This window comes from Akebia trifoliata, chromosome 8 (genome assembly GCF_017979445.1).
Source record: "Akebia trifoliata isolate Shusen 1 chromosome 8, ASM1797944v1, whole genome shotgun sequence".
Lineage (NCBI taxonomy): Eukaryota > Viridiplantae > Streptophyta > Magnoliopsida > Ranunculales > Lardizabalaceae > Akebia > Akebia trifoliata.
The window spans coordinates 45,999,741-46,051,184 of NC_141382.1; the positions used below are offsets into that span (position 1 = coordinate 45,999,741).

Genomic DNA, 51,444 nt, shown 5'->3' on the forward strand with positions numbered 1-51,444 from the left:
GAGTTGAGTCTGGGTTATACCATCTTAATCCGATTTCAATTCAAGTTGGAGCTCGGGTTGAGGGTGCAAGAGAACCAACTCAACCCCATATCATATACTAATATATAAATAATTTTATATTAATTATAGATTTTTTTATTTCATCTCATTATTATGACTTGTGGACAATTATTTAATCTTAATGTGAACTTTTGTTTAGTATGATTTATCTAAATATCCTCTCAATGATGGATTTGAAAGTTGTATGCAATTTTATTTACTAATAGTTTTTTTTTTTTTTTATACCTTTTTTTTAAATAATAAATTTATTTGCTAATCAAACTGAAATTATGATTATTTAACGAGCCCAACCCGACCAAATCATCCAAAATTATCTAAATTTGTGTTAACCCAAACTCAACCCGATTTTATAATATCAAGACCGGGTTGAGATTGGGTTAGTGAGCTTAAGCCCATAGTTGGGTTGAGAGTTCTGCTACTTGGGTTGCGCCTGGGTTTACCCTCCAACCTGCCCAAGTTGCAACCCTACCAAAAACTAACATAAAAAAAATATTAAAAATTTAAGCATTCTAGTCACTTATTCCGCACTTTAACAATAACTTCGTTTAGGGTGAGGAAACACAAGCAAGGAGGGTTCAAGTCCAATGACTAATTTGGTTTCTATAATGAAGGTTAACTGTAAGGTCGCACATTCAATCTGAGCTTCCCAACAAACAAAATTGTAATAATAATAATTGGGAAAACTTATTAAAAAATTAATATATTAATTTTTATAATTATTAAAATAATAATACTCTTTTCGAATTTAACAAAAAAAATAATAAATAGACAATTCGATCGCCACTTAAATATATAATTTGACCGAAATACCCTTTTGATCATGAAATCCGTGACCACTGATTTTCATACCAAACTACCCCTCAACTCCCAACCATTTATTTTTAATGAAAATCAACGATTGGAATGCTAGTTTTCATTCTATACAAAGTGGCCCCACAATCCCCCCTTATACTCACTCACTCTCAATCTCTCATTTCAGCAAAAGATACTCACTCACTCAAACTCAATCACCCTCATTTTGATAAAATCGGGTAAGAAATATATATATATATATATAATTTTATTATATTGTTAAAAATTCATCAAAATTCTTATATATTTAATAATTATAAAATACTACATTATTTTTGTAATAATTTTCTCTTATTTTTAAGTAAAATTGTTAAAAATTAATATAATAGTTATAATTATTAAAAATAATAATTCTTATAATTTGTAAATATTAATTATAATTTTTTTATATATGTAATTATCAATATTATTTGTAAGTATAATAGTTACAAATAATTATTGTTAATATCAAAATTAATATTAATAACATATGTAATTATTAATATAATAGTTACAAATAATAATTATTAAAAATATAAACTTCACCAAAATAATAGCAATTTTTATTGTGGAAAAACATTATAGAGCGTGCAGCTTTCAAATTTTTTATGAGTAAAATTTCATTAAGAATTATTAAAAATTGGAAATTCAATCATAGAGTACCCAGAAAAAAAAATCAGAAAAATATAATAAAAAGTTTCTCAACAAAGATGCTGGTTAGTGTTCAACTGTACTGGGAGTGAGGACTGTTGGGAGTGAGACAAGATAGCTCTAGTTCGCTCTGTTTCAAAGAGACGAAGCACAAAAGTAGAAAGTGAGAGATAAATGGATAATTATTTTTTAAAAATAATATACAATATAAGTAATTTGTGCAAAAACCAACGGACCGACAGATTTTCATGGGGATATTTTCGTCAACTTGAAAACCTGCGATCCAACAGCCAGTTTACTACTTTTTTGATAAATTTGAAAAAAGTAAAAAAAAAAATTATTAATTATTAATTAATATATTATTATTTTTAATCATTTTCCCTAATAATAATAACAAAAAATCATTAGCAGACATGCACAGCAGCATTGGAGCTGAGAACTCTCATTGAACTTTTTTTTGAAGTTTAAAGATAGGAAATTTTTTACAGATGCCAGCACATGGTTTGTTGTTCGACAGTAATCAGTAGCGGGATAAACACATTTAATATATACAGAGTTGCTTGGTTTTGTAGGTGGGAAAATTGGGTGAAAAAAAACCTAATTGGGAGCTCATCAGATTTCAACGAACGACATCTGCAACTTGTGAGCTCCGGATCCCCCAGAAATGTCTTGGCTTTAATTTCTTGTTGGTGGCCGTAAAATGCCAACCCATCTGTGACTCACAAGTGAGACAGGTGGTGATTGTCCACGCATACCTGCAAAAATCACTTATTAGTATGTTCTTGCAACATGTCAAAAAAAACAACATTGCAAACAATAACTATAGACAAATTAGCTGTACATGGTAGAACTTTAATAAGATTTATATTTAATCAAGAAATAAAATTTTGAATCGAGAAAATGATCTCACACCTATTATTTTATGAGTCTTGCTGCAGTGAACTCAAGATTGTACCTCCTATCGAACATCCTGACGTGAAAGTGTGTAGGAACCATAGATGCTTTTTGACTCGTATCTCAATGACAAGCATCTATGGTTCCTTCCCATTTTCATATCAGGATGTGCGATATGAGGTACAATCTTGAGGTCACTTCAGCATTATTCTTATTCTATACTCCCAGAACAAAATAAAAAGGACAAGTTTCTCGAGTAGTGTTCTCATATTATCAGAGAAGGGTAGTAAAATATTTGGAAGTAGAACTTCGTAGGAGTGGGAACGGAGGGAAAGATTGTCAGCGCCAGAAAGGAAAAGTCTGAAAGACTCCTGGGTAGTATGTTCTACACTATCGTACTATGTTACCTGATCTCTCTCAAGGAATTCATATGTGCTACCGATTTCACTAAAATACAAAATTAAAGTGCTACTTAAGCAGTATTATTTCTGAGCACAAATATAGGAGGAGATGCAACAAATATCACAAGACTTAAGGTTTAGCCCATTAGGCTCGAGACATCACGTCACCAAAAACATCATTGCTAGGAGAATTATAGGAAATCTCTAGGCATGCTACTAGGTTTTGAAATTAGTGTCTTAAGTGTAGAAGGAATAAAACACAAGTGATGACAGACAGACCGTAGATAAGACTTAAGTTGTATCCAAACCATTCTGTTGAATTCCCTCGTCTCTGGTTCGCCTAAATTTTTTTCAAGCAAATTACATCCTTCCAAGCAGGCATGCTATGCCTTCCATGGTTTGTGAAGAAAAATAGAATAGAGAAGCTCAAAATCATAATAAATGAAGAAGAAGAAGAAAATAAAAGGTTAAAGCTCATACCCAGGAAACCAGCTATACTCTTCAACAGGGCGTCCAATTAGTGCTAGGCCATCTGCTCTGTAGAGAGTCATGATCTCATGCACATAACCCTGTGGGTTCACATAAGCACCTAGAGGTCCATCACTAGACATCACCAGCATATCACTCCGTTTTGCAATTACAGTCTGCAAGAATAAGAGATTAGTTAGATCCAATCACAAAAAACTGAGAATAGACCGCTACAATCACTAGCATTAAATAACAGAAGCAACTAAATCTCTACCCACAATTGTATAAAAGGAGTTATGTTCCAGTCTTTTTCCCTCTTCGGTTACTTCTTTTTGTTTTGGTGTAATTTTGTTACTTCATAAATTAAAAGCTTTCAAGAGCATCCTGGAATCACCAAAAGTACCAATTGTGCAAATTAACCAAGATTTCATATACTTGATCAATTCTTTTATCACATACTTTAATTTGATCAATTCTTTCTCATGTTAAGAGAATTAGGATGAATCAAATGTGCAAATTAACCAAGATTTCATATACTTGCAAACACAAGGCATTGCTTCTTAGAGAATTGGTTAATTTTCAGCTGCAAAATTCTTGAAAACTCTCTTCTTCAAAATCAGAATATTCAAGTCTAAACTCTGGGCCATGCAAACACTTCTTAGAGATAGTTGAAGCCTCCCAGAATGCCGTAAGGGACACCAGCAACACTATCTTGAGGATTCAACAAGCCAAACATTATCCGAATTGCAAAAGTATTGCACTCACATCAAAGAATGTTGTCCTCAGATTGCCCAATGTTATGTTCTCAATACTATGATTAAACCACAGTTGATCAGGGAGAACATCATCTTAATTGTATTTTGATAAGCATTTTCTTGTCATTTAAGAACACGGTCATTTGTAATTAATCCTGAAAGGTGAGAATTAAGATAACTCATTCTCTTATTGAACATTTCAAAACTAACCATTCTTTCACGTAAGAGGGGTATATGTATTCCTCATTCTCTTGATTTTACCATGTTAAGAAGTAATTCATGTAAATAAAATTCCATATAATAATAGATAGTATGCATCAATGTGATTGGAGATCCAGGTATGAAGAATGTAGGATTTTGAAGACAACCCAATGAAATATTTCTCAAGATGGAAGTGAATGGAGGAACAGGATCCATTCTGCCAACCCCATGTAGTTGGAGTGGTGGTGATGATGATGACATACCTCACAGGTTTTGCAACGGACACGAGCGAAGCACTCAAGTAACTCAATTTCCCTGCGCAATCTATAGGAAACTCCATGTATCTCTAGTAGTTCCTGGCGCAAGGATTCTGACACGGGAATTTTACTTCCAATAAAAAATGACAAAAGATCAGGCTTCTTTACAAGATCATCCATGCTTGGGGCCCCAATTATCTGCTTCCACATATCTGCAAAATGTTAATTCAGAATAATTACCATCATCAACAGATGAAATAAAGATTCAGAATCAACATAAATGCACAATAATTACAAAGAACATATCATCTAGGAGGAGAAGCTAGTTCTGTTCAATAAGTTTACACAAGGACATGGTGTTTTACTCTCTTTATTTAAGGAAAGAAATTTCATTAAAGAAGGACGAGATGGCCTCACAAAAGACCTTTAATTGTAATGCACCAAGAGCACTACAAATGAATTTGGAATGACTTCACAATGACACAATAAAAAAAAATTCAACAAAAGATGATCTATTTAGGAGATTATCTATTTATGATGATTTTTTAATTTGTCTAATTCAACAGATGCAAGTTCAGGAACCTATCAACTGCAGCATAATTGAACAAATTAAGGACAAGTGTTTCACTAGTCAAAATGAAAACTTTGGGATAGGGCTCCGATGAAAAAAGAAAAGGTCACTTTACCTGCAACTCTTTGAGCAAGACAATAGGAATCATACATGCGGTAAACCCAATGAGGCCAAAATGCCCTCGGAGCTCTATGCTTTGACCCAGCAGCAGCCCAATCCTTCCATCCCTGACCTCTCTTGGAATGTCTTCCTGAAAAAGACTGGTTCCCAGTGTTATCACTTCCGCTTTGTTTCTCAAGTATAGTATTTTGTGATGACCCTCCAGAATCATTGAGACGAGATATTCCCAATTGGTAGCTCGACACAGACACATGTTCATCATCATCACTATTCGTCAGTTCATCAATCCTATCATACCCATCATGGGAATCAATTGCAGAATGGTGCATTCTACACTCTGTAGAAGAAAGATCGCTCAGAAAACTTGCTTCAGACATAGATTCTGAATCATTATCCTCATCCCTGTAACCATGATGTTTAGCATGTAAAGCATTTGAAAGCATGGGATATGAGATGCTACGATGCCAGAGGTTATTGATTGATGCCAGCTGTCCAAATGCATCCCTTGGAGTCCTCAGAGGTAAATCTTCCTCAATGATTTGGACCTCTGCACATGGCTGACAAAGTGTAGATCCATTAGCCTTTCCATTACGGAAGCAGGAAAAAAAGGCACTGTAATACATATACTTCAAATCATTTTTCTTACAGCTCCCTCCACATCCATCCACCTGCGTCGCAGGTAAAATCGTTGTTGGCCACGAGTAACCACGTTCAGTGAACCGTCCTCCAACCGCCGGTATTGTCGAATCTGAGGAATAGATTTAGCAAATTTAGTCAGCATTTAAAGAGAAGGGTAAACTTTATTGGTGCGACAAACAGCCCACGTTTTGCCAAATCTGAAGGAGACCAGATCGCTTTCCTCAAACAAGAGGGACAAAACATGAAAAAACAATGCACGTTCAATATACAAAATCGCTTCCCTTCGAACCCAGAAAATTAGAAGCAACTCAGAGCCACTTCTTGCTTTTGCGTTTTCGACTTCTCACTTTTGCAAGAAACAGGAATTAGATCACTTCACTAAACAGTAATTGAGACCGAAATGTGATTTTGAGCTCCGGGAAAGCAAAAAAAAAGTGGGCTCCAAAATGCATTCCCCAAAGTCTAACGAATGATCATAACAACTTTTTTTTTTTTTTGATCGATAATGATCATAACAACTATAAATCTTTCCAATTTTCATAATCAAAGAAGCCACTGGATCCAGATTGTGAGGAAGAGAAAGTAACTATAAGCTTTTCCTAAAGTTCAGCTGTAAATATGCTTCGACATATATGATCAGTTAATATGATAATTAGAAGAACTTATTTTGGAAACTGAAACCCCCACCATTAAGTTAAATAGGGCTCATCTAATTTAATTGAGCTTGACAAGTAAAGGCATTCACTTGAAAAGTATTTATATGATTAGTAAAAAGGCAGATATCTTGTCCTAATAAGCAAAAGCACACAAAGACGATGCGCTCCTTGTCCATGGAGGAGAAAAACCTAACAAACACTAGATACCATACCTCTGCAGTTGTCCCAACGGGGGCAAAGCGCGCACTTGCATCATCAGGATGCTTATGAATGTGGACCTGAACCAAATTTGAAAATAATGTTTAAGTTTCATAGGGACAACCGTACAAGGAAGAAGCTGATGTTCCGCACACAATGAAATAAAGTAACAAGGGCGAAAGTTAGGTAACGTACCACACCTATTGTACAAGGAGTGTCAACTTGGTTTAATGCTTTTTCCACAGCAGCTTTAAATGTATGTTGAATGACTCTCAGAGGAAGGGTGGCCTCAGGGAACAAAACAACTCCTGAGACATGACAAATGAAAAACATGAATTACACTCTATAAAAACAGCAAACGTATGCAATATGCAAGTTCGTGCGAAGTACAAACAAAAATTGACATATAAATAAGCAAAACTCCAAACCCCAAAAGTTGCAAAAGCCATGGATTGGGAAGTAGTGGCAGTGAAGATGCTACTAAAAAGATTAACAGGGAATTTCATGGATTGGGCAGTCATCATCATCAAAACCTTGGTCCAATGATTTAGGATTGGCTAAATGAATCTCTTCCCTCCATTTCACTCTGTACAAAGCCACATTGATCATTCATTTCTCCTAAATTAATTGGTTCTGCTCGTAAAAGTAACTAATGTTCCTCCCTCTTTTTGAAATATGTGCTCGTGCTTATCAAAACAAAAAGTATGTGCTTGTTATCACGAGCTTAAAAGCCACCGTGAATGAATTCAAGTATGGCATTCTCCATCTGATTTCTTTCTTCAAACCTAAGTCCTCTATGAACCCTCTCATATCAAGTTTAAAATATCATCTCAAGGCAATGTCTCAGTCAAGAGAAAAATCAACAGTCTCAACCAAAGCATTCTGAAATATTTAACGATAATCCAGAACATTCTCTAAACAATGTATTGAGGCTAATGTTTCATTCCAATTTTGACCAAAATCGTATATGTTCTACTGAAACAACAAAAAAATTTGAAACATGCTCATATCCTCCACTCTCCATCAGAAATTATTTGGATGAGTACATCCACGTTTTCCCAAAATTATCTTTTGACGTTTTCTCCTAATCCAACTTGACTTGATAAGAAACTCAGGACAGATAATCGTTTCATAGGACAAGAAAATACCTAAGGTGCTACTCCTGCAAAGCATGTGGAAAATTCATAAATTATCTTCTCCTTCATTGTAAATTCAAAAATAGTCTTTTGAAACTTCCCTCACGTTTTTTTTTTCTTTTTTCTGAAGTTCATTAGATCCCTCCTAAAAACTTGTTCAAGTTAATCCAAAGTTGAAGATCAGAAGGTCTCCTTTTTTTTGATAGATATATATAATACTATGGCAGAACCTTGTGTCACAGATGTTGATATTATGGCAATACATATAATATTATGTTAACTTCTCATTTTCAACTATATAATATTGTGACAAAACATTCCTCACTGTTTTATATTGGAGAGAATGCAAAATAGAGAAATTATCGCACTATTGGATACAAGTATAGCGTAATGAATGAGGTCGTCTCAAAGATAAAGGTGTCACTTTGCAATTTGTGAGTTATTCTCAAGGAAGTTATTGTGCAGGCTATGTGGCTATGTAGATAATTGAGATGCCTTAAATAAATTATCTAAATCTTAATTGAGAATAAAGATCGAATATTTGAATAATTTCTTTGGTGCTCCTATGGCTGTTCTCGTTACCTTGTTTTGTACTTGGGTTTTTTGTTTTGGCCTTTCCCACTCTTTCTTTCAATGAATTGATTCGCAGTACATATCAAAGAAAGAAACATAGCATCAAAATTAAAAACAGAGACTTACCTTCCAAGTACAGCATTGGGAGGTTTAAGATAGCACCACCCTCCAAGATAGCTATCCTATTATTAGTATCATCAACATCTGTTACACAAGGAAAATCATACAACTTCTCATTTTACAAAGTTTAAAATCTTTAAAATGTGGAAACAAGCACCGGCAAATGCTATATACCTACCACCAAGATACGTATGCATGGAAGCCAAACCGGTGTCGAAGGTAAAACCATCATATTGTCTCTCCCTTCCAACATCTCCATGGCCACTTTGACTTGAAAAGAAGAAACAAAAACACATTTAACCATTGCAAAAAATACACCTAACAATTATGAAATAAAGGTAGAAACATATGTGGCAATGCAACAGTGCTTTTGAAGGTAAAGCAGTGAGGAAAGCACTCTAATGGCAAAAATCATAAGGAATAAGCTTCACGGGCACTGCCTTTTCAAAAAAGAATTGATAGGGTGCCTCTCTTTAATTAAAATAAAATAAAATTTCAAATAAATAAAAATAATAAGAAAAAGTTATGATAAATTAGGAAAGAATATAATATTGATCTATGTCATATGCCAATATATAAATCACATACAAATTTTCATTTTTCAAATCAGCCTTGCTTCAAAGGCACAAGTAGACACAAAATTCTCCAAATTTTTCAAAAATTCATAAAATTCTTTGAATAAGGGATTATCCAATTAATTCAATAAATTAATCATCAATTTATCAATTAAGAGTGCAATATAATAACATTTTTAGCCTTCACCTTCGTAATTTTATTTTTTTCAACATTCAAATCTCAAGAAAAATATAAGGTTTTTAGAGAGTTTGAAGATGATGGATTTTGGTAAGAAATCCAAAAAACATCATTTGTATTTTCCACAAAACTTTCCAGATTTTTTTATACGAAACTTTCTTGAATCTATCTGAACTAACCGAATTGAACCCGTGAATGATTAACAAATCCGAACGTTGTTACTATTAAACTCTGCTAAAATACTGGTACATCTATACAGCATATGTTGCTAATTGTCAACATATTGGTATAGCTAAGGACTATATTCCAATAATTTCACTTTAAGGTGGAAGAACAGAAAAACAATTCAGAGAATCAAGCAGTCAATGAAGACTAGAAATGTGAACTCAGTTACTAAGATAAGGATTACAAACAATTTAATATGTTACTCAAGCTGAAAGTGTGCAGAAAAGAAACAACAAGATCAGCTTTCAATTCCTAATAAGCTTCTTGGAGAAACGCAAAATACCCAAGACAGAGAATCGGAATCGAGGTCAAATTACTTATAAGGGATAAAATTTTCCATCTAAGTTCACATTTGCATAAAAAATGACATAAAGATCAATTTCTCAAACTAAAGGTGTGTAAAAAAGAAACAACAAGATTAGATTTCAATTCCTAATCAGCATCTTTGAGAAACGTAAAATAACTAAGAGAGAGAATCCGAATCGAGTTCAAATTACTTAAAAGTGATAATATTTTCCATCTAAGTTCGCATTTGCATCAAAATCGACATTAAAATCAACGGAACAAACTATCAAATCCTCGAACTAGGGTTTTTTTTCTCACGTAATTGGAAAACCCTAAATCTCAAAAACGGAAATGCGAACAAAGATTCGAATAGAACTCAATTCATAGTTTCATACAAATAGATCCAATGGTAATTATTACTTATACAAAAATAAAATAAAAATAAAAAACAAATATGAATCGAAAAGAGTTTGGTTTACATTAACTCATCAGATGAAGAATAATGAGTGTCGTCGACTTCTTCGATCTGTAATTCTTCCATTTCAAGCTCTCTTAAGTGCTCGATTTGGAGCCTCTCGTTTTCTGAGATCCTCTCATCGTCCATTTTTCTATTCTCGAGAGGTCGAGAAAGTGAGAAACGGCCTTCTCTGTGAGTAGAGAAAATTACGGGAAAAAACGAAGCCCGGGATCATGGAGTGTTCAGTGTGCCACATCCAGAAACGTGCCACGTGTTATTTTGATAGTCTAGGCTTTGGTCCACTCGAAAAGACCTACACTTACAAAAATCATGCTGGGTGGTAATCACTAATCAATCAAGCACACTAAATTAAAAACCACGTGGCACGTTTTGGGCCCATATCACATAAGATTATGTCGGTTTGTTGCATATTCTAATTTCTATTTCAGGATTTTATGCCTAAGAGAAGCAAAAGCTTACAATCCGGAAACTTTGTCCAATAGAATCTTGTTTGTTACATAAGCCAAAGAGTAAATAGTAGAGAGAGGTCAAATTGATTATATTGTTTAATTGATGAGTTAAAGAAGAAAGAGAGGTGAAATCATCATTTCAACCCCATACGTTTTTCGATATTAGTTTCTCGTCGTGGTTCTTGCACTAAAACAATCCGAGCGAGACTTCTCAAAAATACAATTTTGAACTTCCCACAATAATTGTTGAAACATAAATCATTACCAACAAAAATGTGTTTTTTCGACTTTTTTCGATTCAAAACCCAAAAAATCATCTGAAAAACTGTAATAAATATAACCTTAGTCCATTTTACCTACAATAATGCACTTTATTTTTTTATTATTTATTATTTATTTTTTATAATTGTTATTGCCACACCAACGTTTGAAGGCGGGGAAACTAGTCTCTTAGAGCATCATATCTCGCTCAAATCCCTTATATACATGTAATCCTCCACAAACTACACATAACAAGTAAGTTAGGATAAATCTCTATGAGTGGCCAATAAGGGGGGTTTCTCTCCTTTTTTTAAGGCTGGTTGTTTAATTTTAACTATATATTTGAGCTTCTTTTTTGTGCAAATCAAAATCAATGAAAAAATAATTTCAAATTCTTGTTAAAATGCTCTAATTGATGGTAAGAAATCATTAATTTGTCTATTATTTAGCATGCTGGTCCACTAAAAGATATATGATCTTTAGCATTTATTTGGTAGCTTGTTTAATTTTAACATGGATTTGAGCTTCTTCTTTTTGTTGCAAATCAAAATCATGGAAAAAAAATTATGATTTTGAATTCTTGATAAAATGTTCTACATTGATGAATATAAATCATTAATCTAAATAATATTTGGCATGAAGGATCTAAGAAAATTATCTTCAAAAATCATAGCGAGCCAATTCAATGTCTATGTGGAGGCCCTCTAAAACTAGAAAACCCAATGTTTTAAATTGAAAAATCCAATCTTGTTCGAGGATTTGGGATTAGTTAATGGAATCATGTTCCTCAATTCCACTTTATCTAAAGTCATGTCTTTTGTTATTGAAAATCAATTCATTATAAACTCATGAAAAAATCAATCTTGATGTTGAAATATGTAATTTATTTGTTTAATCATTATTTTAATTAGGTTAATGTTTTTCACCTAGGAATAATTGTAGTATGGACTAACTTTTTTTAAATGATTTTAATGGTTAGATTTGCAGTACAATTTGGTTGGATCATCTAAAATGTCATTCACGACCCCGCAAGAGATAATAAAAAGTTGCCAATCAAGTTCTAAATCTAGTATAAACCCTACCATAACCTATTTTGGTTGGACTAGACAAAATGATTCTTATGAACTGATTCTTCAAAATTAAAAAATAAAAAATAAAAAAAACTAATAATAATATTACTAAAGTTATTTTTTATTAGGATTTTTTTTTTAAAGAAAAGAAGTTGAATACCTTTGCAGCTTTGAAGAAAATGAAATGATTTAAAAAAAAAAAATTATTTAATCTTTTGAATTTTTTTTTTTACCATGAATTAAAAAAGAAAAAAAAATATTTGATTTTTTATTTTTATATATTTAAAAATTATTTAACATATATAAATCAATCCAACCGGATTGAGCCCGATCCAACCATTTGAGTAAAATTTTGATTTATCCTGTGAGTTCGATTTCTAAGACATTGCATCCAAGAGAATCATGTCAAACACATAACACATTAATCACTTATGATATCCATACCATTACTGTAGATGCAAGAAATTGCTCTACACTTTCCTTCTCTCTTAGCTCGGGCGAACCTGCAAACCAGCCCACTCCGACGATCAAGTTAGATAAATTGATTAATGTAATTTAGTTTTTTTTTAGAGAAGAAGAAATTCCCCCTTTTACCCATAGCCCTCTTCCTTTTAAAGGCATTGATCTGGTTCGATTTCTGCGCCACCCTTTGAGGTGACCTAGGGCAGTTAGTTCACTCCCTGACATGTCAGCTGTAGGGGTTGTTGTAACTGCCCTACCACTTCTGGGATGACGTGAGTTGTTAATGCTGTCAATCAACTGTTGCATATGTCAGATCCGTACACCCGACCTATGCCGCCATTACCTGTACTACCTAACCTATCGATGACTCGAGTTCGAGCTCAATCATCCATGGCACCCGAGGAGTTCAATCTGTCGGGCTTACCTACCGTCCACCCGAGCTTTGGAGATACTTCCGAGCTTAAACTCATGCCACGTGTCCTTATTTCAGAATTTCCCCCACAATTACCAAGGTTTAAAATCTCATATCGAAGCAATGTAAGAGTAAATAAGAGACTCTTGATATCAAAATATTCCTTGACAAATTGAAACATTCATGAAATATGATTAATATTTCGTTTGATAGTGACCAAAACCAATATGTCTCAAACCAAAATAGTCAGCAAATTGGCCATGGGGGGTGTGTCAATGTGTCGGACCGAACTTAACATTTGATAAATTTTGATTTTGAAATTATTCTGAAGGGGCCCACATTGACATCGTTACAGGGCACCTCACTGTTGTACCGAGTACCGAGTATTGCAGAGACTCCCAAGTACGTGCCAGCTATACCAACCAGTCTTTTGCTCTTGCAGAAAAAACCCAAAAACAAACGAAATAAAAGCCAAAGCTTTCGATCACCGTATCCATCCTTTAATTTATGAATCTTCTCGTCTTCTTCACAATCTTCTCTCCTTCCCCACCATGAAAACCCATAACTCAAAGCTCAAAAACCCACCTCGTCCCCTCTTCTCTTGTGGTTTCTTTAGCTACTGCACCCAAACTGTTCTCAGCCCCACTAACACTCAAACCCCCACCTTCCCACTACCGCAATCTGACCCACCACCACCTCCTCCGCCATCTTCGTCATCTCATCATCTACTACCACCAAGACCACAATCCGAATCCGAGTCATCCTCCTCCTCAACGTCCCAAAGCTTCACACAATGGAGGTTTCCTCTACCCAAATCCCCAATCTTACACCACCAACCCCCACCCACATCTGAATCTTACCCACGTCATGAATCCACATCTGACACATCACCGGAATCCGGTCCCACTAACCTTGCTGAACTTTACCACGTGGCAGAGCTTCAGCTCAGCACTGGGTCCGACGCTTCTCATCTCTCCACTCTTCACCTTCTCGAACGCTCTCTCTTATCAGACCCACCAGCAGACGGAACAGGAGACCCAACGTGCCCTCTAACAGTGATGACAGCAGTGGTAGGTCTTTTAAAACATGAAGTAGCGGCAAAACCGGCAACAAAAGTGTTATTAGCCTTATGTCTCGCAGAAAGAAACCGACACGTGGCGGTAGAAGCAGGATCGGTAGCAGAAGTGGTGGAAGCGCTTGCAAAGCTCGAAGGAGGAGCAGCGGAGAGAGCATTGGCTGCGCTTGAATTGCTGTGTACGGTTCCAGAAGGTGCGGCGGAGGTTCGAGCCCACGCGTTGGCGGTTCCAATGCTTATGGTGGTGATGGGGAAAATGACGGGAAGAGGGAAGGAATGTGCGATAAGTGTGCTGTCAGTGATATTTGGTGTGTCAGGAGGAGGAGAGACAATGGAGGTGACCGAGGCGGTTGGGAGAGCTGTGATGTTAGCTTTGCAGAGTGACTGTAGTGCGAGAGGTAGAAGGAAGGGTGCACAGCTTTTGAAAGCGCTTCAAGAGGATGGACGGTTGGATTTTACAGAGGAGAGGAGATGATGAAATGGACGGTGTTGATTGAAGATGTAGAGAAGTTGTTTGTTGTGTGTCAGATTCACGTGTAATGATAGTGGAGAGTGTAAGCGTGTCAGATGTTCAGAAAGGGTGGGTGTCCTACTCCTATTACAGTAAGTCGATGGATTGATAAGGATTCAAGGGCAAGATGTTCGTGGGCCATGCACCGTTTTTTACTTTTTACTACTACGTGTATAAATAAAAAACCATTAATGATGGATGATCCGCCCATGATCCATATTCAGTTTAATGTTCTTATTTTTATTTATTTTACCATACTACTAGTTGAGACTTGCACGTGCAGACAGTATGGTTCCACATAGGTGGTGGTTTCATTATTATTTCCGAGGAATAACTGAAAATAGCATGACAATGAGGGTTTTTCTCTAATCGAATATAATTTCGAATGATCTCTTGTTAAATAAGTTGAATTGTTAGTTTATTCTTATTTCTTATCTCTAATTAATTACATTGGTTGCTGTCTTTTATTATTGAAATCCAAAGATTTATGGGATTGTTAGACCAATCCCTAATCTTCCCATCCTTTATTTTTTCTTTCCAAAAATTGTATCTTAAGGTTGAAGATCAAAGCAGAAATAGTCAACGATGACTGGTTTTGAGATGTTCATTGTAAAATGAAAATTCGAATCTACCAGATATGTCTTTTTGGATGATTGGTTTTGAGATGTTTATCGTAAAATGAAAATTCGAATCTACTTAGATATGTCTTTTTCTTTCCCTTCAACCATTACAGACAATTGAATAAATGGAGAAAGTAAAGGATGGAAAAAAGTAAAATTATGAACTTAGAAAAAGATAAAGTTACATTAAAATTTTCTAAATACAATGAACTCTTTTTAACAAGATCCAATGAAGTACATTATCTAACATGAGAACAATGAACTTTATGTGTTTCACAAGTGACATGACCGACAAATTAGCAATTTTTGTTCCTTGTAGAGATGCTAGTTCTTTTGTTACATCATACAAATCAATAGACCAACCTCAAAATCTTTAAAACAATGAACTATATATATAATATGATTATATATTTATTAGGGTATTCTGGTCATTTTACCAAAATACAGTAGAATCCAACAACTGTATCAAATAATAATTATCAAATTTTGGTAAATAACACAACACTTTTACAAGACTCTATCAAATAAGCTTTTCAGTATTCCAATTTGTTTCAATTGTTTCCGACAACTATTTTTAGTCATAAAATCTAATAGCAAAAGTTGACTGCATTATCAAATGAGACCTTAGTTTGAACAGAATTAAGTGCATCTCATATCGAGTCATTTCATTTATTTATGCTCACAATACTAACAGAACTCCTTGATATTTGCTATGTCAAGCATATATGGTAGTTTTGTAATTTAAAAGAGTATTTTTATAAATTAAAAAAATTATTCAACGCACATGCATACATATGATTAGTGTGGATCCGAGATTTCTGTGACCTAAGGTTTCAGGATTGGTCAGCTCATCATGTATGGCCATTAATTTCAGCCATGGATCATTAAATTACTGTACGAACCATATAGGAAGGTGTGACTAATTGGTTATCCCAGCCAAACAAATAACCGCTAAGATGGGACAATGGTTCCTAGGAAATCTCTACCCATCTCCACTGTCAGTTGGAGTTCACGAGATTTGATAATCATAGGTCAAACCTTTCCCAGTCATTTAAGTCTTACAGATCAAATAGTAAAGCTCAAGATCAAGTCAATTTTTTGAGTCATGCTGGGGTGATACAAAGGTGACAAAATGATGTGGTGTCGTGCACACTACCGTAGATGCTTTCCTGTGAGATACGAGTAAAAAGAATCTACGGTTATGAGCACGCCACCACATCATTTTTGTCACCTTTGTGTCTCCGTTTGTGTCATTTCAGCATTTTCCCTATTTTTTTAATTGGATTTAATATTACTAAGATGACACCCAATAAATGATGGATCTACTCCTACACGAAACAATTGTCTATTTATATGCTAAATTTACAGCTCATAACATGGTTCTTTCTTGGAAGAAAGATCCAGCTGAAAAGAAGATAATATTTCCAAAAATACAAAAAAATAATCCAAGAAACATAATCTATGGACCCCAATCTTGGATTCTAATTCAAGTAAATCTCTAGATCTCAATAAATATTTCTTATTCACCTTCAAAGTCTTCTTTCATATAAGTAACCTATACATATAAAAATTCCACGAAACCATAATCTCCTTTACAAGAAACAGACTTCAATGACTTGCCTTTCTTGGCTCATCATCATCCATGGCCTGCTCTTGTTACTATTGAGTTCGACCCAAGCCATGCCACCGGCACCCCCGGTTAACTGTAACGATACGGGTTGCACTCTTCACAATTCCTATGGTGTATGGGGTGACAGAAAAGAATGCTGGGTTCCAAACGTTGTATACCCAACCACCGAAGAACAACTTCGGTTAGCCATGGCTGAGGCCAATAGGAAAAAATTGAAGGTGAAAGTGGTAAGTGGGTTTGCTCATACTATCCCAAAACTGGCATGCCCGACGAGACAATCGAGAGATACAATTCTTATAAGTACATCAATGTATAATTCCAGCATTGAAGTTGATGTTCATAATTTGATTGTTACAGCCGATTCGGGTGTTGGGTTAAGGAATTTGATTGATAAGGTGGAGGAAACAGGATTGAGTTTAGTAGCTTCGCCATATTGGGAAGGTGTAAGCGTGGGGGGACTCATTAGTACTGGGGCACATGGGAGTTCTTGGTGGGGTAAGGGAGGTGCTGTCCATGATCATGTTGTCGGCCTTAGAATAGTGTTTCCTGCGGGAGAATCCGAAGGATACGCTAAAATTGTTAGGCTTGATGATCGAAATTCATTTTTCGATGCGGCGAAAGTCTCACTTGGATTGTTGGGTGTCATCTCAAAGGTCAGTTAGATTCATCTATGTTATACATCTTCATCCATCTTCTCATTTAATTCTATCTAAAGCCATGCCTTCTATTAACTTATGGTATCAGTTGAACAAAATTGGTTTTCGATCCTAGATTATGCTGGGAACGTAGGAATGTTCACAAACATTTGCGTGCACACAGACACATGAACATGATCTTAAGTTCTTATAAATGGGGTTATTATGCAAGATTTCTAATGAACTATAGGTAATCCTCTCATTGGAGCCTGGGTTCAAAAGAAGCATCACCAACACTTTCAACAACGACACACGTTTTGAGGATGAATTCATGGATCTTGCACAAAGACATGAATTTGCAGATATCAACTGGTATCCTTCAAGACATATAGCTGTGTACAGATACGATGATCGAGTTCCCTTGAACAGTTCCGGAAACGGAATCAACGACTTCCTTGGGTTTCAGTCCAATTCCGTCTTTGTTTCCACTTCAGTGAGAAATACAGGTATTAATTTTTTTTGCATCTTTGTGATCCAAATTTCTATGTCTAAGTCCTTCAAAAGCTAGTTTATAGCATGAATTGTCTAAATGTGGCTGAACAGAGAAAGCTTTGGAAACGGCACGTAATGTGAATGGAAAATGTGTGATGGCAGCTTCAGTTGTGGGGTACAAGAAATTGGTAGCCAATGGTTTGAGAAATGGTCTAATTTTCACGGGTTACCCGGTTGTGGGTCGACAAGGTAGAATGCAAACCTCCGGCTCATGTTTATACTCACCAGCGACAAACACCCAAACCACATGTGCATGGGATCCAAGATTCCAGGGACTCTTCTTCTATGAGTCAACAGCTATATTTCCCGCTTCAAAGTTTCGAGACTTCATCAAGGATGTTAAGAAACTAAGAGACTTGAAACCCGAAAATTTCTGTGGGATCGACATTTACAATGGGTTTTTAATTCGTTTCATCAAGGCTTCCAGGGCCTATCTAGGCCAATCGGAGGACTCTGTAGTTGTTGATTTCAATTATTATCGAGCCGACGAGCCTTCAACACCAAGATTGAACCAAGATGCTTGGGAAGAGGTGGAACAGATGGCATTCTTCAAGTATGGGGCTAAGCCACATTGGGCTAAAAATAGGAATCTTGCATTCCTAGGTGTGCAACATAAGTATCCTAATTTCAGTAAGTTTATTGCAGCAAAGAAGCAATTAGACCCTCAAAACATGTTCTCTAGTGAATGGTCTGACGAGATACTTTTTGGGAAGGAAACAATAAAGAGCGATGGATGCGCCTTGGAAGGGCAATGTATATGTTCAGAAGATAAACACTGCAGCCCGGGTAAAGGGTACTTCTGCAAACCAGGCCTTGTTTATAATGAAGCTCGTGTCTGTAGATACTCACCTTCATCCATGGCCCGACAGATTCCAAATTCAATTTAATTGTGGTGTAAAAAATGGAGCATTGGTAACAAACTGGTATTATGGAATGAAGATCGGAACTTTCAACATAACTCTAATGATTGTAAGTTTAGTCAATGAAGACTATTTTATGGGCGATGAGAATGTCGTCTTAGTGGTATTGTACTGATGTTTCACTCAAAAACAATTCTTAGACGAAGTAATTCTGAAAATTTGAATCCATTGAAATAAGATATGTCTTCTGTTAAGTCAATAACATTCTTGAATTAATATAAGACATGGCTTCAGATAGAATTGAATGGAGGAAACAAACTCCAATTTTTTGGGATAAGGTATGATGGTGATGATGAGAGATTCAAGAGAAATTTAAGAGTTGGATTAAGATACTTGTCAATCGGTTACCATCCACAATTATCCATTTAAGACAGGTTCTCAAGTCCAGACCTGCCATTAGGTGTTGTTTTCGCAGTTCGAACATTATTTTGAGAAAATGATGTCTGACAAATAATGGCACAAGCATCTAGAGCTGTTGTCATTTAACCATGGTTAGTAACGTTGGAGAATTTGGAAAGCAAAGAGAAAAGACACTAGAATATATAGAAACTTGATCTGAGGCACGAGAAATATTGTTGTCTTTAAAATGATATTTGCCCCCAACACGAAAATGTGATCAGCAACGGATTACTGGCAAGTTGGTTCAAGGATACAACGAATCGAATCCGAATTCTTGTGTTAGATTTATAAAAATCCAATCACACTGTTCAAAACACCAAAATATCGAAATCAATTAGATAAAATAAAACAATTTGCAGGGAGAATTCAAAAAAATCAAAATCAAAATCAAAGCCACCTTTCATAGAGACGAACAAGTGTTTTGAGAGACCTGTTCAATTGAAAAAAAATTATTCAACACCAATAGTTGCCTAGGCCACCATTGGATCAAAACCAAAGGTCAAGGGGTGCCAATATTTAAACAAGTTTTCTTTAAAGCATAAAACAGATTGTTACAAATTTTTTGACTCAAAGCAATGGTTGAACATAAATAGGTTCCAACTATTGGCTTTTACATTTTTAAAACCTTTATAAGAACTTACTTTGGACGTGGCTTTGACAAGGTTGCTTCCATGGGTATCGCTGAAGTTCTCAGATCTCTAACCCATATAGGGTGAATGACCAAACACAGGCCACGGCAGGAAATAAAAAAAGCGTTTGTTGCTGTGCAGTGCGCCAGTAAAAGGGAGCCTTGCAGCAATGGCAACACCAATATTGCCTTTCTTTACTGCAAGAAAATAAATAATAATAATAACAAAAACAAAACTGCAAGAAAGAACAGAAAAAGGACGGACGATATTTCTTGATCCATCTCTTTCAAAATTTAGATGCCAAAAGTAGCTTAAAATGACAACATGAGAAACAAATACAACTTACACCTAACACTTTATAACAACAAGAATCATATAACCTTCCCAACAAAGCCTGCTAATTTCGTCTTAATGGCTCCCTTCATAGCCGCATAAGTAATTTGGGTCAATCTCAAGAACGGTTTGTGCTTTCCTTCCGTGTGAATTTCTTGCTTCTTGCCTCTCAGGCTTTGGTTGCTACTTCAGCACCCTCAATTGTCTCCCCAAGAGTGAAACGAACAAACCTTCGAACCTTTATGTTCTCTCCAAGAGCAGCGACAGTTTGCTTCACCAAGTCCTTCACAAGCACACTATCGTTCTTAATGAAAGGTTGCTCCAAGAGAGCAAGCTCCCCTAGCCTCTTTGAGATCCGTCCCTCAACAATTCTCTCCCTAATGTTCTCAGGCTTCGACTGCAAGTCCTCTCTCTGCATCTCCAGCTCTTTCTCCCGACTCACTGTGCTCTCTGGGATGTCTTCAATAGAGACAAACTGCACTTGTGGGCAAGCTACAACTTGCATTGCAAGATCATCGACCAACTCCTTGAATTTCTCGCTCCGACCCACAAAATCAGTCTCACAGTTGACCTCCAGAAGTACCCCTATGCGAGAGTCGTGGATATAGGATCCAATTCGGCCTTCTGCAGCAAGTCGGCTGGATTTCTTATCGGCAGTTGAAAGACCCTTCTTTCTGAGGTACTCTTGTGCCTTTTCAATGTCACCTCCAGTTTCTGCAAGAGCTTTCTTGCAGTCCATCATGCCTGTTCCTGTTTCATCTCGTAGTTGCTTAACCAGTGCAGCCGAGACCGTCACTGTTGGTGGTCTGCAATATTTTGAGTATCTCAGTATTTATTACAGGAAATGATTGGAAGATTCATTTTGAAATCACCAAAGTCAACATCTTTGTCGTTTAAATTTGAGTCTCCCTGCTCTAATAACAGTTCAGAATATGAGGCCTTAGCGAATAGGGTTGTCTATCACTAAAGAAATGAAGATCAAGAAGTTAAAAGTGGTTGGTGACTCAAATTGGGTGGTTCGATAAAATAACAAGACAATAACAATCACCAAATCCCATACTAAATTACATGTAACCACAGATCTATAACACAGTCAAGGTTTATATTGTTCAAAATATGAAAAGGATAACAATCACAGGTGTATGTTAAGATTCATGTATTGATCAGAATTGATGTCATCTTCATTTGCATCCTCATTATCTAACTAGTCATGGGGTAAAATGATAACCCTCATCTTTATCAAGGTCATCTTCTCTGACTAGTGCATCAAGGACATGTTTTATTTTTTCTGATTTAATCACAATGTTTGTGATTTAACTGTGAAGTTCGTAAAAGTCGAGACTTAATGAAAAAAATCGTGATTAAATAGGTGAAGAAAAATGTCACGATTTAATCATGACTGTTTCAATAAGCCACGGATTTTGGTGACTATGTTTAGCACCATATCGTGTTTATGCTCAAAGTTTCCTTGTAACATTTTTTATGCAAGCATATGGCCAAAAAGCAGGGAAAAAAAAAAAAAAAACTTACTTCTCAACAGCTTCCTTGGCTTCAATTGCAGCAGGTTGGTCTTTTGATGGCTCTACAGGCGATAACTCTTTTGCCGCAGTTTGGGCTGCCACCTCTGCAGCAAAATCCTGGCTTTTCTTCTCCAAACCTTCTCCAAGATTGTACCGAACAAATCTCTTCACCTTTATATTCTCTCCAATGGCTGCAATTGTCTGCTTCACCCAATCCTTCACTATCACCTTATCATTTTTTATATAGGGCTGCTCCAGCAGTGCTTGCTCCTCCAACATCTTCCTTATCCGACCTTCAACAATCTTCGATCTGATTTGCTCCGGTTTCGACAGCAGATCTTCCTTCTGCATTTCAATCTCCTTTTCCTTATTCACGATCTCTTCAGGAATGTCATCGGTAACAAGATACTGCACTTGTGGGCAAGCAGCGACTTGCATGGCAAGGTCATCAACCAACTCCTTGAAGATATCACCCCGAGAGACAAAGTCCGTTTCACAGTTTACTTCAATTAGGACACCAATCCTACTATCATGAATGTATGAGCCGATCCTACCTTCGGCTGTGACTCTGCTTGATTTCTTATCTGCACTTGCTAAACCTTTCTTTCTGAGGAACTCTTGAGCTTTAACAAGGTCCCCTTCAGTTTCTGTGAGAGCCTTTTTGCAGTCCATCATTCCTGCTCCTGTTTCTTCACGAAGTTGCTTTACGAGAGCTGGGGATATAGTTGCTGCAATCCATACAAAACTGAAATCATTAAGTAGAAGAAGAGATGCACCTCTCTTAGAGACGATGAATGTTACGAGGCAAATTATTATTTTTTTTTTCTCAATCTCTAGTTCTACTTTCAAGTTTCATACATAATTTACTTTAGATTGGCCTGTCTGAAATTAACCCATGAACTCAGTATTGCATGTCGAGCATTCCAAACACTAGCCAGAAGCTTAGCTGAATTGAACCCACGACCTCAAAGTTGTTTTGTAATGTGTCAAACCAACTGAGCTATGGGTCTAAGCCCAAAGCCTAGCTGGATTACTATCTAACTTAATCCAATCACCATTTTTTTTCTCCTTTTAAATTTCAAAACTGCACGATGAAACTGCACCCTTCAAGCATATTCTGCACAACTTCGAAAAATACAAGTAAAAAAAATAAATAGAAAAGGAAACAAATAAGATATATTTTCCACCAATTAAAAGTAATAGAAAATAAGTGTATCCTGACAGTTTGTGGTGTTATTGTAATAGCAAAGATGTTCCATGGGTGGAAGCAACATAAATACTAAAAAGGGAAGAACAAAATGAACCTTTAGTCGAGCTGTCCTGGGAAGACAGACTGTCAGCTTGTCCATCTAACGTGGTGACACTGCCATTTTTCTCAGGGATAGGTTCCACCTCTTCATCTTTGTTTAGTGTGGAATCAGGTATCTCATCATCTACAGCAGATGGTGCCAGGGTGGTCTGCATGTCATCCTTTACTATTACCTCATCAGCTGGACTCACTTCAACTTCACTGCTACCCACACTTTCCGAAGACAAGATCTGTTCAACACCCACTTCTGTATTTGGATCAGATTTGTCATTTCCATCTTCCTTCACTCCATCTATCACAGGAGCTTTCTCTGTTACCAAATTCACAGACGACACACTCTCCTCTGGAGTCAAACTTTCGGAACTCAATTCTTCCACTATGGTTTCATCTGCCGAATCAACACTCGGTAATGTGTTAGAGACTGTATTTTCAGGCTTCTCGTCTGTATTCACGAGTTCAGTCGGGGCAGGATCCATGATAATGCCCGATGCTTCTACTTCCTTGTCTTCCTCTTCCGAAGAAATTTTATCATCTTTAATTACATCATCAACTACAGATGGACCACTGACAAGAACCTCAGCTGGTTTCTCCAATTTTTCTTTTTCATCCAAAAATGCAGCGATATCCTTGTTCTTACGGAAAGCCAAAAAAAAGGGATTGGTTGCTTCATGCACCACACCTTGTACAACTTCTGAGTTCAACTGTTTAACATCATCTTCTTTCTTCATTGTCAAGGTAATCTGTCCCCTCGTAATACGCAACACCCTGACACGAACTTCTTGACCGGCCTGCAATGAAGACCCACCCATCATATTTGCAAACCCTTCATCAGATTCCTCTGATGTGGGGAGGAATCCTTCCTCCCCTTCAGGAAGAGATATAAAAGCACCAGCTCTGTTTAAGTTCTTCACAGTGCCGTCTAGTTCTTGCCCCTTAACAAACTTCGAGCTTTTCTGTGTTTCACCCCTTTTTTGATTATTATTCCTTTTTGCCAGTCTTGGCTTAAAATTGTCGTTGGCGGTTGGAGCTTCTTTACTTTGCTGAACCTTACTGACAGTACTGTTCTCACGCATGCTTAGAGAAATCCGTCCGGTCTCAGTATTTGCTTCCACCAACCTCACTTTCACTTCTTGCCCAATGGAGACAATGCTTCCAACATCCTTAACAAAGTTATCACTCAACTGGGAAACATGTACTAGGCCATCTGTGAACGCTCCAAAGTCAACAAAAGCACCAAATGGCTGGATTGTTCTTACTTTCCCCATAAAAGTTGCACCAGGTACCAATTCCTCGTTCTTTACAGGTGGCATCTCACTTTTCCGCATGGGTCTTGTACGTTTGGATTGAGTGGCGGGAGCAATGGTTGCATCGGCAGTTGAAACGGGTGCTTCATCTGTTGCAACTGTACTGGGTGAAGCTTCTGAGGTTCCCTCGGCATCTTCACTTGCAACGGCGGAATCAGGCTCCTCCACTGCTATGTCAGTACCCGTAGCTGATAAGCTGTGGACTCTTAATCCATGCTTTACAGCACACCCACCAAATAGCCTTATTGATGTTGAAACTGGTAAGAGAAACCTTTGTGACAATGATGTTTGATTTGTGGGTCTTCCCGAAAAATTGGTTCTTGTTAAACGGTTGTTTTTCCTCGAGATGAAGGTAGTTCCAGGAAAGAGTGCAACATTGCTTGAGGAAAGAGGAATAACAGGAGTCATGTTGAATGAAATTTCGCTGGTCCAAATGTCTAATCAGAAGCAAAAGATAATTTTGTCATTCTTTTGACCTGCACCGGATATGGAATGATGAAATAGATAGAACAAATCCTCGAGATTGAAAAGGAGGCGAGGTATCTGTGCAGCCATTGATTTAAGATAAAAGATGCATAACCCGTCAAAAAGAAATTGAATAAGAAACAGAGTAATCCCACTCACAGCAAGCCAATTTTTGCAATGAATGTAAAGACTAATGATACGTATCGCCTTAGACAAAAAAGATTGCACATTGTCAATAGATAATTTTCAGAGGCTTCACATCATTCTCCTGAAGTAAACTGTTTTCATCATATATACTTATGTGCTAAGTAGAGCATGCACATTGGTACAACCACCCATATATGATACTATCCCATCACATTAAGGTAGACAACCTCTACCAATATCGTCCTGAAGACTCTCGATGAACTAAAATTCATTGTTAAGAGAATCATTTTTTCCATGGGTCACGCAGCTTCTTGTTCTAATAAGGTCAATGTAATGCTTTTATTCCTCAGTCAAAATTAAGCTTAACTAATTTCTAAGTAGCTGAAGTCTGATGTGTATGACCAAATAGTTAATTTTCCTCTAAAAGCAAACCAAGGATTGTGCTCATTTTAGAAAATTTCAAATATTTTTTTTTTGAGAGGGTGGGTGGGGGGGGGGGGGTGGATATAAGAAATCAATATACTACAGTTGACAACAAAACAACAAAGTGAAGGACATTACTTCATGCATTTCCAAGAACTCTGGGAAATGTAAAACATTTCTTTTATGCATCGTTACTAAGGCACAATTCACAAAGAATCTGCAATATTTTCCTCTCTCTCATCTGAGCATAAATCTCAAGTCTAGAATCGGTGAAAGGAATTAATGTCAAAAAATTTATTGATAAACATTTTGTAGCAAAGTAATCTAAATATGGAATACAGGAGTTGATTACTGCTACATAAGACAGTCAATCATTGCTTTCATCATAACTGCATGGTCTGGAAATATGTATCCTGTTCTGCCAGTTCATTTCAACTAGAGCCATATCTTCTATTAAAACATTTTCTCTTCAAATCTTTTCTTACTACCTCACCACGTCTTTTGACACCCTTCGCTCACCACACCTTCAACTTGCACTAAAGAGCTCCCTCTCATAGATGTTTTCATTGGTCTCAGTTGTACATGTTTCGTATGAACATGATGGTCATTGATTCTAGCATTCTACTCTATAAAGCGTAAGGTGGTCTTATTTATGTCCTACAAATTTATCATTTAGGTTGTTGTATGAATCAGTCACAAAGCACTCAGAAAGAACATCACCACTTTAACCATCCAACTCTAATACTATGAGAAACATCCTCAACCTCTCTTGTTCTGGATTATTTGAGGGCATCCACCGTCCATCAATCCAGCTAATGGCTCCAAATCTTTTTTTTTTTTTTGGATAAATGAAAATTTTATTAATAAGAGGACAAGGTGTCCTCAAGAAGAAAGGTACAGACAGGAACAACAAGCAACTAGTTTCGCCCTTTACCAACTAAATCCCACCTACAAATAAAATCCTCGAAAAACAGCCCTATAAACTCAATAAACTGTTTACACCAAAAAAATATGAGACCGATAATATCCAAAAATACGTCTAGAATTGAATGCTCTCTCCCTTCAAAAACTCTCCCATTCTTCTCCTTCCATAAGCCCCAGCAAACGGCAAAAGGGACAAACATCCACATAATCCTCTCTCGATCGGAAAAGGCAGGAGTCTTCAAATGAAAAAAGAGATTACGGACCCAACAGGGATGACACCTAGAGCCACATCTGTTGAAACATGTTTTCTCCAAATCCTTTCTTACTGCCACACTCCACATTCTTTGGCAGCCTTTCTTTGCCACCTTTAACCTGCACTAACTCTTTCTCAAAGATGTTGTCATTTGTTTCCATCATACTCATTTTATTCCATATTACAATATTATCTTGGCACTTCCAATTTCCAAGTTTTCTCTGTGTCAGCACGTTGACATGACACAACACTTTCCATACATTTAGTCGGACCAATTTTCCCCATTTTTTTAAAAAATGAATTAGCATTAAGTATGTGGATCATATACTCTAGTAATTTGGGTACCTATCTAACTCCAAGTTTCCTTCATGTGCCACAAATTACTAGAGATACAACCTAGGTATCTTGCACCTTATCTTTATTGTGGATCTTTGGTTAATTGGGTACTCTAAGAGCATCAATAACAATAATATAGTACTTAAAAAAAAAAATAAGTGTACTCTTAAAAGATTAACACTCCTTATTTAATTTGGATGTTGGAGGTTTAAGCGCCTCTAAGATTACAATTTGCACAATTATACAATCCCTTGTCAGGAAACACTGACCCCCTTCGCAAAATCTCCATTTGATGAGCACATAATCATATATGAGCTATACAACATAGAGTAATCAGTTAATGGAGTTACACTGGTTGCTACTTCTCAATCATCAGTTGAACTTGTGCCCTCGGTCTATGTAAGCCCATATATGTTAAATATAGCTCAGGGCTATGTTTACGCCTTTCATCCTAGTTACTCATCCTGCTTCATATATTGCTGTGTAGGGGAAAAAAGGCTCATTTTTTATTGTTTTATTTATAAAATAATAGAATCAACCCAGAAGAAAACAACAGAGAGACACAAAATAATATTCCATGAAAGACTCACTTCTACATTACTCACAGCCCTAAAGAATCCTGAACACACAATATGGAGAAATCAAATAAATTCCAACAGAGATAAACTGAATTACAACATTTTTAATCAGAAAAGAAGAATTAGAACCTTTAGACAGCAAAATCAAAGCAAAAAATAAAAATAAAAATCACCCCAGTAGAGGAAGTTTACAGTTCTACTCATACAAACTCAAAATCAATAACCCCATTAATCTAAAAGTGGAATTTTGAAAGGGCAGATTACCCTTTAATCTCCAATGATCACAGAGGAGCCCAAGTCCTCTCTCTCTCTCTCTCTCTGTATGTCTGTCTGTGATGATAGGCTTTTTCTTCCTTTCTGGGAGTTAGAAAGAAAGGAATGAAAGGTGGGGTTTTAAGTTCTTATCCCATTGGTTTTTTGGCTAAGAGATGGACAAGCAAATTTGCTGCTTCACACAAGCCATGAATTGGTGGGTCCCACGTGTTTTCAACGGTCCGATTGACACCATTGATATCCTTTGTCCTCTGCGACCTGGACATTTTTTGGGCCTAAATCTAGGCCCAAGGTGCATGATGGATGCCTAACTAATGATGTACACGAAGCATTTTCTGGAGCTACAGTTCAGACTTTTCTTAAGACATGAAAAAGGATGCTATGGCTGATCTTAGTCCGTTACTGGCCTGGGCCATGATCAACCTAAAATTAGTTTGGTATAATACGTTAGGCCCAAGACAAGATTACAATTTTAGGCCCAATTTAGGATTGGCAGGCCTCTTCAGATATCCTGCTCAATTGACCCACGGTCCAAAAGCTTTCACTGTAGTGTAGGATTTCCTTTACAAATTTCCTAGGGATTAGGTTCTATGGGGAATCTCTAGACAATATCTTCTCATCGCAGCCTTCACTTATTATAGATTTTTGCCCGAAATCAGCAAGAAAATGGTTTCCGACGACAAAATTTGGTTTGCAAGTCTATGATTATGCATTTTAATAGTAAAATGGTTTTCCCATTTTGTTGGTGTTAGTGGATATCTTTGTCGCAATATTTAGGAAAATGATTTTCTTGTTTGGGCAGAAAATCACAAGCCCCACCCTTAAAAAACTAAAAACTAAAAACAAACTCTTTTCTACATTTTTTATGTGGAATCAAACACCAATAATTTTTTTGGGAAAATTCAATTGTTAAACAGTATTTTCTCAAAAAATGAATTCTTGGAAAAATGTTTTTTTTTTTCTGGAATCACACCTATGGATTGATTTTCAAACATGAGGCACAAATTCTCAAAGCCTCTTAAAAGGACAGAACTTTTATTGCCGAACCAAATTTTTCTTAGAGCACTCCAAGATATGTGTAAATTCTTAAAGAATAATGATGAACGCACACGGTAAATCATACATGGTCTGTACACTGCTGATGTGGCAAGGGCACAGAACTGCAGATTTTTTTTCATGTATATCCTGAAGAAAAAAGATCTATGGTTCTGTGCCCTGACCATGTCAATTTACCGCGTGCATTCAGCACGACTCATTCTTAAATTACAACATATGAATTGGAGTGTTCTAAGTAAAAGTTGGTATGGCAATAGAATGTCTCCCAAAAAAAAAAAAAATTTGACTCAATTCCCCTACAATGTAGCAACAACAAAATACTATTTTGGCCTTTTTCCTTTAAAAAAGAATGGTCTTAAATTTTCCTCCAAGGCTCCAAGTTAGAAAGGATGGAGGACCATTCGACCCACCCAAGAGAGAAGAGAAGGAAATAAGAGACCACCCTCTGCGAAAAGCAAGAGCTACCCCCATTGGAAAACCTTCAATGGAGGTCTCACTTAGAATCCTATGTCTTCTCTCACTCCTCCTTGGTGTCGCCATTTCGCAATCTCTCACCCCCACGAATCCTTTGGATCCCTTCAATGTTTTCCAAGGAGGTGATAATAGTGGAGGGGGTCAAAATGTAGGTGGTGGGAAGGTGAGGAGGAAATCGAATGATTATGAGACCACTTATAAGGGTGGGTGGGAGCTCGTTTGTGAGAATTCGCTTGTATCGGCCATGCATATGATCTTACTTCCTAATAATAAGGCTATCATATTCGATGCCACCGTCTTCGGGCCTTCTCAAGTTCGTTTACCCAATGGAGATTGTCGTCGAGTTCCTGACACCAAGAAGTTGAAGAATCAAACAGATTGTTTTGCTCATGCAATAGAATATGACATAGACACAGCAGAAATTCGTCCGTTGGAGGTATATTTTTAACATTTTCACCATTTTCTTCTATCATAAACTTACATGATCTATGTGTCTCATTGTCATTATTGTCCAAGCCTTCCTGCAAAAATGTGTAGTTGGCTACACGAACCTTATGTTGACAACCATATTTATCCTAAAAGACCAATCTAATGGGGAAGGCCAACTATGAATATGAGAGGGTCACGGATTGAACTAGGGCACGGTACGTGAGTATATGACACCCATGAGCGGAAGTAGATAACACAACACTCAACGCTCCCCCTCACCCATAAAGGTAAAAAATTCCTTCAAAGAGACTTGAACCTGTGACCATGTTGACAATCATTTACCCCAAAAAACTGATCTAATGGGGAAGGAACAACTATGAATATAAGAGGGTCATGGGTTGAATTGGGGCACGATATGTGAGGACGTGACACCTGGGAGCGGGGGCGGATAACACAACACTCAAAACCTTATTCCTATATATATATATATATATGTGTGTGTGTGTGTGTGTGTGTGTGTGTGTTTGGAGGTGGCGAAGTATTTTATACTATCATCCTGATGTGTTTATGAATGTATTGGTATGAGCTACGAAAATAATATTTCCTTTCAAGTTATTTTAGCCATATAGTTTTAAAATTCATCGTGCCAATTTGTTTGAACCAACTTGTTGAGTCAAATCAGGAACTTACCATGTTAACTTGGAGAAGCGTCGATTATCAAATCCATTTTTGCAGATTTTAAAACAATGGCGTATTTCCCTTTCAATTGTTTTAGTTCCTAATAAGATTCGTTGCAGATCCTTACTGACACATGGTGCTCATCGGGCGGGCTCTCTGCTAATGGGACCTTGGTTAACACAGGTGGGTGGAACGATGGAGGAAGGGCAGTTAGGTACATTTCTGGATGCGAAACCTGTGATTGGAAGGAGTACCCAACTGCACTCTCAGGGCAAAGATGGTATACTATTGTTTGATAATGTTCTTTTTTTCCTCAAAAGTCCCAAGATGAAGTGCGAAAAAATCCGCACAAAATTATTTTTATTTCATCTTTTAATTTAAAAAGGGTTTTTATTGTCGTCGTTGAATGATATTTTTATACATACCACAAATTCTTACAAACATATTACTTAACGATGAAAATGAAACATCTAAAAGAATTATAGTTGTGGAGGATGCGAAGATTCCTCTGAAGTCTTGAACGTTAACATTTCCCTTTATTACGTACTTTGGTCTGATTATGTGTTTTGCCTCGTTAGGTACGCAACTCAACAAATTCTACCCGACAGCAGCTTCATTATAGTAGGGGGTCGCCGCATGTTTAACTATGAATTTGTGCCCGCGGAAGGATCATCAAATCCTACTAACTTCAACCTTCCATTCCTCCGAGAGACTACCGACATCTCTGAAAACAATCTATACCCCTTTGTCCATCTTTCGACAGATGGAAACATATTCATCCTTGCTAACAATCGATCAATTCTACTCAACCCCAAGACCCAATTGATTGTCCGAGAATTCCCAGCATTGCCAGGTGGTTCTCGAAACTACCCAGGATCGGGAATGTCCACTCTCCTCCCCATAAAACTTTACGGAGAAAACCCAAAAGTGATTTCCGCGGAAGTCATTGTGTGTGGTGGAGCAAAATCAGAAGCGGCAAAATTAGCTGAGAAAGGCATCTTCTTACCTGCATTACAAGATTGTGGAAGAATTAAGATAACGAAAGCGAACCCTAAATGGAAAATCGAAAAAATGCCAACGCCAAGAGTGATGGGTGACATGCACATTCTTCCAACTGGTGACCTTCTTATACTCAATGGTGCAAAGAAAGGTACTTCAGGTTGGTTATTTGCTGATGAACCCAATTTCACACCCGTCCTTTATCAACCGATGAAGCCTCGACAACAACGATTTGTGGAACTAACGGCGACAACTATTCCTCGAATGTATCACTCATCATCAGCTGTACTACCTGATGGAAGAATTTTAGTTGGTGGAAGCAATACTAACAATGGGTACAACTTCACTGGTGTTCAATTTCCTACTGAATTAAGAATTGAGAAGTTTTGGCCACCTTACTTGGACCCATTGTTGGCTATACATCGACCGTTGATCTTATCGGATTTCTCGGGAAAGACACTCAATTATGGAGAGAATTTTGAGTTGGAGATTAGATTGATGGAGATTTTATTGAGCAAATCAGACTTGAAGGTGACAATGTATGCACCACCTTTTACAACTCATGGTTTCTCTATGAACCAAAGGTTATTGGTTTTGGCAACAACATTGGTGACCAATACATTATTGCCAGGGGTGTTTCAGATTGGTGTTATAGCACCACCATATGGTGCAGTTGCTCCTCCTGGTTATTATCTTCTTTTCGCGGTGTATCGTGGTGTGCCGAGTGAAGCTGTTTGGATTAAAATTGGGTAGAAGAGATTCAAGCTAGCACCATTTTTTTCTTCTTAATTTGTAATCAACATTTTTACTTTTGTCCTTGATTTATTTATTTTATTGCAAATATTAGAATTTATTGTGTCCCCCACCACACACACACACAAACAACACCACCAATCAAAATTGAGTCGTGCTGGATTGACTTCAATTCACACTTTGCTGACATGGAAGTGCACATACAACCATTGATGCCTTTCACTTGCATCTCGATGAAATGAAAAGCATCTATGGTTCCGTACACACCCCTCCATGTCAGCAAAGTGTGAATTGAGGTTACCCCAGGCATTATTCATCATGGGTTGAAAAGGAAGAGGCTCTGTGTTGGGCTGAAATGGGCCGGGCTAAGTTAGGCCCTAATACATCCGAGCCAGGCCAACTTGCACATTATCCTTTTGGTGTTTGGCCCAACCATTAAATTCAACGGGTTCAGTCTCGGATTTTGAGGGTCAATCAGGTTATGTGTAAGACTCGAAGGTTGGATCTTGTTCTTATCAGTTTTCTTTTATATATTTAATAGAGGTGCATCTTGAAACCATGGATTTGAAAACTCGTGGAGTCGAAACTCGGTCAAGTCGATTTGACTGGAGTTTAGGTAACTCGGCCTCGAAACTCAATGGAGCCGACTTGCCATGTCAACTTGGCAAATTGTTGAGAGAACTTGCAAACTCAATCTAGTCGGGTAAGAAACTTGGCTTAGTTATTGGACAATACATTAAAAAAAAAATTGTTTTATCTTTTTAAATAAAAACTATTTTTAAATATATATAAATTTGACATATTTTATTTGTCTTGTTCGAGTTGAATCACAAATTTACGACTTGAATCAATTCAAAGGACATTTCAATTGAGTTTTAAGACTATATGACTTCACCCTATCTTACCTGATTCATCGTTTTGCTTGGAAAAAATTTGGATTTGTGGTTCAAGATTCAGCACCCTAGAATGAACTCAGTTGTACGGGTGGGAAGGCATAAATAATTTGCTTCTTGATTTGCTATTTCAGTTTTCTTTTGCATGTATATAGCGTGGCGTTCGGTAGACAATCTTAGGGGACAACGTTGAGAACTTTTTTTTCTCCTATATGGCTTAAAAGTTGTGAGGATGAGAAGATCATCCTCACAAAAAATCAGCCCAATCTGAAACTTCTAACCCCATTAAAAATGATTTACAAATTAATGATAAAAATCAATGGTTTGTAAACCACTTTTGATGGGGTTTGAAGTTTTAGCTTTGACTGATTTTGTAAGGATGTAAGAGATCATCCTCACAAAAAATCAGCTCAATTCAAAACTTTTAAGGCATGTGAGACAAATTTTGTCTCCCAACGTTGTCCCCCTAACCCACCAGGGTTGTGGCGAGATGGTAAGACACTAGCAGGACAAATGTGATTTGAACCAATGCCTAGTCTATCGAATGAGGCCCTATGGTCTATGGATTGGGCACATGTCCAAATACGGTATCAAGGCCTATTGTCTACGGGAATGGCACTGTATCAACAAACAAAAAAACTTATCCCCCTAAGATTGTTTGTCTATAATGTTAAAGAATTATAAAAGTTAAACCGCAAACAAGTATAGATTGTATTTCTTTTATGGATGGCATTTGAAGGCCCTAAAGAGAGCCAAACATTTTTTCAATGTGTGGGTTAAAAGTTTTGGAATTAGCTGATTTTTATTGAGGATGATCTCTATGATGAGAAGATCATACTCACCAAAAATCAGCCCATTCCATTGGTTTACAAAAATCAACGGTCCACAATTCCTCAACTTGTAAACTAAGGTTAGAATTTTCGAAATAAGCTGATTTTTGTTGAGGATAATCTCTTCACCATAGAAGTCATCATCACAAAAAATCAGCCCATTCCAAAACTTCCTATCTCTATTTTGAAAAATGTTTGGCACAATGTTTGATTCTTTTTAGGGTCTTCGAACGCTTCCCTTCTTTTATATATTTATAGACGGAGAAGAATGCACGTCTGAATTTTTTAGAATAAAAACAAATATTGTGCCTTTACTGTTTGGTGAAAATTTCAGAATCAGAATGATTGGATTCACAAATTGATTAATATTTCGCTCCCAATATTCAACAACTTTCACTTGCTATGAGATGACATGAGCTGAGAGGTTTTGAATGGTTCCAAGGCGGCCTTTCATTTTACTACTCCACATCACGTGAATCACACCACTAAACCAATCTAGATTGGTTTTGGTCCATCCATGTTTGGAGAATGTTTGAGACGCCCCTCTTGTTAGTTGGTTTTCAAATTAATGACACCATCTTGACTTTGGTCTTCTCTATAGATGAATATAAATGACTTACATGCCCTCATTTTAAACCTGTGTCCAAAAAACGTTGATTTTTGCTCCCAAAATGACAATCTCATATATATATATGGGTCCCGTTCAGCAACAAACATTTTGGCAAACATTTTAGCAAAACAATTTTCAAAACATGGGTTAGAGGCTTTGGAATGGGCTGATTTTTGGTGAGGATGATCTCTACGGTGAGGAGATCATCATCATCAAAAATCAGCCCATTCCAAAACTTCTAACCCCATCAAAAATGATTTACAAAAAACGGACGGTCCACGATTTTTCAACTTGTAAACTGGGGCTAAGCCATGTTTTGAAAAATGTTTTGCCAAAATGTTTGTTGCTGAACATTTCCCTATATATATAATATATATATGTTCCCAAAGCCAATCATTTACAACCTATTTGGTACAATTTTTTTTTACTCTAGTTTTCAACCTTAAAATTCAATTTTCTTCCATCTTTGACCAAAAACCTTAGATTTTTTGTTTTCAAAATTGGTTATCTTCAACCACTCGGATAAAGTTTTTACCCTCATCTTCGACCTTAAGGTTATATTTGGATTGAGAGAAATAGAGAGAAGAGAAACTCATTAAGAGAAGAGAAACACAATTTCTTTCCACTATGTTTGGATTGACTGGAGAGAACTTATGACAACTTTGAAATTTTAAAATATCTTAAAAGTGATCTAGGGGTAGAGTCGGAATTATAAAATATTTTAAAAGTGTTTCTCTCCATTTCTCTTCACTTTTGGATAGAAAGAAAACTTAACTTTTTTTTCTCTCCTCTTCTCTCCAATTCTTTTCTCTTCTCTCCCCACTTAACAATCCAAAGAAGTAGGGCTTAAACGGGTCAGGTCGGGTCGGATATGTGTCTACCCATATCCATATCCAAAGTTTTAATTCGGATACTACTAGTTCAAACCATATTCGATTTTTTTATTACTTTCATTAAACCCATATCCATATCTGATCCAACCGAATTAATTAATTCGAGTTGGTCAGATTAAAAAATATTGCTTAAACGTGATTTGAACTTAAGACCTCTTCCCTTTTGAAAATAAACTTTGACCATTACACCTAACACTCATTTATTGATGAATGATAGACAAAAAAAAATATAAAAATATAACATACCACGTACAAAATAATATATCATTCGGATATAGGCGGATATAAGGATGGGTTCATGTCCGACCAGTATCCAACTCGGGTCAAGGGACATCAACCCCTATTTTAATTCGGATATGCTTGAAGAACCCAAATTCGTTAAAAATCGGATTTGGATTTAAGATAAAATCTAAAACAAGAGAAATTGAGAGAAACTCATTTATTTTCTCTTCTCTTCTCTCAATTTCTCTCAATCCAAACATAGCGTAAGATTCAATTTACTTTAACCTTTGGTAATTCATAGTTAATATAACCTACAAATACAACTCGAAAATGACACAGAATTAGCATGTTTATGTTGAGCCTATTCATGTCAATTTAACCCAATTATTAAATGGGTTGTGTCCGGATTGGGAACATCAACCCCTTTGACCTTGTTTAATTATCATGTTAGTACTGTGCAGTGCTAACTCACGTACAGCTCAACCTGTATATAATTCATTTGCGTAGGTTACAATCATGTTGATCCACGTACAACCCAACCCGAACCTACTTAGAAATTTATAGATATGTTTACTATGTTATAATTGTGTCGGGTCATGTTCACAAGTTATGCATGTCAGTCAGAATATGATTATACAATACAACCCAACATCTTTATGAGACAAGTTGCATGGGCCTTTTTTTACCTGATAAATGGGTTGGATTCAAATATAAGGTTTTGACATGATTATTAAATGGATTGGGTTTAGGTTGGGTAAATTTTCATAATACCCTTCAACATGAGGCAACCTGGTAGCTAGTATTTGGAAACTAAATATACCTTTGAAAAACCCATTTTTCAATTCATATTTTTTAGGGGTTGAAGGTAAGCCCATTTTAACAAAAGAAGATATTTATCTTCAATCCTAAATTCCAAAGCAAAGGTTAATCCACCAAAGATTGGGTAATCCGCATTTGATAATCTCATATCATGTCAATCATATCATATTTGCAAGTGACACCTTAGTATTTTTTGATCATTCAAGGGAGCAGGTGAGGGTTCACGTGTGTTATTATGTTGTTTTGAGGTTATTTTCGGTTTGCATATTAACTACAAAAAATTAAGATATTTGGGGTGGGTGATATGTCAAATCTTCTGGTAATGGCGACCACATTAGGGGTGTAGTGATGATATTCTTCCTTCGTCATACTTGAGTTTACCACGAGGGACTCCTTACAACAACAAAAGGATTTAGGATGAGGTTATCGAGAGATTGAAAAAGAGGTTAAGCTTATGGAAGGCTAGATATTTCTCTAAAGGAGGTAAAGTTATGTTAATCAAAAGTACTTTATCTAGTATTCCCATTTATTTTCTTTCTTTTTTCTCCTTTCCCAAGTTAGTGAAAGTTTGTTTAAAAAGACTCGTGCAAAATTTCTTGTGGAATGATAAAAACGATAGTAGGAAGTATCATCTTATGAATTGGAAGTTGGTGTGCATTCCTAAGAGAAATGAAGGTTTGGGAATTAGAGGCCCAAGGTTAACTACTAACATTTTTTTGGGTAAGTGACTTTGGAGGTTTGGAGATGAGAGGGGGTAATTTGTGGAGGACGGTAGTTCAAGTTAAGTATGAGGAGAAAAAAATTGGTTGGGATAGTGGCAATGCCAAGGGCACTTATGGTTGTAGTGTATGGAAGGGGATTCTTGAGGGGGTCGACCAATTTGAGAGGTGGACCTAGCTTAGAGTGGGGTTAGGGATATGGTTAGATTCTTGGATGACATATGGTGTATTGACTCGTCTTTGTCATCCCAATATCCTTTTTTTATACATTTGCTCTTTGAAAAAAATATTGTTTAGTGAAGGATTGTTTGATTAGAAACAAAAATACTATTTCATTGGATCTGAGATTCAAGAGGAACTTTAATGATTGGGAGATAATAGATGTTACATCTTTTCTTACTCTTTTTGAATTCTTTTCATCCCAAGGTGAATGATCAAGATAAGAGGGAATGATTCTAGGCTAAGGACAAGAGCTTTTTTGATTTGTTCTTTCTACAATTGTTTCCTTTCGCCTTTTGGAACTTTTTTCCCGACTTCCATTATTTTGTCTAATCTTGTTCTGTCCAAGGTTTCTTTTTGTGTGGCTCGTTTCATTAGAAATAATCCTCACCTTAAACGATTTAATCTCCCGATGGTGGATTACTCCAAATTTATGTTATTTGTGTTTGATTAATGAGGAATTGATGAATCATATCTTAATCCATTGTCTGTTTTCTTAAAATATTTGGATGTCCTCCTTGTCCAAATTCCAAGTAGATTGAGTTTTATTGTATTCTTTCTCTTCCATCTTGGAATGGTGGATCTTCAATACCTTTGTCTTTAGAAGAAGACACCTTTGGACGATTCTTCCTTTCGTCGTGATTCAGGGTCTTTGGAAGAAAAAGAACAACATGATTTTTCAGAGTAAGGAGAGTTTGTCCTTAACTGTGTTTTTGGAGATTTCGGTCAAATCTCAATAGGGATTTCAAGGGAGTTACCTTTTTAGGATTTTATTTTCAGATGGGAGCATTTGTGTGACATGTAGTTCCTGTTCGTTTTTCATTTTTTAATGTTTTTTTTGTTTTATCTTTTTCTCTCTCTTGTTTGAGGGCTACCTCAACCTCCTTATATCTTTGTCTTGTTTTATTATGGTTTTCCTCCATGAAAATTTTACACTTATTAAAAAAAAAACCTAAATTTTGAAGAAGTAAAAGAGGATTGAATTTTGGATAGAAGGTTAAAGTAAGGTTGAAAATGATGGATTAAAGAAAAAGTTAAAAAATAATTTATCATAGAGCTTGAAGTTAAAAATCAAAGGTTTTTTTTTTTTTTACAAAGAAGTCGAAGAAGAGGGTATTTAGGTCAGTTTCATTATTTGGTCTACAAGATAAGCTTGAGGTCAAGATAGTGTTGGACTAACCCCGCCGAAAATAACTAAAATTACAGGATTACCCCTAAGAAGCTCCAATCGTTGAAGTCGCTCACCCGTTTCAGTTTCTTCAGATAAAAAACAAAAAATAAAAACTCCAGAAAAGAAAAATATAAGCATATTCTCTTCTCTAATCTCTATTCTTCCTTTTCGAGTTTCTTTAAAATTGAGAAAGTTACTGTAATTCTTGTTTCTTATTATCTGAAAATTTGATCAATCGAGGAGGAGAAGGAGAGATCTAGGGCATGGAGAGGATCGTTGGGCACAAGTACAAGTTAGGTCGAAAGATCGGTAGTGGATCCTTTGGAGAAATCTATCTAGGTCAGCTTTAATTCCTTTTTTACTTTTTGTTTTTTTCGATTCTTGGTTTTCTGATTATTGTGTTTTGGTTCAAGTTTTGTTTAATTGATTCTGATTTTTATCGAATTTTCTAATCTTGTTACAGCGACTCATATCGATACTCATGAAATCGTTGCGGTGAAAATCGTAAGTATCAATTAATTTCTCAGAAGCTTTTCGATCTTGTTTTATTGTTCTCAAATTTCATTTCTCCATATCGTTTTGAGTCGAAATTGATAGATCGTGAGCTGTAATTGATTTTCATTTGTAGCGATGAAATGTTTTCTTTCATCAAAGATCTTAAAAAATACATTTTTTAGGGTAGCAAACTTGGAACTATTATGATTGCTCGTGTAACAAAGCATGGCACATTTGTTCTAATTACTATGGGGAGATGTTTATGATCGTAACATGTTTAATCATGTACTGTAATTGTACATGTTTCATCTGTGAAACCGTGACTTTTTAAATTAGGTTTTAAATCAATTTTTTGCCTAATTGAGTTCCAGGATTATTTATGAAGGGGAGATTAACAAGACTGCTTAGCTAGTTGGGAAATATATTTATAATAAAAATAAAAATAAAAATTCAGAAACATTTTTATGGGATTTTTTTTCTGTTTCATTTTTTTTTCAAGGAAAACCTGTTTTAGGGTCGATAATATATATATAAACTTAGATGGCTTTGTTTTTTTACAGGAGAACGGCAAGACAAAACATCCACAACTTCTTTATGAAGCCAAGCTATATAGTATACTTCAGGGTGGAAGTATGTATTATATCATATTGAATTATATCTTCTATTTTCTTGCTACTATCATTGCTAATCATTTTTGTTATTAACCTTGTAATCCATTAAGGTGGTATTGCTGGCACTAAATGGTGTGGGGTAGATGGTGAGGACAACATCCTTGTTCTTGACTTGTTAGGACCGAGTCTCGAAGACCTGTTTGTCTACTGTGGAAGGAAGTTCTCACTGAAGACCGTCTTAATGTTGGCTGATCAAATGGTAAATGAAATTTACATCGGACACACACATGTATGCATATATACATCCACACACATGTACATGTATAGGCACACACACATCTAAGGGTTCCTGAGTACACCCCTTAATATGGGTAACCTGTATTCCTTGATTACATATAGTAAGCATCCACGTCTTCTATCTTTCTCTACATTTATTTTTTTTGTCCCTATTTTTGGTGGAGTATCTTTTCTACTGTTTTATGTTATAGGAGGAAGCAAAAAAACTAAGAGATTTTGGCTTCCCTACTTGTGAAAATTTCAAAACATGTATCTTTTGCTACCAAAATGGATTCTATTACTTGTATTATATTGATAGAATCTTTTACCTCTTGTGTTGCAATCAGAATTATTCTTGTGTTTCCTAATTAAAAGGCTTTTATTTTTATATAAAAATAGGGAACTTTCTATCGATAAGTGAGTGATTATTGATTTGTATGGTTACTTGAATAGTTGCATATCCATTGATGTAAAATTTTGTCTTTTAAATTGATAGTTCCATCTTTTAACACCTGGAATAATTCATAGGTAATGATTGTTCTGTTATTGCAGATTACGAGGATAGAATACCTACACTCTAAAGGATTTCTGCATAGGGACATTAAACCAGATAATTTCCTTATGGGACTTGGCAGGAAAGTGAACCAGGTAATATATTTGTCTTTCGGCTTTTTCCTTAATATTTGAGCTGCATGGATATTCATTCTTTTTTCTCCTTTGTTCATGTTGTCTATCGTTCTCTTAAATGTATATTCTTCAGGTCTACGTCATTGATTTTGGGCTTGCAAAAAGATACCGGGACTCTACGACCAATCGTCATATTCCTTACAGGTATTAAGCTATAATTCCAACTTGCCATAAAGTTGAATTATAGTTATGTGATTTTGTTGGTCTGCTGTCAAGGAAGCTAATAACTGTCCCTTGATTTTCTATATAATGTTTCTCCTCATGTATTTACTTATTGAATTTATTTCACTATTGCTTTGATAATCTCTCAAGCGACAAGAAACACTATTTATTTGTATTCTTTTTCAATTGTTAAAAGCTCTTTTCTTTACTTTCTTAGTGTGCAGTGACAATTTTGTTATGGTATATATTTTAAAGATTGTTAAAAATGTAAAGAGGTATCAAAGGAAGGAGTGTTAAGGGAATAAGGGGTCCTAATAGAAAAATAATGCGAGGGACAACCACCTTAGCTTAAAATTAAAATATGGTCATCAACTTGATTTGGTGCATTTTAAATTCAAATAATGCATACTTAGATTTACTGAACAGTTTCTTTTCCCCTTAATCTTGTATAGGGAGAACAAAAACTTAACTGGGACTGCACGTTATGCAAGTTGCAATACTCATCTGGGCATTGGTATGTAAGGAGTGGTTTGCTAATTAAAAGAAGTTTGTCATTTTCTTTAGATACAAAAATTAAGCACTACTACTTTACTCAGTCTGGTCTTTTTATCTTAGAGCAAAGCCGACGGGATGATTTGGAGTCTCTTGGCTACCTTCTTTTGTATTTTTTGAGAGGAAGGTATGTCTTTGCTTCATTTTTTTTTAAATACCTACTGGAATATTTTGTTGAATCAGCTCCTTGCACCCCAGTTTTTATGGGTATTTGAAGAAGGGTCTTTTAGCTTTCCAATAACATAGGTCGTAGATGGGTATTGAGACTGGTTACTAGTTTTAGGTCGTAGATGGGTACTTTACCTGTTTGACTAATCCATACTGTTCTGCATCTAGCCTTCCATGGCAGGGTTTAAAAGGTGCCACAAAGAAGCAAAAGTATGATAAAATACGTGAAAAGAAGGTATCAACTCCAATTGAGGTATGGGTCTACCAGGGATATGTATTCCTGATTTGTCTGTAGTCTGATATTTTTATGATTAGTGTTTGAGTATCTATCAAATGACAGCTTGTTTTCAAAAGGTTTTGTGCAAGTCTCAACCGGTAGAGTTTGCATCGTACTTCCATTACTGCCACTCTTTGATATTCGATCAACGGCCTGATTATGGATTCTTGAAGCGCCTGTTCCATGACTTGTTTACACGTGAAGGTATGGGCTACTTTCATATTGCTAGGTCCATACGCGTTCAATTATTTGTATAAAAGCATTATTTTCCTTTACATATGTAGACAATATATTAATAGGTTCTGTTGTTTTCTTCATTATAAAAATGCTAAATTGTTTCTCAAGAATTGTACAGAATGGAATAACATAAAAACAGATCTGTTCTGAAAAAATGCGGACCTTCCACTCAAATTGTTCCTCTTTGAGAGGGATTGATTGGAAATACTTGCATCAATTGGATTTCGTCCAAATGGATGGGTTTTGAGTTTTTTTTGTTATACACAAATATGAATATACATCATGACAACTGGGTGGGTGGATTTTGAATCCAAGTAAAGGTCAAAACTGGAAATTTTGGTTGTAAACGAACTTGTGAGTCGTATTAGTAACTAATGCCATTGTTTTTACCAATCCAGTTCGTCTATGTGAAGCTTTAAAACCATATTTTGTTGCAGATCCATGTAGTATCTAAAGGGCCTGATTATCTCTTGCTTCTTTTTATTTTTTTCATTTATTTATCAAGCAAAGTAAAAATAAGGGGAAGTTGACAATTTTATAGATATGGTATGTTTGATATATTTTCAGAATTTTCCTTAATCTTTTTTGCACAAATCCACTTCTCTCTGTCGTGGCACTGATAAACTTTTTTTTTGGATAATTATAAAGATTTTATAAATAAGAGAAAAAGTACAATGAAGGCTGAGATAATCCCCAAAACAGAAAAGGACAAAATAAGGACAAAACAAAACACTAGCGAAGCACAAACAAAAGCCAAAGGAAAACAATAAGCAGGAAACAAAACTAATGCTAAGAGCTACATGAACTTTCCCATCTAAACACAAAATCTTCGAAGAAAACCCTAATGAATTCCTTGTTTAGCTTGGTCTAGAGGAACATCAACCCTAGTATTTCCATATAGACCAAGTGCTCATTTTCTTTGTTTTTTCACACCCTAGCAAAGAAAGGAAGTTATTGGGAAAAACTCAATTCATTCGGAATAAGGAAAGAAATGAAGTCCAAATACCTTGAGAGAAAGAAAAATGAATGAGAGTATGATCCACTGATTATCCATCACTCAAACATAGGGGACAAAAATTGGGAGTAATCCACCCACGAGATAATTACCTGTGGCACTGATAATCTTTGTTGCATAGTGATAATTACCTGTGGTGTGAATTGATTGTCATTCTAGTTCTGTGTGCTTATGCTTATGAAAACAATACCTAATTGTTTGTGTTTTTACTTCATTGCATGTTTGGGCCTAACATTCTTTCTTTTCTTCATGTATGACAGGGTACACATCTGATTACATATTTGATTGGACCATCCTAAAATACCAGCAAGCACAAAATACAAAACCTCAGCCTCGACTATCTGTTAGTATTCTCATTACTTGGCTTTTTTGGGAACAACTATATATTGATTGGGGGGGCAGGGGGCAAGTATTTTTAAAAGTATTTTTTACAACACTACAGAGGCCATTGGATCTTGTAAAATGAATGGACAGCTGTCTTAGTTTATTTCCATTGATGTGAAGTGTTACACTTATCTCCACAAACTTAATAGGTTTATAATCCGAACAGTTTTATTCATACGTTTTAACATTTGTCAAACATGTAAATACGTAATGGTATCAGAAACTGCAAATACCTAGATTGTGGAGTGCCCTTGTTACGTAGCTTTTCTCAATAGCTTTGCTGCTAGAGCTTCTATGCATATAATTAGAGTCCAATGTCAACCCTGAGTGGCATGCTTCTGTCAGACTTAGTTTTATTACTATTTTATTACAACTGCATTCATTGCTTTTTTAACTTGTTTAAAATGGTCACATAGCTGCCTATATTGGAATACAAATAGTATCACTTGGCTTGTTTATGTGCTCTAACAATAGACACTATCTGAGTTTACAGCCGGTTTCTGGAAGGACCACTACTCGTGCAATGCCAATGGATGTGGACAGACGTCAAGGTAAAAAATTGTACAATATGTTATTCTTCGATTTGAGTTACAATTTCAGCAGTAACCATATGATGCTGGTTCAATACTTAAACTTGGGGAGGAAATGCTTCTTACACAGTTGAGGTTAGAGAGCGTATAGGATCAAGTAAGTTTGCTCGTCCAGTTGTTCGCATGCAAATTAAATCAGGAGAAAACAAGAATTTGGGTGCTGAAAATCTTGTTGACCAAACTGTAAGTTATATATGATGTGACATCTGAAATAAATTTTCTTTGGTCTTTTTAGTTTCTCTATGAAAAGAAATTCAATGTTATTTTACTGCTATTTATGTCTGTGGATACTAGTGAGACTCTGTTGCTTGAACTTGAAGTATTTTGTGGGCAGCTTGGTCTAGCATTTTGATTAAACAAGCCTTTTGAGTTCCTGTTGTGGTTATGATACTCAGCAGTATATTTAGGCTAATTGAATCTGGATGTTTAATTTTAAAAACAATCTTTATATTTACAAAACTGTCTCTCACCAAAGCATTTTCTTTCCCTGTGGTTTCACACTATAGCTTGGCTTTTCTTTTGTTCATATAGTTTATAAGTGTTTGATTTTGACTTTTACAGACTGTAAGCGGATTTCCTGAGAGAGTGTATATGCCATCTACTTCAGTGTCTTTGACTGGTACCTCTAAGAGAGATGCTACAAAAGCTGTGGTGCCAGCTGAAGGTGCAAAACTCGGTCATGGAGTGGACAGAAAAATCGGTCCTTCAAGCAGCTGGATTGCTTCATTACAACGCAATTCTTCGGCCAAATAATCGGTATAATGTGCTTATCTGATTTAAAAATGTGGTGTACTTTCAACAACAAAGCTTATCCCAAAGATTTGGGGTCGGGTAAACCAATCCTCTCCATTCCATTCTGTCCAAAGTCAAGTGTTTTGTTGTTGAACATTTCTCCATCCACATTCTTTTGGTTTCTCCTCTCGCTTTAGAACCTTCAACTTGAATATTTTTTCTATTGAGGCTGCAAACAATCTTCGTTAGACATGCCCAAACCATTTCGGTCGACTTTATTTTAGTTTATTGCCTATTGGAGTTACTCGTCCATTTTCTGGAATGTGCTCATTTCTAAGTTTATCTTTCCTATTCTTTCTACTCAAACCATCTCAACATCCTTATCTCTTCCATGCTCAATTTCTTGACCTGATGCTTCTTAACCACCCACTATTCAACCCCATAAAGCATTCAAATTTATTTGAACACACATCTCTAGATTTTGGAGGCTTTCAATATGCCATGTCAACTGCTATGAGGCATTTTCATTATAGAATTTACTTTTTGGTGGATTACTGAATTGTCATTTTATTTCTTTAGCAAAAGATCGGGAGGAGAAGTCCCTGGACATGTTTACTGGCTGTGAAAGGACTGCTAGTTAGTTTTTAGTCCCATCCTTGCATTGCAGCTTACAGACTGAACCTCTCAAGTGACAACAAACATTTGGTGATGTTAAAAGGATTGGTCTACTCAAAGCGCGGCTGCTGTTACGTATATAGCTGGCACAAGTAAGCTGCGGCAGTCTGTTCTATAGTTCCATGTAACATGAATGGCGTGAAGAGTATTCTTGCATTTTTCTATTAATAGTTTGTACATTTTTTTGTTGTGCTATATGGTGGTTGTTTGACAGTGCTTGTCTTTTATGTAGTTAAGGATTTTGAGTTTTTTGTTTGTTGTTTTACAAATTTTCTATTATCAACGTGTTGATTGTTCTCATGGATCAGTTTTAACTTAGGTACTCAAGCCCTTCCGGATCTGAATACAGTAATCTAGTGTTTCAGATCCGAATTTTTGATGGTTTCCCATATGGAGCTTTCATCTGGTAGATGTCCTGTGAGTTATGTCTAATTTAATTGATGAAAATTCTAATTTATAATTTTATTGTTCAATTTTCATATATTCCACTTGACAATATTTACTTTTCTCAGAGAATGATATTACATCCACTTCAAATGCAGATAACAAATCTATATGAATAGTTTCTGGTCAACTGAATAAGCTCATGTGGAACACAGCTTCATAATGGAGAAAATGTGTGGGCCTCAAAAGTTCCAGATTTTGAAGGTAAAAAGTGATTTTAAAAATAGTCCATCGGTGTGCACTAAGATGCCCAAATATGCTATTCTGATACAGCTTCACAACTCTTTTTTTCCCCCAAAAAAATTAGTGACAGATGTGGGCTGGTATCCTATTCACTTCTTGGTAACATGCTTTATTATTATTATTATTATTTTTTGCTTTCGGATTTTCTAAGACTAAGTATCTTTTCTTTTTGTATGATAGTTATATAAACTTCAATTGTTGCAAAGTCTTTTTTGGATAAAACTTGTTTAAAAAAAAAAAAAAAAAAAACTATTTACGGATTATTTGCACAGGATAAACAAATTGTTAGGAGTTAATGAAATAATTTATAGTGCAAAATAAAATAACAAGATTACAACTTAAAAGTATCCTGCAGTGTCTGTAAAAAATATCTTATGTGACCATCACTCCCATCTATATGTTTTGGGTTGATGATTTACCGTGTTAGGTTGAATCAACTTTTTGGTTTAAATCTAATGTTAGTTTTACCAGAAATAGAGAGGTTGCTGCTTGCATTCTCTCCATTTTATTAAAGGACTCATGATCTATGATTCGATATTTGGTGCAACGGTTTAATAATTAAACTTCTTCAAAGCTGTGTTTCCCTTGATTTTTTTCTTTCTTTTTTTGATCTCTTATTTACTATATTTCTGCCAAGGAGATGGCATTCAATGGATCATTGTTGAAGATCCTTTATTTAGGTAGAAGCAAATTTCCTTGGAAAATGCGAGTTTTAGGTGTATGATTGCTACATTTTCCACCTAAAACGAGTTCTCCCCTAAGGAGGAAAATGCTTTCTCCCTGATAAAGTTATTCTCTAACGATTACCTCCATCCCCAAAACTGAAAACAAACTCCCTTTTTAACGCTTTCCTATGTGTAAACATTAGAATTCATTTTCCTAATTGAAGAATTTTTTTTTCTTTGAAAACAAATTCTTTGCTGTCATAAAGACATGAAAGGACCCCAACTTCAGTTTTCAGAAAAATATTGGCTTGTTCATGAGGTGTGTAGACTGTAGAAAATATAATCTTAAGATTCAAGATGATTGGTTTTGGGTAGAAAATCAAGGCGTTGTGGCTAAAAATTGAAAGAGTCCGACTAACCTGACCAAAATTGATTTAACTCTCACGGGTCAATGAACTCACCTTGTGGCTTCCAAAAATGTGATCCAATACCACAGGGATGTAGAGGACAAAATTCTCAGAACTTTGAAAAAATAAAAAAAATAAAAAAAAATGTTAATTTTCATCGTTGGATTTTAATTTAAAATTTGAGAGTTCCATGAAAGTTTGGTAGCCATCCAATTTCATAACCTTGGATCAAGTCTAAAAGAAATTATTATTAATTTTTTTGTTTCTCGATACGAGTTTTTTCATGAAATCTAGAGGGATGTGGTGTTGGATTGCATTTGACAATCCGTTTGAGCTTAAGTACTCTTGGTAAGAGAAAATCTTACTAAGCAACGGAATTGTTTTTCAAATTTAAGAAAAGTGAGTTAGATTATCACTCATCCTTTTATATTAGTGTCTCATGTAAGGTGTGGGCCGGGGTTACGTGATCATCAATTTAAAAACATGGTATAACAAACATAAACGTACCTATCTAAAACTCACACACAAAAAATTGTGGATTTTCATCATGTGATGTTTACAAATCCTACATGTGCATGCCCGACTGGAGAGCCATCTTCCTAACTTGTTCCTTTAGCTTTTCTTCTGTCATCTTCACCTGCAAAGCCCTCCCATTTCTTAAGAATTTTTTATTATTTAAAATTTGAACATATACTAAATCATATTTTATTGCCCTATTTTGCAAAATAATTTCGGAAACAAATAAATAAATATTAATTGATAATATATTTTAAATTTTAGCAATATTTATTTTTCCTTTTTCAGAAAGTTTGACTGTTTGACTTAATATATACTTTGCATATCAAATCAAATTGGATCCTTGTCGGATTGGTCCTAGATTGATTCCGGATCCGATCCATTGACAACCCTTTCAATTAGGTTGAATTCAAAGCTTTACTTAGCAGTCCTTACTTGGTGGCCAATTTTTTTATAATTTTTTTTTTCAAAATTTAAAATAAAATAAATAGAAAATGAATAAAGAGGTACCTTAATGAAAGCTGTTGCACGTAAAGGGTGAGGGTAGATGGTTTCAACAGAGTTGAATCCGATTTCGAAGTTCGAACCCTAGAGACTCTGTCACTCTCACTACATCTCCTACGATGCTGGGCCCACCCTTACCGCTTATTTTCATCACAAATATTTTTTCTTCAAGTCTATCTGTATCCATCTTCATTACAGTCACACATAATTTTCACTTGGATGTTATTGACACTCCAATTTATATTTAAGTATATAATATTTTTTTATGATCAGTGCTGGAGTGATCTCGGTGGGGGACACACGGGAGACACTTTGACATGGTGGTGAGCACATGGCCATAGATGATAGGCATCTACGGACATGCGTGCACCATCACGTTAAGGTGTCCCCCATTGAAGTCACTCCAGCATGACTCTTTTTTATATTATAAATTTTTGGACATAAGAGCATCAAATGTTTGGTCTCATAGGAAAGTACTCCTAGGGTTTTCCCTTGAAAAATGAATCTGTGTTGACCTCTAAGAATCGTGGCCATTATACACCCTAAGGGGTTGGCTTAGTGGCAAACCAAGCCTTGATAAGTCCCTCAAGAAGGTAGGTAAAGCGTTTGAAATCCCACGAAGCAATGAATTCCTTGGGGCCACCCTCCAGGTCTAATTGACCCTCGACTCATCTAGGTTGCATGTAGGATTTTTCGAGAGTGTGGTGTGCATGACCGTGGAATCAGTTCGGAAGGGTGGGGATACCCATGATAAGCAAAAAAGCAAAAAAAGAAGAGTTGTGACTTTCTGACGCCCCCTCTGCCATACGCTCCCTGACGTGGCATGTGTTAGAACCATAGATTTATTTTCTCAGGATACACAAACGTATTCTCCTTAAGTATGTACAATTGTGTATCTCAAGGAAAAATCTATCGGGGCATCAGAAAATCTTTATTAAAAAAGAATAGTGTCCGTTGTTACAACGCATTGGTCCATGGAGGAGCCTCAAATGATGTCTGAAGCTCTTCATCTAATGAACGGTTGATATGGGAGAATATATACTGATCCCTAGGAACCCACTACTGGCAAAAGAAGGCTGAAATGAGAAGCAATTCTCGAGGGATTCCTTGGAAAATCGATCCTTTAGAACATATGTATCAAAGGAATCTCATCATTCATACATAAAGATTTGTATATTAGATTTTATAATTAACGGTAAACTTACCTCAAGAATATGTGATTTTTTCCTTGGATTGATTGATGAAATTGTGGGAAGGGGCTGCATCACTCTACTTGTCTCTTTTATTTGCAAATTATTTGATAGGTCTTTCTCAATTCGATGAATTTCTTCATGGATGCTCCTAAGATGATTAAGGGCATCAATTATAATTGATCTCTTGTCCCTCTGCAAGCATTCAATTCCAACAAATAATCGAAGAATATGTAGAAAAATCAATTAAGCTTACTATTTTTCAATTTTTTTTTTCTTCTTAAATTTAAATGTATCGACATGTATTGTATAGATTTATGGGGAACGTCAATGTACAAGGCTTCATGAGAAGGTTAGAATTCTTCACCAATTAAGTTTCTAAAAAATACCTCTTAGAAAGAATTTTATTTTGTCTTTTAGTTAAAAAAAAAAAAAAAAAAAAAAAACAAGGATTTTATTATACTAGTGGTAATTTCATAAATATCATAAAACATTTAATGCTAATTTTGTCTTTCAAAATTTTTTAGATTTAGGCTGGGGTGACACAAATGGAGACACAAAGGTGACAAAATGATATAGTGTACACATTACCATAGATACTTTTCCACGAGATATGAGTAAAAAGCATCTATGGTTATGTGCATGCCACCACATCATTTTTGTCACCTTTGTTTCTCCGTTTGTGTCATTCCGGCATTTTCAAAATTTTTATCCAAAAAACATGGATTTTATTCTAATTATCCATGACGTTTTTTTATTTTATTTTATAAATATCACAATATCTATATATAAAAAATATTTACGAAAGTGCCATTGTATAATGACGACAAAACCCTCTCTTCGGATTAAAAAATAAAACATTAACTGCTTTGCAATAACATTTTCTGAAAAAATAAATTATGGTCATGTGATTTTTCATTTACAAAATCCTTTTAATTTTTTAAGACGGGTTTCGAGACCTGTAGGCCTAACTAGCAGGGACGAGACAACTAACCTCTTAGAATATCGTATCTCGACCAAATCAGTACATGCAATACCCATACAAGCTACACATACCAAGTAATTAGGGATAAATCCTTGCGGGTGGTCAATAAGAGGCTTGAACCCATCCATTCTTTTTAGATTAAAACTAAATTCTAAACGCTTTTTAAAATGCATCTTTCACTATGTGAAAACTGGAAAATTCGATAGAAAAAATTAACGGGCGAAGGCTCACAAATTTTAGAAACTGAATTTTGACGGTCTAGGACCATCGAAATTCTTGATATTCCCAGATTTGACGGCTTAGAGTTGTTGAATTTCTCCTATCTTTCATTAATTTGACCCATTGAAAAAAAATAAATTTGACAATGAAAAATTCGATGCCAATTTGACCTCTTAGTCCGTCGAATTTTATGAAATTTGACGGCCAAGGTCGTCAAATTTGGGCTTTTTTTCACATGTGTTTGGAAAATCCAAGGTTGTAGGCCATGTATATAATCCACAAATATCAAGATGGCATCATCTGACCCATCACCTGTGCAGCAGTAATGAAAAACAAACAGCCATGTTTCCTTCAAAAACACATGAAATCTAACTTAAGACTCGGTTTGTAAAAAATTAGAGAGAAAAAAAGTGGTGGGAGGCAACATGTTTTCTGTTAGTTTGGAGGAATCTTGTCTGTTTGCTTCTCATTTAACAGCTTAACAACATCATGTAGTAACAGCAAATCCGAAAAATTCAAGAGTTTACGTGCATGAAAATTGCAAGAAATTAAAATAATACCTTAGTTATGTTGAGAACAAGAGCTCGAAGAGCAAGCAACTGTTGACTTATTCTCTTCCTTCTGTTTCTCTCTGATACCAAGTTCTTACAACTAAACTGTTCTTCTTTCGATTCTTCATCATTAATATTAAACTCTTCTTCTTCCTCCTTACGAGCTGTTAAAGAAATCTCAACCACATTTTCTTTCATCAACAATCTATCTTTATCAATCTCTGATGTTGATGAATCCATGTTAACAAACATAAATGGATCACCATCATCATCATCATCATCTGTAATAAAGCCATTGATGATATCTTTTTCTTCTATCAATGGTGGACCCA

At 35.8% G+C, this 51,444-nt stretch overlaps 6 protein-coding genes across 9 annotated transcripts; 4 read left to right on the forward strand and 2 right to left on the reverse strand.

Annotated features, from left to right (window-relative positions):
* Positions 1 to 1,968: 1,968 nt before the first annotated feature.
* Positions 1,969 to 10,472, reverse strand: LOC147397187 (ATP-dependent protease La (LON) domain protein). Of its 2 annotated transcripts, none has more exons than XM_086452702.1 (10): positions 10,280 to 10,472; positions 8,710 to 8,801; positions 8,538 to 8,615; positions 6,898 to 7,010; positions 6,717 to 6,782; positions 5,856 to 5,957; positions 5,205 to 5,766; positions 4,525 to 4,730; positions 3,318 to 3,481; positions 1,969 to 2,297 (listed from the first exon to the last, which is right to left on the reverse strand). In XM_086452702.1, the coding sequence occupies exons 1-10, from the start codon at positions 10,396 to 10,398 to the stop codon at positions 2,162 to 2,164; spliced, it is 1,638 nt and encodes a 545-aa protein (XP_086308828.1). In that variant the 5' UTR covers positions 10,399 to 10,472; the 3' UTR covers positions 1,969 to 2,161. The 2 variants fall into 2 exon arrangements, with proteins under 2 accessions (XP_086308828.1, XP_086308827.1); XM_086452701.1 differs by having other exon boundaries at positions 10,274 to 10,471.
* A 2,777-nt stretch (positions 10,473 to 13,249) lies between these two features.
* LOC147397188 (ARM repeat superfamily protein) lies at positions 13,250 to 14,792 on the forward strand. The gene has a single exon (XM_086452703.1). The coding sequence runs from the start codon at positions 13,478 to 13,480 to the stop codon at positions 14,474 to 14,476; it is 999 nt and encodes a 332-aa protein (XP_086308829.1). The 5' UTR covers positions 13,250 to 13,477; the 3' UTR covers positions 14,477 to 14,792.
* Positions 14,793 to 16,650: 1,858 nt separating this feature from the next.
* GULLO3 (D-arabinono-1,4-lactone oxidase family protein) lies at positions 16,651 to 19,076 on the forward strand. Its single transcript, XM_086452708.1, has 3 exons — positions 16,651 to 17,415; positions 17,648 to 17,903; positions 18,001 to 19,076. The coding sequence occupies exons 1-3, from the start codon at positions 16,744 to 16,746 to the stop codon at positions 18,834 to 18,836; spliced, it is 1,764 nt and encodes a 587-aa protein (XP_086308834.1). The 5' UTR covers positions 16,651 to 16,743; the 3' UTR covers positions 18,837 to 19,076.
* Positions 19,077 to 20,142: 1,066 nt separating this feature from the next.
* Positions 20,143 to 27,911, reverse strand: EMB2726 (elongation factor Ts family protein). Of its 3 annotated transcripts, none has more exons than XM_086452705.1 (4): positions 27,754 to 27,911; positions 23,055 to 24,906; positions 21,761 to 22,478; positions 20,143 to 21,036 (listed from the first exon to the last, which is right to left on the reverse strand). In XM_086452705.1, the coding sequence occupies exons 2-4, from the start codon at positions 24,769 to 24,771 to the stop codon at positions 20,400 to 20,402; spliced, it is 3,072 nt and encodes a 1,023-aa protein (XP_086308831.1). In that variant the 5' UTR covers positions 24,772 to 24,906; positions 27,754 to 27,911; the 3' UTR covers positions 20,143 to 20,399. The 3 variants fall into 3 exon arrangements, with proteins under 3 accessions (XP_086308831.1, XP_086308833.1, XP_086308832.1); XM_086452707.1 differs by having other exon boundaries at positions 23,055 to 24,800; positions 27,754 to 27,910; XM_086452706.1 differs by having other exon boundaries at positions 23,055 to 24,839; positions 27,754 to 27,904.
* Positions 27,912 to 29,152: 1,241 nt separating this feature from the next.
* On the forward strand, positions 29,153 to 32,247 carry LOC147397191 (aldehyde oxidase GLOX1-like). The gene is made up of 3 exons (XM_086449166.1): positions 29,153 to 29,728; positions 30,519 to 30,679; positions 30,978 to 32,247. The coding sequence occupies exons 1-3, from the start codon at positions 29,168 to 29,170 to the stop codon at positions 32,149 to 32,151; spliced, it is 1,896 nt and encodes a 631-aa protein (XP_086305292.1). The 5' UTR covers positions 29,153 to 29,167; the 3' UTR covers positions 32,152 to 32,247.
* A 6,377-nt stretch (positions 32,248 to 38,624) lies between these two features.
* On the forward strand, positions 38,625 to 46,126 carry LOC147397192 (casein kinase 1-like protein 3). The gene is made up of 16 exons (XM_086452709.1): positions 38,625 to 38,866; positions 38,991 to 39,031; positions 39,583 to 39,652; positions 39,744 to 39,892; positions 40,462 to 40,557; positions 40,670 to 40,740; positions 41,211 to 41,272; positions 41,374 to 41,437; positions 41,647 to 41,731; positions 41,833 to 41,959; positions 43,268 to 43,350; positions 43,885 to 43,942; positions 44,052 to 44,164; positions 44,543 to 44,737; positions 45,293 to 45,480; positions 45,708 to 46,126. Exons 1-14 carry the CDS (start codon positions 38,791 to 38,793, stop codon positions 44,732 to 44,734), a joined length of 1,287 nt encoding a protein of 428 aa, XP_086308835.1. The 5' UTR covers positions 38,625 to 38,790; the 3' UTR covers positions 44,735 to 44,737; positions 45,293 to 45,480; positions 45,708 to 46,126.
* The last annotated feature ends 5,318 nt before the right edge of the window (positions 46,127 to 51,444 follow it).

Bases quoted from the DNA above. Each gene is read 5' to 3' on its own strand.
- GULLO3 (XM_086452708.1), top strand. From the start codon at position 16,744: ATGACTTGCCTTTCTTGGCTCATCATCATCCATGGCCTGCTCTTGTTA. The intron at 17,416-17,647 runs GTCAGTTAGATT...AATGAACTATAG, and splicing joins TGTTGGGTGTCATCTCAAAG to GTAATCCTCTCATTGGAGCC. The intron at 17,904-18,000 runs GTATTAATTTTT...GTGGCTGAACAG, and splicing joins CACTTCAGTGAGAAATACAG to AGAAAGCTTTGGAAACGGCA.
- EMB2726 (XM_086452705.1), bottom strand. From the start codon at position 24,771: ATGACTCCTGTTATTCCTCTTTCCTCAAGCAATGTTGCACTCTTTCCT. The intron at 22,479-23,054 runs GTTCATTTTGTT...TATGGATTGCAG, and splicing joins CCAGGACAGCTCGACTAAAG to CAACTATATCCCCAGCTCTC. The intron at 21,037-21,760 runs GTAAGTTTTTTT...AAAATATTGCAG, and splicing joins GCCAAGGAAGCTGTTGAGAA to ACCACCAACAGTGACGGTCT.
- LOC147397187 (XM_086452701.1), bottom strand. From the start codon at position 10,398: ATGGACGATGAGAGGATCTCAGAAAACGAGAGGCTCCAAATCGAGCAC. The intron at 5,767-5,855 runs GTAAGAAAAATG...ACACTTTGTCAG, and splicing joins GGATGGATGTGGAGGGAGCT to CCATGTGCAGAGGTCCAAAT. The intron at 4,731-5,204 runs GTAAAGTGACCT...AACATTTTGCAG, and splicing joins TCTTGCTCAAAGAGTTGCAG to ATATGTGGAAGCAGATAATT.
- LOC147397192 (XM_086452709.1), top strand. From the start codon at position 38,791: ATGGAGAGGATCGTTGGGCACAAGTACAAGTTAGGTCGAAAGATCGGT. The intron at 41,273-41,373 runs GTATGTAAGGAG...TTTTTATCTTAG, and splicing joins CAATACTCATCTGGGCATTG to AGCAAAGCCGACGGGATGAT. The intron at 43,351-43,884 runs GTTAGTATTCTC...CTGAGTTTACAG, and splicing joins AACCTCAGCCTCGACTATCT to CCGGTTTCTGGAAGGACCAC.
- LOC147397188 (XM_086452703.1), top strand. From the start codon at position 13,478: ATGAAAACCCATAACTCAAAGCTCAAAAACCCACCTCGTCCCCTCTTC.
- LOC147397191 (XM_086449166.1), top strand. From the start codon at position 29,168: ATGGTCTTAAATTTTCCTCCAAGGCTCCAAGTTAGAAAGGATGGAGGA. The intron at 29,729-30,518 runs GTATATTTTTAA...GATTCGTTGCAG, and splicing joins CAGAAATTCGTCCGTTGGAG to ATCCTTACTGACACATGGTG. The intron at 30,680-30,977 runs GTATACTATTGT...TTGCCTCGTTAG, and splicing joins GCACTCTCAGGGCAAAGATG to GTACGCAACTCAACAAATTC.